The sequence below is a fragment of the Triticum urartu genome, chromosome 2A (assembly GCF_056163025.1).
Source record: "Triticum urartu cultivar PI428250 chromosome 2A, HENAU_Tu73, whole genome shotgun sequence".
In the NCBI taxonomy this organism is placed as follows: domain Eukaryota; kingdom Viridiplantae; phylum Streptophyta; class Magnoliopsida; order Poales; family Poaceae; genus Triticum; species Triticum urartu.
The window spans coordinates 666,328,451-666,399,695 of record NC_141874.1 but is presented as its reverse complement, the minus strand read 5'-3'; the positions used below and the strand labels follow the sequence as shown (position 1 = coordinate 666,399,695).

The following is a 71,245-nucleotide window of genomic DNA, read 5'->3' as shown; positions in this document are numbered from 1 at the left end:
TTTTTGATGTGGAGTGCTACTTGGCATAATTTCAATGCAAATCTTCTTAATTGTGATATGAATATTCAGATTCAAAAGATTCAAGACAAAAGTTTATATTGACATAAAAATAATAATACTTCAAGCATACTAACAAAGCAATTATGTCTTCTCAAAATAACATGGCCAAAGAAAGTTATCCCTACAAAATCATATAGTCTGGCTATGCTCTATCTTCACCACACAAAGTATTTAAATCATGCACAACCCCGATGACAAGCCAAGCAATTGTTTCATACTCTAACTTTTTCAAAACTTTTTCAATCTTCACGCAATACATGAGCGTGAGCCATGGATATAGCACTATAGGTGGCACAGAATGGTGGTTGTGGAGAAGACAAAAAGGAGAAGATAGTCTCACATCAACTAGGCGTATCAACGGGCTATGGAGATGCCCATCAATAGATATCAATGTGAGTGAGTAGGGATTGCCATGCAACAGATGCACTAGAGCTATAAGTATATGAAAGCTCATCAAAAGAAACTAAGTGGGTGTTCATACAACTTGCTTGCTCACGAAGACCTAGGGCATTTTGAGGAAGCCCATCATTGGAATATACAAGACAAGTTCTATACTGTAAAATTCCCACTAGTATATGAAAGTGATAACATGAGAGACTCTCTACTATGAAGATCATGGTGCTACTTTGAAGCACAAGTGTGGTAAAAGGATAGTAACATTGTCCCTTCTCTCTTTTTCTCTCATTTTTTATTTGGGCCTTTTCTCTTTTTTATGGCCTCTTTTCTTTCTCTTTTTTTTGGGCTTCTTTGGCCTCTTTTATTTATTTTTCGTCCGGAGTCTCATCCCGACTTGTGGTGGAATCATAGTCTCCATCATCCTTTCCTCACTGGGACAATGCTCTAATAATGATGATCATCACACTTTTATTTTTCTTACAACTCAACAATTACAACTCGATACTTAGAATAAAATATGACTATATATGAATGCCTCCGGCGGTGTACCTGGATATGCAATATGACAATGATGGAGTGTGTCATAATAAACGGAATGGTGGAAAGTTGCATGGCAATATATATCGGAATGGCTATGGAAATGCCATAATAGGTAGGTATGGTGGCTGTTTTGAGGAAGGTATATGGTAGGTGTATGCTACCAGCGAAAAGTGCGCGGTATTAGAGAGGCTAGCAAAGGTGGAAGGATGAGAGTGCGTATAATCCATGGACTCAACATTAGTCATAAAGAACTCATATACTTATTGCAAAAATCTAGAAGTTATCAAAGCAAAGTATTACGCGCATGCTCCTAGGGGGATAGATTGGTAGGAAAAGACCATCGCTCGTCCCCGACCGCCACTCATAAGGAAGACAATCAATAAATAAATCATGCTCCGACTTCATCACATAACGGTTCACCATACGTGCATGCTACGGGAATCACAAACTCTAACACAAGTATTCTTTAAATTCACAACTACTCAACTAGCATGACTTTAATATTATCACCTCCATATCTCAAAACAATTATCATACTTCAATCTTTTCTTAGTATTCAACACACTCAAAAGAAAGTTTCACAAATCTTGAATACCAAGCATATTATTATTAAGCAAATTACCATGCTATTAAGAGATTCTCAAAATAATTTAAGTGAAGCATGAGAGATCAATAGTTTCTTTAAAACAAATCCACCACCGTGCTCTAAAAGATCTAAGTGAAGCACATAGAGCAAAATTATAACGCTCAAAAGATATAAGTGAAGCACATAGAGCAAAATTACATAGCTCAAAAGATATACGTGAAGCACATAGAGCAAAACTACATAGCTCAAAAGATATAAGTGAAGCACATAGAGCAAAACTACATAGCTCAAAAGATATAAGTGAAGCACATAGAGCAAAACTACTTAGCTCAAAAATATATAAGTGAGGCACATAGAGCAAAACTACTTAGCTCAAAAAGATATAAGTGAAGCACATAGAGCAAAACTACTTAGCTCAAAAAGATATAAGTGAAGCACATAGAGTATTCTATCAAATTTTAATTCATGTATGGCTCTCTTAAAAGGTGTGTACAGCAAGGATGATTGTGGCACACTACAACACAAGGACAAAAATAATACAAGACGCTCCAAGCAAAACACATATCATGTTGGTGAATAAAAATATAGGTCCAAGTAAATTACCGATGGAAGTGGACGAAAGAGGGGATGCCTTCCGGGGCATCCCCAAGCTTTGACTTTTTGGTGTCCTTGTATTATCTTGGGGGTGCCATGGGCATCCCCTGTTGGAAATATGCCCTAGAGGCAATAATAAATTGGTTATTATTATATTTCCTTGTTCATGATAATCGTTTATTATCCATGCTAGAATTGTATTGATAGGAAACTCGGATACATGTGTGGATACATAGACAACACCATGTCCCTAGTAAGCCTCTAGTTGACTAGCTCGTTGATCAATAGATGGTTACGGTTTCCTGACCATGGACATTGGATGTCATTGATAACGGGACCACATCATTAGGAGAATGATGTGATGGACAAGACCCAATCCTAAGCCTAGCACAAAGATCGTGTAGTTCGTATGCTAAAGCTTTTCTAATTAATGTCAAGTATAATTTCCTTAGACCATGAGATTGTGAAACTCCCGGATACCGTAGGAGTGCTTTGGGTGTGCCAAACGTCACAACGTAACTGGGTGGCTATAAAGGTGCACTACAGGTATCTCCGAAAGTGTCTGTTGGGTTGGCACGAATCGAGACTGGGATTTGTCACTCCGTGTAAACGAAGAGGTATCTCTGGGCCCACTCAGTAGGACATCATCATAATGTGCACAATGTGATCAAGGAGTTGATCACGGGATGGTGTGTTACGGAACGAGTAAAGAGACTTGCCGGTAACGAGATTGAACAAGGTATCGGGATACCGACGATCGAATCTCGGGCAAGTATCGTACCGATAGACAAAGGGAATTGTATACGGGATTGATTTAGTCCTTGACATCGTGGTTCATCCGATGAGATCATCGTGGAACATGTGGGAACCAACATGGGTATCCAGATCCCGCTGTTGGTTATTGACCGGAGAACGTCTCGGTCATGTCTGCATGGTTCCCGAACCCGTAGGGTCTACACACTTAAGGTTCGATGAAGCTAGGGTTATAAAGGAAGTTTTTATGTGGTTACCGAATGTTGTTCGGAGTCCCGGATGAGATCCCGGACGTCACGAGGAGTTCCGGAATGGTCCGAAGGTAAAGATTTATATATGGGAAGTCCTGTTTTGGTCGCCGAAAAAGTTTCGGGGTTTATCGGTAACGTACCGGGACCACCGGGAGGGTCCCGGGGGTCCACCAAGTGGGGCCACCAGCCCTGGAGGTTTGCATGGGCCAAGAGTGGTGAGGGACCAGCCCCTGAGTGGGCTGGTGCGCCTCCCACAAGGCCCAAGGCGCAGCAAAGGAGGAGAAGGGGGAACCCTAGGCTCAGATGGGCCTAAGGCCCACCCTAGGGGGCGCCCCCCTCTCCCCTTGGCCGCCCCCCCAATCCCATCTAGGGCTGCCGCCCCTCTAGGGGTGGGAACCCTAGAGGGGGCGCACCCTCCTCCCCTCCTCCTATATATAGTGAGGCCTAGGGGCTGCCCAACACACGATCTGATCTTTCCCTGTTGGTGTAGCCCTACCTCTCTTTCTCCTCGTCTCTCGCGGTGCTTGGTGAAGCCCTGCAGGATAGCCACGCTCCTCCACCACCACCACGCCGTTGTGCTGCTGCTGGATGGAGTCTTCCTCAACCTCTCCCTCTCTCCTTGCTGGATCAAGGCATGGGAGACGTCACTGGGCTGTACGTGTGTTGAATGCGGAGGTGCCGTCCGTTCGGCACTAGGATCTCCGGTGATTTGGATCACGACGAGTACGACTCCTTCAACCCCGTTCTCTTGAACACTTTCGCATAGCGATCTACAAGGGTATGTAGATGCACTCTCCTTCCCCTCGTTGCTGGTTTCTCCATAGATAGATCTTGGTGACACGTAGGAAAATTTTGAATTTCTGCTACATTCCCCAACAGTGGCATCATGAGCTAGGTCTATTGCGTAGATTCTATGCACGAGTAGAACACAAAGTAGTTGTGGGCATTGATTTTGTTCAATATGCTTACCGTTACTAGTCCAATCTTGATTCGGCGGCATTGTGGGATGAAGCGGCCCGGACCAACCTTACACGTACGCTTACGTGAGACCAGTTCCACCGACTGACATGCACTAGTTGCATAAGGTGGTTGGCGGGTGTCTGTCTCTCCCACTTTAGTCGGATCGGATTCGATGAAAAGGGTCCTTGTGAAGGGTAAATAGCAATTGGCATATCACGTTGTGGTTTTGCGTAGGTAAGAAACGTTCTTGCTAGAAACCCATAGCAGCCACGTAAAACATGCAAACAACAATTAGAGGACGTCTAACTTGTTTTTGCAGCATATGCTATGTGATGTGATATGGCCAAAAGGATGTGATGAATGATATATGTGATGTATGAGATTGATCATGTTCTTGTAATAGGAATCACGACTTGCATGTCGATGAGTATGACAACCGGAAGGAGCCATAGGAGTTGTCTTTATTTCTTGTATGACCTGCGTGTCATTGAACAACGCCATGTAATTACTTTACTTTATTGCTAACCGGTAGCCATAGTAGTAGAAGTAATAAGTTGGTGAGACAACTTCATGGAGACACGATGATGGAGATCATGATGATGGAGATCATGGTGTCATGCCGGTGACGATGATGATCATGGAGCCCCGAAGATGGAGATCAAAAGGAGCAATATGATATTGGCCATATCATGTCACTATTTGATTGCATGTGATGTTTATCATGTTTATACATCTTATTTGCTTAGAACGACGGTAGTAAATAAGATGATCCCTCATTAAAATTTCAAGAAAGTGTTCCCCCTAACTGTGCACCGTTGCGACAGTTCGTTGTTTCGAAGCACCACGTGATGATCGGGTGTTAGATTCTTACGTTCACATACAACGGGTGTAAGCCAGATTTACACACGCAAAACACTTAGGTTGACTTGACGAGCCTAGCATGTACAGACATGGCCTCGGAACACAGAAGACCGAAAGGTCGAGCATGAGTCGTATGGTAGATACGATCAACATGAAGATGTTCACCGATGTTGACTAGTCCGTCTCACGTGATGATCGGACACGGCCTAGTTGACTTGGATCATGTAATCACTTAGATGACTAGAGGGATGTCTATCTGAGTGGGAGTTCATAAGATGAACTTAATTATCCTGAACATAGTCAAAAGGTCTTCGCAAATTATGTCGTAGCTCGCGCTTCAGTTCTACTGTTTAGTTATGTTCCTAGAGAAAATTTAGTTGAAAGTTGATAGTAGCAATTATGCGGACTAGGTCCGTATACTGAGGATTGTCCTCATTGCTTCATAGAAGGCTTATGTCCTTAATGCACTGCTCAATGTGCTGAACCTCGAACATTGTCTGTGGATGTTGCGAGCATCTGACATACACGTTTTGATAACTACATGATAGTTCAGTTAAACGGTTTAGAGTTGAGGCACCGAAGACGTTTTAAAACGTCGCGAAACATATGAGATGTTTCGAGGGCTGAAATTGGGATTTCAGGCTCGTGCCCATGTCAAGAGGTATAAGACCTCCGACGATTTTCTTAGCCTGCAAACTAAGGGAGAAAAGCTCAATTGTTGAGCTTGTGCTCAGATTGTCTGAGTGCAACAATCATTTGAATCAAGTGGGAGTTGATCTTCCAGATGAGATAGTGATGTTTCTCCAAAGTCATTACCACCAAGCTGCTAGAGCTTCGTGATGAACTATAATATATCAGGGACATATATGATGATCCTTGAGTTATTCGTGATGTTTGACACCGCGAAAGTAGAAATCAAAAGGGAGCATCAAACGTTGATGGTTAGTAAAACCACTAGTTTCAAGAAGGGCAAGGGCAAGAAAGGGATACTTCATGGAACAACAATTTAGCTGCTGCTCTGATGAAGAAACCCAAAGTTGAACCCAAACCCGAGACTAAGTGCTTCTGTAATAAGGGGAACAGCCAGTGGAGCAGAATTACCCTAGATACTTGGTAGATAAGAAGGCTGGCAAGGTCGATAGAAGTATATTGGATATACATTGTGTTGATGTGTACTTTACTAGTACTCCTAGTAGCACCAAGGTATTAGATACTGGTTCGGCTGCTAAGTGTTAGTAACTCGAAATAAAAGCTACGGAATAAACGGAGACTAGCTAAAGGTGAGCTGACGATATGTGTTGGAAGTGTTTCCAATGTTGATATGATCAAGCATCGCACGCTCCCTCTACCATCGAGATTGGTGTTAAACCTAAATAATTGTTATTTGGTGTTTGCGTTGAGCATAGACATGATTGGATTATGACTATCGCAATACGGTTATTCATTTAAAGAGAATAATAGTTACTCTGTTTATTTGAATAATACCTTCAATGGTCTTGCACCTAAAATGAATGGTTTATTGAATCTCGATCGTAGTGATACACATGTTCATGTCAAAAGATATAAGATAGCACCACCTACTTGTGGCACTGCCACGTAAGTCATATCGGTATAAAACACATGAAGAAGCTCCATGTTGATGGATCTTTGGGCTCACTCGTTTTGAAAAGTTTGAGACATGCAAACCATGTCTATTGGTGTATATGCATGAAGAAACTCCATGCAAATGGACCGTTTGGACTCACTTGATTTTGAATCACTTGAGACATGCAAATCATACCACATGGGCAAGATGACTAAAAGCCTCGTTTTCAGTAAAATGGAACTAGAAAGCAACTTGTTGGAAGTAATACATTTTGATGTGTGCAGTCCAACGAGTGCTGAGGCGTGTAGTGGATATCGTTATGTTCTTACTTCACAGATGATTTGAGTAGATGTTGAGTATATTTACTTGATGAATCACGAGTCTGAATTATTGAAAGGTTCAAGTAATTTCAGGGTGAAGTTGAAAGATCGTCGTGACAAGAGGATAAAAAGATCTATGATATGATCATAGAGATGAATATCTGAATTACGAGTTTGGCACAGAATTAAGACATTGTGGAAATTGTTTCACAACTAATATAGCCTGGAACACCATAGTGTGATGGTGTGTCCGAACATCATAACTGCACCCTATTGGATATGATGCATACCATGATGTCTCTTATCGAATTACCACGATAGTTTATGGGTTAGGCATTAGAGACAACCACATTCACTTTAAATAGGGCACCACGTAATTCCGATGAGATGACACCGTATGAACTATGGTTTAGAGAAACCTAAGTTGCCATTTCTTAAAAGTTTGGGGCTGCGACGCTTATGTGAAAAAGTTTCAGGCTGATAAGCTCGAACCCAAAGCGGATAAATGCATCTTCATAGGACACCCAAAACAGTTGGGTATACCTCCTGTCTCAGATCCGAAAGCAATAAGGAATTGTTTCTGAAATCGGGTCCTTTCTCGAGGAAAAGTTTCTCTCGAAAGAATTGAGTGGGAGGATGGTGGAGACTTGATGAGGTTATTGAACCGTCACTTCAACTAGTGTATAGCAGGGCACAAAGAGTTGTTCCTGTGGCACCTACACCAATTGAAGTGGAAGCTTATGATATTGATCATGAGACTTCGGATCAAGTCACTCCCAAACCTCATAGGATGACAAGGATGCGTACTACTTCAGAGTGGTACGTAATCCTGTCTTGAAAGTCATGTTGCTAGACAACAATGAACCTACGAGCTATGGAGAAGCGATGGTGGGCCCGGATTCCGATAAATGGCTCGAGGCCATAAAATCCGAGAGAGGATCCATGTATGAAAACAAAGTGTAGACTTTGGCGGAACGGCTCGATGGTCGTAAGGCTGTTGAGTACAGATGGATTTTAAAAGGAAGACGGACAATGATGGTAAATGTCACCATTAAGAAAGCTCGACTTGTCGTTAAGAAGTTTCCCAACAAGTTCAAGGAGTTGACTACGGTGAGACTTTCTCACTCGTAGCGATGCTAAGAGTCTGTTGGAATTATATTAGCGATTACTGCATTATTTATGAAATCTTGCAGATAGGATGTCAAAACATTGTTTCCTCGACGATTTTCTTGAGGAAAGGTTGTATGTGATACAACCGAAAGGTTTTGTCAATCCTGAAAGATGCTAATAAGTATGCAAAGCCCCAGCAATCCTTCTGAGGACTGGAGTAAGCATCTCGGAGTTGGAATGTATGCTTTGTTGAGATGATCAAAGATTTTGGGTGTATACAAAGTTTATGAGAAACTTGTATTTCCAAAGAAGTGAGTGGGAGCACTATAGAATTTCTGATGAATATATGTTGTTGACATATCGTAGATCAGAAATGACGTAGAATTTCTAGAAAGCATATAGGGTTATTTGGAAAGTGTTTTTCAATGGAAAGCCTGGATTAAGCTACTTGAACATTGAGCATCAAGATCTATAAGGACATATCAAAATGCTTAATGGTACTTTCAAATGAGCACATACCTTGACATGATCTTGAAGGTGTTCAAGATGGATCAGTCAAAGAAGGAGTTCTTGCCTAAGTTGTAAGGTATGAAGTTAAGACTTAAAGCTCGACCATGGAAGAATAGAGAGAAAGGACGAAGGTCGTCCCCTATGCTTAAGACATAGGCTCTACAGTATGCTATGCTGTGTACCGCACCTGAAATGTGCCTTGCCATGAGTCAGTCAAGGGGTACAAGAGTGATCCAAGAATGGATCACAGGACAGCGGTCAAAGTTATCCTTAGTAACTAGTGGACTAAGGAATTTTCTCGATTATGGAGGTGGTAAAAGAGTTCGTCGTAAAGGGTTACGCCGATGCAAACTTTGACACTAATCCAGATTATTCTGAGTAGTAAACTGGATTCGTATAGTAGAACAGTTATTTGGAATAGCTCCAAATAGAACGTGGTAGCTGCATCTAGGAGATGACATAGAGATTTGTAAAGCACACACGGATCTGAAAGGTTCAGACCCGTTGACTATAACCTCTCTCACAAGCATAACATGATCAAACCCAGAACTCTTTGGGTGTTAGTCACATGGGGATGTGACCTTGAGTGTTAATCACATATCCATGTGAACTGGATTATTGACTCTAGTGCAAGTGGGAGACTGTTGGAAATATGCCCTAGAGGCAATAATAAATTGGTTATTATTATATTTCCTTGTTCATGATAATCGTTTATTATCCATGCTAGAATTGTATTGATAGGAAACTTAGATACATGTGTGGATACATAGACAACACCATGTCCCTAGTAAGCCTCTAGTTGACTAGCTCGTTGATCAATAGATGGTTACGGTTTCCTGACCATGGACATTGGATGTCATTGATAACGGGACCACATCATTAGGAGAATGATGTGATGGACAAGACCCAATCCTAAGCCTAGCACAAAGATCGTGTAGTTCCTATGCTAAAGCTTTTCTAATGTCAAGTATCATTTCCTTAGACCATGAGATTGTGAAACTCCCGGATACCGTAGGAGTGCTTTGGGTGTGCCAAACGTCACAACGTAACTGGGTGGCTATAAAGGTGCACTACGGGTATCTCCGAAAGTGTCTGTTGGGTTGGCACGAATCGAGACTGGGATTTGTCACTCCGTGTAAACGGAGAGGTATCTCTGGGCCCACTCGGTAGGACATCATCATAATGTGCACAATGTGATCAAGGAGTTGATCACGGGATGATGTGTTACGGAACGAGTAAAGAGACTTCCCGGTAACGAGATTGAACAAGGTATCGGGATACCGACGATCGAATCTCGGGCAAGTATCGTACCGATAGACAAAGGGAATTGTATACGGGATTGATTTAGTCCTTGACATCATGGTTCATCCGATGAGATCATCGTGGAACATGTGGGAACCAACATGGGTATCCAGATCCCGCTATTGGTTATTGACCGGAGAACGTCTCGGTCATGTCTGCATGGTTCCCGACCCGTAGGGTCTACACACTTAAGGTTCGATGAAGCTAGGGTTATAAAGGAAGTTTGTATGTGGTTACCGAATGTTGTTTGGAGTCCCAGATGAGATCCCGAACATCACGAGGAGTTCCGGAATGGTCCGGAGGTAAAGATTTATATATGGGAAGTCCTGTTTTGGTCGCCGGAAAAGTTTCGGGGTTTATCGGTAACGTACCGGGACCACCGGGAGGGTCCCGGGGGTCCACCAAGTGGGGCCACCAGCCCCGGAGGTTTGCATGGGCCAAGAGTGGTGAGGGACCAGCCCCTGAGTGGGCTGGTGCGCCTCCCACAAGGCCCAAGGCGCAGCAAAGGAGGAGAAGGGGGAACCCTAGGCTCAGATGGGCCTAAGGCCCACCCAAGGGGGCGCCCCCCTCTCCCCTTGGCCGCCCCCCCCCCCAATCCCATCTAGGGCTGCCGCCCCTCTAGGGGTGGGAACCCTAGAGGGGGCGCACCCTCCTCCCCTCCTCCTATATATAGTGAGGCCTAGGGGCTGCCCAACACACGATCTGATCTTTCCCTGTTGGTGCAGCCCTACCTCTCTTTCTCCTCGTCTCTCGGGGTGCTTGGCGAAGCCCTGCAGGATAGCCACGCTCCTCCACCACCACCACGCCGTTGTGCTGCTGCTGGATGGAGTCTTCCTCAACCTCCCTCTCTCCTTGCTGGATCAAGGCATGGGAGACGTCACCGGGCTGTACGTGTGTTGAACGCGGAGGTGCCGTCCGTTCGGCACTAGGATCTCCGGTGATTTGGATCACGACGAGTACGACTCCTTCAACCCCGTTCTCTTGAACGCTTCCGCATAGCGATCTACAAGGGTATGTAGATGCACTCTCCTTCCCCTCGTTGCTGGTTTCTCCATAGATAGATCTTGGTGACACGTAGGAAAATTTTGAATTTCTGCTACGTTCCCCAACATCCCCAATCTCGGGGTCTTGCCACTCCTTGTTCCATAATCCATCACAAGAATTCACCCAAAACTTGAAAACTTCACAACACAAAACTTAAAGTAGAAAACTCGTGAGCTCCGTTAGCGAAAGAAAACAAAAGACCACTTCAAGGTACTGTAATGAACTCATTATTTATTTATATTGGTGTTAAACCTACTGTATTCCAACTTCTCTATGGATTATAAACTATTTTACTAACCATAGATTCATCAAAATAAGCAAACAACACACGAAGAACAGAATCTGTCAAAAACAGAACAGTCTGTAGTAATCTGTAGCTAGCACAAGATATGGAACCCCAAAAATTCTAAAATAAATTGCTGGACGTGAGGAATTTATCTATTAATCATATGAAAAAAGAATTAACTAAACATCACTCTTCAAATAAAAATTACAGCAGTTCTCGTGAGCGCTAAAGTTTCTGTTTTTTACAGCTAGTTCAACAAGACTTTCCCCAAGTCTTCCCAACGGTTCTACTTGGCACAAACACTAATTAAACACAAAAGACACAACCAAAACAGAGGCTAAATAATTTATTTATTACAAAACAGGGGCAAAAAGCAAGGAACAAAAATAAAATTGGGTTGCCTCCCAGCAAGCGCTATCGTTTAACGCCCCTAGCTAGGCATAAAAGCGAGGATAGATCTAGGTATTGCCATCTTTGGTTTTAGAGAAAAAGAGAGCAAACTTGTTATCTATGGAATTAATCTTTCTATTTTGATAGAGTACATGTCCATTAATGGTAGAAGAAAGATTAAGAATGTTGTGGAAATTGGCATCTAGGCTAGCTTTTATCTCTTTAATAGATTCGTTTTGGTAAGAAAGCAAGAGAGATGTGATTTTAGTTTTCTCATTAATGGGATGCCCAAATATAGTTTTCATCCTCTCATAGGTATCTATGGGGTCCCCTTCAAGAAAACCCCCTCGAAAATAGAATCTAAAACTTGTTTGAACGAAGCGGGTAGCCCAACATAAAAGCTTTTTAAGTAAACCTCAATTTGATATTGGGGTACATAGCTAGCCCGGATCCTTAACAGCCTATCCCAAGCATCTTTCAAAGATTCATCAAGTAAATAACGAAAAATTCCAGAATCATCTTCATCAAAATTACTAAGGTTCTCATTGATAACTCCAGCAAGTTGTTCTATAGCATTTCGATTTATGAGTTTAGATAAGATAGCAGGATTGTCTGAAGCACTAGAACTTGGGAGAGAACCCCCAACTCTTTTCGGTTCTGACATGGCGAGGGAAAAGAGGCAAACAGAAAAAGAGAGGGAGGATAGAGAGAGAGAGGGCGAATAAAATGGCAAGGGTGAAGTGGGGGAGAGGAAAACGAGAGGCAAATGGCAAATAATGTAATGCGAGAGATAGGGATTGTGATGGGTACTTGGTATGTTGACTTTTTGCGTAGATTCCCCGGCAACGGCGCCAAAAATCCTTCTTGCTACCTCTTGAGCTTGCATTGGATTTCCCCGAAGAGGAAGGGATGATGCAGCAGAGTAGTGTAAGTATTTCCCTCAGTTTTTGAGAACCAAGGTATCAATCCAGTAGGAGGCCACGCTCAAGTCCCTCGTACCTACACAAAATGGTAGCTACTCGCAACCAACGCGACTAGGGGTTGTCAATCCCTTCACGGTCACTTACGAGAGTGAGATCTGATAGATATAATATTTTCGGTATAGAGATGCAAAGTGAAAAGTAAAAGGCAAAGTAAAAAAGCAAAACAAGATTAAAGTGATGCAGATTGATATGATGAGAATAGACCCGGGGGCCATAGGTTTCACTAGTGGCTTCTCTCAAGAGCATAAGTATTCTACGGTGGGTGAACAAATTACTGTTGAGCAATTGACATAATTGAGCATAGTTATGAGAATATCTAGGCATGATCATGTATATAGGCATCACGTCTGTGACAAGTAGACCGAAACGATTCTGCATCTACTACTATTACTCCACTCATCGACTGCTATCCAGCATGCATCTAGAGTATTAAGTTAAAAACAGAGTAACGCCTTAAGCAAGATGACATGATGTAGAGAGATAAATTCATGCAATATGAAATAAACCCCATCTTGTCATCCTCGATGGCAATGATGCAATACGTGCCTTGCTGCCCCTTCTGTCACTGGGAAAGGACACCGCAAGATCGAACCCAAAGCTAAGCACTTCTCCCATGGCAAGAACTACCAATCTAGTTGGCCAAACCAAACGGATAATTCTAAGAGACTTGCAAAGATAACCAATCATACATAAAAGAATTCAGAGAAGATTCAAATATTATTCATAGATAGACTTGATCATAAACCCACAATTCATCGGTCTCAACAAACACACCGCAAAAAGAAGATTACATCGAATAGATCTCCACAAGAGAGGGGGAGAACTTTGTATTGAGATCCAAAAAGAGAGAAGAAGCCATCTAGCTACTAACTATGGACCCGAAGGTCTGAGGTAAACTACTCACACTTCATCGGAGAGGCTATGATGATGTAGAAGCCCTCCGTGATGACGGCCCTCTCCGGCGGAGCTCCGGAACAGGCCCCAAGATGGGATCTCATGGATACAGAAAGTTGCGGCGGTGGAATTAGGTTTTTGGCTCCTCCGCTAATCGTTTGGGGGTACGTCGGTATAGATAGGAGGAAGGAGTACGTCGGTGGAGCACCAAGGGGCCCACGAGGCAGGGGGCGCGCCCCCCACCCTCGTGACCGCCTCTTTGACTCCTTGGAGTAGGGTCGAAGTCTCTTGGATCATGTTTGGTGAGAAAATCACGTTCCCGAAGGTTTTATTCCGTTTGGACTCCGTTTGATATTCCGTTTCTTCGAAACACTGAAATAGGCAAAAAAAACAGCAATTCTGGGCTGGGCCTCCGGTTAATGGGTTAGTCCCAAAAATAATATAAAAGTGGAAAATAAAGCCCAATATATTCCAAACCAGTAGATAATATAGCATGGAGCAATCAAAAATTATAGATACGTTGGAGACGTATCAGTATATTACACAACCTTCTTCTTGTAGACGTTGTTGGGCCTACAAGTGTAGAGGTTTGTAGGACAGTAGTAAATTTCCCTCAAGTGGATGACCTAAGGTTTATATCAATCCGTAGGAGGCGTAGGATGAAGATGGTCTCTCTCAAGCAACCCTGCAACCAAAGAACAAAGAGTCTCTTGTGTCCCCAACACATCCAATACAATGGTAAATTGTATAGATGCACTAGTTTGGCGAAGAGATGGTGAAACAAGTGGTATATGGATGGTAGACAATGGTATTTGTAATCTGAAAATATAAAAACAGCAAGGTAACTAATGATAAAAGTGAGCGTAAACGGTATTGCAATGCTAGGAAACAAGGCCTGGGGTTCATACTTTCGCTAGTGTAAGTTCCCTCAACAATGATAACATAATTGGATCACATAACTATCCCTCAACATGCAACAAAGAGTCACTCCAAAGTCATAATAGCGGAGAACAAACGAAGAGATTATGGTAGGGTATGAAACCACCTCAAAGTTATTCTTTCCAATCAATCCGTTGGGCTATTCCTATAGGTGTCACAAACAGCCCTAGAGTTCGTACTAGAATAACACCTTAAGACACAAATCAACCAAAACCCTAATGTCACCTAGATATTCCAATGTCACCTCAAGTATCCGTGGGTATGATTATACGATATGCATCACACAATCTCACATTCATCTATTCAACCAACACATAGAACCTCAAAGAGTGCCCCAAAGTTCCTACCGGAGAATCACGACGAAAACGTGTGCCAACCCCTATGCATAGGTTCATGGGCGGAACCCGCAAGTTGATCACCAAAACATACATCAAGTGAATCACGTGGTATCCCATTGTCACCACAGATACGCACGGCAAGACATACATCAAGTGTTCTCAAATCTTTAAAGACTCAGTCCGATAAGATAACTTCAAAGGGAAAACTCAATTCATTACAAGAGAGTAGAGGGGGGAAGAAACATCATAGGATCCAACTATAATAGCAAAGCTCGCGATACATCAAGATCGTATCACCTCAAGAACACGAGAGAGAGAGAGAGATCAAACACATAGCTACTGGTACATACCCTCAGCCCCGAGGGAGAACTACTCCCTCCTCGTAATGGAGAGCACCGGGATGATGAAGATGGCCACCGGGGAAGGATTGCCCCCTCCGGTAGGGTGCCGGAACGGGTCTAGATTGGTTTTCGGTGGCTACGGAGGCTTCTGGCGGCGGAACTCCCGATCTATTGTCTCTTCTGGAAGTTTTAGGGTACGTGAGTATATATGGGTGCAGGAAGTACGTCGGTGGAGCTTCGGGGGCCCCACGAGGCAAGGGGCGCGCCCCCCACCCTCGTGAGCACCTCCCTTGGCTCCTGACGTGGGGTCCAAGCCCATCCGGTAGCTTTCCTTCCAAAAATAACTTCTCCAGTTGATTTCATTCCGTTACGACTCCGTTTGATATTCCTTTTCTTCGAAACACTGAAATAGGCAAAAAAACATCAATTTTGGACTGGGCCTCCGGTTAATAGGTTAGTCCAAAAAATAATATAAAAGTGGATAATAAAGCCCAATATTGCCCAAAACAGTAGATAACATAGCATGGAGCAAACAAAAATTATAGATACGTTGGGGACGTATCAGGGTCCCTCGTGTCAACGGTCAAACAAAATGTGTTGGTTTAAGCTGCCTCGTCAGCATGGACGTGTGGGCCAACCCTGTCATAAATGGGTTTAAACTAACCTAATCGGTACCCCCTCTGTCCCATAATATAAGATGTTTTTGCAAGCTAAACTAGCTTGCAAAAACGTCTTACATTGTGGGACGGAGGGAGTACTAGGTAGTAGTTTCTGGCATGGATTAAGAAATTTTGGGTATGTTTTGGCTATTTTTGTACAATAGATTCTTCCTAGGGCTAGTTGAAAGTGGTATTTTTGTTAAATACTCTACATATTGTAAGTAGGAGTGAAAGTTAAGCTTTGGAACCCAATAAGCAAGGCTAGTTACATAGTGCATATGTGTACATGATTGAAAGTAAATATCAACCATGAGTGACTAATATCTTGATGAAAACTCGAAACTATGGAATACTAGGAAAAAAATTGCATGGTTGGAAATACTAGCAATGTTCATGTGCATTGCAACGAATCATAATTAGAATAATACTTATTCACAAACTTGATACAAAACACTCTAATTTTGATATACATATATCACTAGAGATATATTATGTTTCAATTAGAATATATTCCTTGGGCTGTTTTGGTGAGGTTAGGGAGGGATGTGGTTGGTTTTAAGATACTAATTATGGGTTTTTTCTGCAAATTGGTAGACAAGTGGGATGTTGGTGAGAAAAGGCAACAACTTACCTCACGGTCGTTAGATGTAGATCTAATGGTCACAAACGACGAATGGCACAGACCATCATCACCAACTTAGTCTTCTATAGGAGTACTAGCAAGATTCGTGCATTGCACGGAACATCAAGATGCATTTTTTTATAAAACACTTGTTGTGATTGACCCATGCGGGAGTAATCCCATGTAAACAAACTAATGATATCTCGAGAAATAGGAGATAAGGTGAAGAGGAGTTGGGCGTGGTGGTGATTGGTGGTCGGACTAAGCGGAGGCATGGGGATTGATGACACCGGCAGCGGCCACTAGGCCAGTTTGTTCCAGAGGCTTCCTTTCTTAATTGCTCCACCATGAGGTTGTTGGAGATAAGGATGAACGAGGGAAGGCCTTGTCTGCAAATGTGGAGAGGGGTGCGGGTATCTATTAGTTTAATTTCCATTCGTCAGATATAGATCGGACGGTCTATATTGCAAGATGGCACGCGTACCATCATCACCAACTCGGTTTTTATAAGAGAAGAAATATAAGTATGGAGATACAAACGTATTATGATACTTGTTTCCGTAAACTAGCATCTACATTCTATTCAACGCCTCAGCATGTGAGGCCTTAGCACAATGACTTCTTGACTGTGTAAAACAAAGGTTTTCCCGTCGCCGATAAGGAGAGGGTGACGGCGATGCGCTTTTTGGCTTGCTCTAGTCCTAGTAGTCATACTAGGTGGTCTAAGCACGTGTAGATTTATTCTTTTTCATGTCTCGTGTTTGCTGTACTGCCACGACTGTTGATGAATAGACGGTAAGTTATTCATGGGGAAACCCTTGTTGAGCGTGTTTGCGGGAGAGAGAGAGAGACAATGTGCGTGTGTGATATGTCTAGAGACTGAGGCAATGATAACAGATTCTTTGTGTCTATGTGTGTGGAGGATAGAGAGAGACATGTACATGGGGCTTTGCGTTGTGTAACATGGAGAAACATATACATAATTAGAGAGTGAGTGTGTGAGATACACATGCGAACATGGGGAGAGATGAGGATCCAGATTGATGGGTGTTTGTGCATGTCTGTGTGTGTTTGTGCGCGCGTTTGTGTGTGAGAGGGAGTGTGTGTATGTGGAGTAGAGAGACCACTAATGATGTAAACCTAGTATAAGGGAGAGGGGGAATGGTGTGACATGTGTAGTAGCGGGATAGCATGGGTGTGGGCGGGGGAGCAGACTATTTGGAAGAGACATCGAGTGTGTGTGGGAGAGGGGTGTGAGAGTGAGAGAGAGAGAGAGAGCTAGCGAAGGAGAGAGAGAGAGAGGAAGAGAGGGGGCGTTTGTGTCCATAAATGGCGTATAGATTGGGAGACAATTTTGATGTTGTTTGAAATTGGCCTATGTACGGAGACACAAGGGAAGCGAGTCATCGTGTGTGTGATAGGGACTTCATGAGAGATCTAGAATAGATGGTGTACAGAACAATGTGCGAGATCGAGAACGATGATACATTAGGGAGCAATGGAAAGAGTCACGACATATATGTATACAGGGAGGAGCTAGGGCAGGTCCGCATGTGGGAGAGATAGAAATAGGAGAGTGGTGCACAAGGAGACAAAGTGTGCTTGTTTGCAGTGGGGGTGGTGTGTGAGGTGAGTGTGCGAGAACCACATAACTAGGGAGATAGACGTTTGGGGGCGACGTTTTGTGTGTATGGGAAAGATACACTCTACATAGTGTGTGTGCTTGGGAAAGAGAGATGTCGAGAGACCTAGCTAGAGAGTGGGGGAAGAGATGTGTGCATGCCCAAGAGACAAAGTGATAGAGACCTATATTGGGGTCCGGACTTTAGAAGAGAGAGGGGTGTTAATGTGCTCGTGTGTTGGTGTTTGGGGGAGAGAACGACTTCTCTGTGTGGGGGGGGCGACGAGGCTTTAGATAAAGAGTGAGGTGTCTATATTTGAGGGACTTTAGCGTACCTGAGATATACATGGTCAATAGTGTGTGCACTCATGGTTGATCAATTTGTTTCACAGTTTGGACTATGAGATAACGATACTTTTGAACATGCATGATATACCTTGATGTACCAGAATTACAAACCTAAGATTAGAATTTTGGAATTCGACTCCATCATTAGCTTTTGTAATTCATTTCAACGGAGGTACATTTTTTAAGCCGGGATTTTGTGATTTCAAATTCATATATCAAACCTAGATATATACACATACGGGCATGTTCAAACCTTATAATCATCCACTTTATTCATACACATACACATTTTTGCTTTTGTCATCATATTTAGGATAAACACATTTGGAATTTCATTTGAATTGGGCCGTATGATGGTATTTGCCTGTAGTAGCTCAATGATCCATATTTGAATTGACTGGACAATCTAATTTTTGAGTTGGAGACATTGATTTTCAAAACTTGCACTTTTTTGCATGCAAAACAAACAAATTCTCGGCCATGATATCATAGTCGGTCGTACAAGAGCAGAATATAATTTCAGGTGCCAAAAGCTTTCAAACTTCTCGCTCACATCGAAATATCTTGCGCCCGAATGTTTAGCCCTGCTATATTCTTGTTTTACCCCTACCACATGAATGGAAAAGGGTTGCTTTGGTAACTCCATTGTTTTCCCCTCTTTGCCCCCAACATTCTTCCCAGAGCCCCTCCCCTTCCCCTCCCCGACCCCCCCCCCCAACCACGGCAAGCCGCCGAATCTAGTCCTCCGCCGCAGCGGTGGACCTCACACCCTGATGGATCTACCTTCCGCACCTTGGAACCCCCAATTGCCAACTCACCACTTCACCGGAGCCGCTTCAGCGACTGGCTTGTCCACCGCTCCAGATCTCCTTGACCGCCATCATGGTCCACTACACCAGATCTGCTTAACTGGCGCCCTCGTCCACCACAGTGTAGGTGTAACGCCCCGTATGTAACTTGCCATATTTGTATTCCAACTCTTGCCATTTTCGGCTCTAAGTTATGATATTCTCTCGTGGTTGGGTTTTGTCTTCGTTTTGCATTTTGTCCATGTCATGCATCTCATATCATGTCATCATGTGCATCGCATTGGCATACGTGTTCGTCTCATGCATCCGAGCTTTTTCCCCGTTGTCCGTTTTGCGATCCAGCACTCCTATGTCCTCCGGCGCCCCCTTTTGCCTCTTTCTGTGTGCGGGTGTTAAACATTCTCGGAGTAGACCGAGATTTGCCAAGCGGCCTTGGTACACTACCGGTAGACCGCCTATCAAGTTTCGTGCCATTTGGAGTCCGTTTGATACTCCAACGGTTAACCGAGGAACCGTAAAGGCCTCGTGTGTGTTGCAGCCCAACACCCCTCCAAAGTGGCCCAAAACCCATCCAAACCCCCTCCATCCTCTCGGCAGTTCGATCACGATCGCGTGGCCGAAAACTGCACCTCATTTGGACTCTCCTAGCTCCCTCTATCTATAAATAGGTGCACTCCTCCGAATTTTCGGGTCCAAACCCTAGCCTCTTCTTCCCCGCGCCGCTGGACACGTCCGGATCGGACCGGACGCGTCCGCCCCGCCGCCTCAGCCACTCCCGTGCCGCCACGTAATTGTCGCCGACCCGCGCGCCGCAGAGGCCCACCGGGGCCAGCCGCCGCCCGCCTCCACCGCGTCCTCGCCCCGCCGCCCGGTCGCCCGCGCGCACTGGCCGCCGCCACTCCACGCTGGCGAGCTCGCCGCCCGGCTGCCCCGGAAACCTCCGCCGCCCCGCTCAGCCGAGCCATCACCGAAGCGCACCCGCCGCCTCCGCCGGTCCCGGTCGCCGCCCGCGCCGTCCAAGGTCGCCGCGCCGCTGCATCGTCGCCTCCCCACTCCGGCTTCAACTCCGGCGAGCTCCTGCGACGCCGGCTACCGCGTCCCTCAACTCCTGCAAGAGCTCCGGCTGCCTCGGCTTCTGCGCGCTCAGATCCAGATCCAGAAAACCTAGGGTTGACCTCGTATTTTTCCTAAGTGTGCAACATTTTCATGCACTATTCATCATGTCATAACTCCGCATTCATAGCTCTGTTTTGGGCGTGCCATATATCAAAATGTTCGTTAGGATGTCCTCTTCATTTTGTTCCATTGCACCATGCTTGTTTGAGTCCATCTTGATGCCCAAATGTCTGTTGCAAGAGTGCTATAAAATGTTAGTTCATGATTCTTATCAGTTTATGAGCATTTGTCATTTTTGCCATGATTATTGTGTGCCTCCTATGGACTTGAGCCCTATATGTGTTCTGGGCTATGCCATGCCATTTTTACAGGGGTGTATGCCATGTATTTTTTTATCAATGTGGTGACTAGAACAAGCATGCAAAGTAGCTCTCGTGATGTTGCTGATTTCAGGGACTTAGAATTTCACTAAGTCATTTCTCTGATGTTATTTTTATGCCATGTATTCATGTTGATACAGAGTGATCCATGCCTCTTTTGAGTATGTTCAGTAAGGATGATTTGGGCATATGGTTATGCTCTATCCATCCATGCCCTTGTTTTCATTTATGGAGTGCCCTAGCATGACTCAATCTTGCTCTACTTTTGCTATAAAATGTTCCTGGCAGATTGTTTACGTGTTAATCAATTTTGCCAAGGTTGTTGTAGTTGATTCATGCATGCTATGAGATTGTTCTTGCCATATTTAGCTTCTTGATCATGTCTTCTTGCTGGGTGTATGCTTAGTTTGTCATGCAATGCCTTGTGTTGAGTGCATCGAGCTCGCAAACATGCCTACGTAACTCTGTTTTTGCCATGTCCAATTTTCTGCCAAGTCTGAATCTGTTAACGAAACTTGCTATGTTTACATGGGTGTCATCTTATCTTATGATCATTTTTGGCTTATGGTCAGTAAGGGACTTTTGTTATATGCTTTGAGTAGATTCATGCCATGCCTTTGTTTGCTATGATCTGATCCTGTAGCATGTTGTTATCATGCTCTAAATATTGCTTTCTGATGTTAATTCCTGACATGTTAGTATTTTCACTAAGTCTGTGAAGCTGATATCTTTTGCACTTTTGCGATGCTTGTTTGAACCTGCTATTGTGTGATTTAGCCGTAGCTCAGTGTTCATCTTTTGTCAAGCATCTTGAGTAGACCACTGCCATGTGCTTTGTTGCTATGTTAGAGTGCAGTAGCTTAGTTTCTTGTTGCATTTTAGATGGCATCGTGCTGTTAATCGCAAGATAGTGCCATTATTGTTTTGCTTGCCATTTGCAAACCGTGCATCCGATTCCGGTGATCTTTATATCGATTTTGACCGAAATCAACTCATCTTTCCAGCGGCACACTTGGTTTTCCAAGTTGAGGCCTGGTTCAATCTTTTCCTTCCGGAGCACGTATATGCATTGCATATTACATCCCGCATATCATGCCATGTTTTGCATCATGTTGCTTGCGCATTGCACCGTGGTTGATTGTGGTTTCTTTTGCTTGTGTTATTGCCTTGGGTAGAGCTGGGAGACGAGTTCATGATCGAGGAACCCATTGAGTACGCTTACGAGGATCAAGCTTACGTCAACTCGGAGAACTTTGCAGGCAAGATGACCATACCCTCGAAATCACTTCTATCTTTGCTTGCTAGTTGCTCGCTCTATTGCTATGCCTATGCCGTGATACCTACCACTTGCTATATCATGCCTCCCATATTGCCATGTCAAGCCTCTAACCCACCTTGTCCTAGCAAACCGTTGTTTGGCTATGTTACCGCTTTGCTCAGCCCCTCTTATAGCGTTGTTAGTTGCAGGTGAAGATTGGAGTTTGTTCCTTGTTGGAACATGTTTATTGTTGGGATATCATTTTTATATCTTGTTTACTTTAATGCACCTATATACTTGGTAAAGGGTGAAAGGCTCGGCCTTATGCCTGGTGTTTTGTTCCACTCTTGCCGCCCTAGTTTCCGTCATACCGGCGTTATGTTCCTTGATTTTGCGTTCCTTACACGGTTGGGTTATAATGGGAACCCCTTGAAAGTTCGCCTTAAATAAAACTCCTCCAGCAAGGCCCAACCTTGGTTTTACCATTTGCCACCTAAGCCTTTTTCCCTTGGGTTCCGTGGACTCAAGGGTCATCTTTATTTTAAACCCCCGGGCCAGTGCTCCTCTAAGTGTTGGTCCAAACTAGAGCCCCTTGGAGCGCCACCTCGGGGAAACTCGAGGGTTGGTTTTTGTTGTACGGATTGCTTATCCGGTGTGCCCAGAGAACGAGATATGTGCAGCTCCTATCGGGATTTGTCGGCACATTCGGGTGGCTTTGCTGGTCTTGTTTTACCATTGTTGAGATGTCTTGTAACCGGGATTCCGAGTCTGATCGGGCCGTCCTGGGAGAAGGAATATCCTTCGTTGACCATGAGAGCTTGTGATGGGCTAAGTTGGGACACCCCTGCATGGTTTTGAACTTTCGAAAGCCGTGCCCGCGGTTATGGGAAGATGGGAATTTGTTAATATCCAGTTGTAGAAAACTTGACACTTAACTTAATTAAAATGAATCAACCGCGTGTGTAGCCGTGATGGTATCTTTTCGGTGAAGTCCAGGAAGAGAACACGGTTTCGTGTTATGCTTGAATGTAAGTAGTTCAGGATCACTTATTGATCATGATAGCTTATCGACTGTGCCTTGCTTCTCTTCTCGCTCTCATTTGCGTAAGTTAGCCACCATATATGCTAGTGCTTGCTGCAGCTCCACCTCACTACTTTTGCCTACCCTTAAGCTTAAATAGTCTTGATCGCGAGGGTGTGAGATTGCTGAGTCCCCGTGACTCACAGATTACTTCCAAAACCAGATGCAGGTGCCGATGATGGCATTACAGGGGATGCGACTGAACTCAAGTGGGAGTTTGATGAGGATTCAGGAAGTTACTATGTTTCCTTTCCAGACGATCGGTAGTGGAGCCCAGTTGGGGTGATCGGGGATCTTATGCATTTGGGGTTGTCTTTATTTTGGTTCTGTAGTCGGACCTTGATTGTATTATGGATGATGTAATGCTATATTTATGTATTGTGTGAAGTGGCGATTGTAAGCCAGCTCTTTATCTCTATCTTATTCAGTACATGGGATGTGTAAAGAGTACCCCTCTTGCGACATGCCTACTATGTGGTTATGCCTCTAAGTCGTGCTCCGACACGTGGGAAATATAGCCGCATCATGGGTGTTACAGTAGGCCCTTCACTGACTCCCTCGTTCGTCCCTTCGCTGGCCCTTCATACAAGCCCTCATCCATCGCAACAGATCTGCCTCACCGAAAGCACTGTACAACACGCCCGATGAAGCCTTCGTCCACTGCACCGGACCCGCTCGACGGACACCATATTCAACTCCACCGGCCCTGCTTTACCGACGCCGCAGCCTCATCAGGTTATTTCGATTTGTACTCCTTCGGTTTTTCTCTTTATCGTGCAACTTTTCACTTACCACAGATGAGCTTTCTTGTATGTCGACGGGCGCCGCAACCGTAGCACCGGAGCCGCTTCAGCGATGGCGACAGCCGACCCAAACTCAACCGCAACACGAGCACCATTGATGATCCTTAGCTATCAAGTATGCCAACAATACCCATACGCCGCCGAGGATCAGGTACTATTATCCAACGGCCGGCGCCTACATTCACTTTCTTAGCATAAGCACCGCACCTTTGAATTTCTTCAGGGCATCATTCAGTTTTTCATGATACGCGTTATTCTGCTTGCACCTGTAGGGCCATACTTCTGGCAGTGAACATGTTACATATGCTAAATTACATACCAGTGCACATATAGTTAATATGCTTTAGTTTTGTCCTAAGTATTACTGTGCTTCCTAGATATCGCTGCCTACTATTTTACTTCTTGCATGCCATATTTATGATAATGGTGTTGTTCTGATGCCACCTGTTGGTTCCATCAGATTGCTTCATGTTCTCTAAGCTTAATTACACATCAGCAAACTAGCATGTGGTTCCGCTGGTTTTTGTTCATTTTACCCTACATTTTCTGATGCTAGCTATTACATCACTGCTCCGAGCCTCTGTTCATTACTTTTTTGTGTGTTCTTGATCTTCCCAAGTTGCATGACTAATTTGATGATTCTATTAATTATGGAGCTGCCAACTCCATCAAGCAAAATATTTGTTCTTTTGGGGCTGGCACCTCAAACAAGCATAAAAATATAGGGAAGCAGATATATTGTCGTGTATGCACACACCCTTCTTTCATTAGTTTAGATGAACCATTGATGATCAATTCAAACCAGTGCATGTGATTAAAATTAATTTTACCTAAATAGAGGGTGCAGAATAAACTACAACAAGTAGATTTGCAACCACGGGATGCTGACGATATCTTCAAAGAACATTGCAACAGCAGCGAGGCTTCACAGCAACATATGGTAAGCCAGTGTGTTTTAGTACATGTGAAATGTAATGCGTGTGGGCTGCTTTCTTGGCTTGTGCTCTCAACCTGTAATCCTACAGAATAACAAATAGTTCAGTTGTCTGCTTTGCTATATTGCTTGATTCGAATGCTTGTTTGTTACTTGTTACGCTATACCTGAGTTGGCCAATATGTCAGCAGTGTCTGTTGTACTATCGTAAAGAAATGCTTGCCTAGTTCATTTGAGTCCTTAACTTTTCCTTTGAACTTCATCACAAGACTATCTTCGTAGTTTATATGAGGCCACACTGTTAAGTGTTTTCTCAGATTATTTCAACTGCTTAGATGCCTTGGCAACTTCAATATAGCGGTGGTACACTCCCTTTCAACTAGGGATGTCAACTGGGTCCCGTTTAATCCCGATTAAAGTCCACTAGTGGTATGATAGTTCAAAAGAGTTTTTTGTTTTTTGAGGAAAATGAACCAGGGAGCTAGCAAAAACTAACTAGATGGGACTGGCGGATGTCATTTATTTGCCACTTACATCCCTAGTTTCATCTTACCATTTTAATTTCTTTTCGGCTGATGCTGCTTCAAACCATTTAAATATAGCTTGCCATGCTCGGCAATAATTCGTATGTCGTTTACCATGTAAGCTTACTGCCTGGATCATGCGATGACTATCTCTTACTTATGTCCAGCGAAAACCTTTCTGGATGCCGTTCACACTAGGACACAATGTACAACCCCAGAATCTATTTGTGGAAGCAGTGCGCCATCCATGTTACCAGATGGTAGCAGTTCAGAGGCAACACCGCCGGAGAGCAGTCTGAGCACATATATTATAGTTCTCGAGGCTCTACTAGAGGCAGAAAGAGATGGTGTGGCTGCCATGAATGATGTAATCTCGATCTTGAAGCTGGAAATTATGCAATTAGCTACAGGCATTATGCAAGCAACCCAAGAATTGGAGGAAGTAAGAATGTTGCATTTGAAGACGGAGGAGGTCCTGCTGCTTCTGCTATCTGAAGCACAGGGTAATCCCAGTTCTTCTTTAGATAGCAGTTGAAATTGTCATTAGATTATTGTAATGATCTGAATTTTTTAGGCGAGGTAATCCTCAGTAGTTGTATGATTGACATAAGGTGAACTATTTTTCATGTGAGCATATTGTATTGGATGAAATAACTGTTTGACTCAAAGTGTATCCAACCTACTAAATTCGAAGATCATGGCATTTCTAAATCATAATCATATATAAAGGTGGAATAAATCTTTGTTGTGGTTTTAAATAAATAAATAACAAAACGTAGAATTATCTGTGGATATTCATAATCGAATAAAAATTGGATTTGGATTTAGTTGCCAGGGCCCAGGGCAAACGTGAATGCTAATTCTCCCAAGTTTTGAACAAAGTGGCTAAACACCCACTATCATTTGTGGGCTGCCCGAAGCAAGTGTTTGCGAGATGGAAATTACTTTCTACCCCTGACACTTGACACCTTATCGACCGAATTTGCACTGTTGTCGATAGTGGTAGACTAGTAACTTTAATCAGACGTGACACGGGGGCCTCTGAGCCCATTCAGACACGGTGGGTGCCAAACGTGGGTGGCAAAACACATTTGATTCAAGCTTGTCTGAAAGACATGTGTCTCTCCCTCCATTTCCCCATTCATCCACGGTGGGCGGCAAAACAAACTCTCCTCGTCTGAAATCGATGTAGGCTAATATTTTAAATAGGGGCAGATGTGTAACTTCTCTCAGACGTGACACAACCGCCCTACCTGTCAGCCCCATTCATACACCGTGGGCGCCAACCGTGGGCGGCAAAACACCCTCTCCTCGCCCGAAATTGTTACCGGCAAATATTTGGGAGATGCGAGATTACCGTCCTATCCCCAACCGACGTGATGTCCGAAATTTTAAACGAGGGATAAGTTCGTAACTTTCCCACATTTCAGACAAGCACGTCCCAAAGTTTGAGATCCCCCCTCCCCCTCCATTTCCCCATTCATACACCGTCGGCGCCACGACAACCTCCCCACTGCGGCCAGCCTCCTCCGTCCGCCACCCCATCCTCCACCTTGCCGGAGCCGCTACCCCTACCCCGTCGTCCACTGCAAGAGATGGACGTCTCTCATCCACGGCGCCGGACCAGGATCCTTTCATCGCGTCGTCTCGCTTCATCGGCGCCATCGTCCACCTTGTCGTTGCCGCTCCTATGACCGCCTCGTCCATGGCAACAAGATTTATCCCCCGACCCGGCTATCTGCCATCTAAAGTCTTCTTCCCCACCGCCGACAGCCATCGCACCTGCAGCACCCTCAACGTATCAGCAGGGGCCTACACGGCGTCGCAAGAGAGGTGGTACTCTTCCATATGTGCTTAAGTTATTGATCTCACCCGGAAAATAGATCTTAAATTGTTTACTGTACTTTTCTTGTCTGTACCAAATCGTAGTGGCTAGTTGAATGCAAACATTGGTTGCGAAGTAGCTTTGTCCGGTTTGCACCTTCAGATCCGCCATGTCACGGTCACTATACTTGTAAAGCTTATGGTTTCCTCCCTTTATATTCACTACCATCATCGTAGGTGCTTCACTGCTTCATGTCGTGCTAGCACTGCTCCTCAAGACCTCAACCCATCAAGCGAAACAACATGCCACTCATAATTCCAAAGCTTATGTGTTGAAATACGAATATGATATGATGCTCATATTACTAAAACAGAGAACGTTTAATTGGTCACCTAATGTTCCTATATTCGTTTCGAAAAGTATGTGCGCCACCCACTGGTCCAGCTAGTTCCACTCTCCTGATTTTACTCTTGATGCTTAGGGTTTTCCCCTTTAATCTACTCTACTATGATGTGTGTAGGTGCTTTCTGTCATACTAACATTACTCCACCCTTCAAGCTAAACAACACAACACTCAAAATTCCAAAGCTTAGTTGTTCAAATATGATTGTGATATGATACTGATATTAGTTAACAGACACATTTAATTGGTTAGCTAAAGGTCCCACTTAAGTTTCCAAATGCATGTCGCGACATATAGAGAGACAGCAGAATTGCATTTCTTTGTCACTTGTTGACTGTACTTTCTTGTCCATACCAAATCTTAGTTGTTATTTCAAAGCAAACATCGGTTGCTAACTACCCTTTGCGCGGTTTGCAGCTTCAGATCTGCCATCCCACTGCCACGGTCAACACTATACTCATCATGCTTACGGTTTCCCCATTTTATGATGACCACGATCAGCTTGTTTTTATGTTTTCATGCATGTCAGGTATTCAACATTACCAAAATGAATATGAGAATGGGCGCACGAGAGGAATATTGCGAAACAATCCACTGGCTAACAAACTTGGCATGGTGGAGGATGGCCTATCTTATTCACCCATCAAGGTGCATGCTCTAACTTGCCAAGGTTGTATTGGTCGCACATATTTTGCATCTGACCTCTTGCATTACTTCTACTTTGTTACACCATCTTCTTAGTTTAAGCATCATATATGAGTATATGCCATACCTATCCATTTTCTGTACCTATTCCATGTGTCGTCATACTATGTTTTTCCAGTCAAATGTTGTTCTTTCGTAATAGATGTCCAAAAGGAAGAGGGTAAGTGCAGATCCTCAAGGAGTACAAACTAGGTATTTGGAAAAGGTAGTGATACCTGTTAAATCAGATAGATCAGCAGCCACAGAAAACACAGGCCCAACTGTACCAGACTTTACCCCTACTCTAGTGGCCAAACCCCTATTAGAACTGCTGAGAGCCCAGCGTCAGGTATTGTCTATGATATCAATTCAAAATTTGAACTCCTAAATTTCTGTATGTGCCTTACCTTCTCTCTTGTATGAAAACTAATTTCAGATGAATCTCCTTGCTCAAAGGATCATAGGATCTCACGACAATACTGGGCTCTGCATTGCTCTTGTCAGTACCTCTTGCCCTTTGTCAGCATACTTACACTCATTGTTGTTTGATTATGTAGCATCACTGTAAATGTTCGCTTCTTTATCCTCCCTTTGCTTGAAATTATAAGATCTATATTTACTCTTAGATAAATGTAGAATTAACACAATGGTTATGAAGTTTTGGATTGCTCATGTAAGTACCTGTTGTCATGTACTCCCTCTGTATCGAATTAATTGTTGATTAATTTGATGTATTTAGAACTTAATAGTGCTAGATACATCCATTTGAGCGACAAGTAATAACGGACGGTGGTGGTATTACTGTACATGCATCGCGAGATAGTTGATTGTCTAGCATTACTATGCATCTTATCTGCTCTGCCCTCCACTTTCTCAAAATTATCATATCTACATTTACTCTTACCAAAATGTTGAATAAAGCCAATGCCACTGCACACGTTGATGTCTGCATTCCTCTTGTCAGTACATTTTGCCTTGTAATGCTGTACTTAATTAATTGCTATTTGATTATGTATCATCAGTCTGCACCTGAGCTTCATTATCCTCTATTTCTTCCAATATTATTTGATCTATATATAATCTTTGCAAAATGTAGAATAATGGCAACGCTTATAAAGAATTTTCTTTGGGAAATTTATTGAATTATCCTTCCATCAACATGGAGAAGGGCTTTGTCCAGCCTGTGTTAACATGTAATGTAAGTTCATCCTTATCAAGCCTTCAAACTTTGTTCTAGTATAGATTTGGATAGGCATCATTTCCTCCACTGCTGTTTACATCTGATTGGATGTTTGCAACAAGTACCAGTTTTAAATTGTAGTTGTAAAAACATGTTCCTTATGCAGAACAGATCCATTTATTTGCTTATATAATTGTGAAACCTATTACTTGTCTCCTTGTTTCTCTTTCAGAGTCGTATCTCTTATGCCAGGCAGAACTTTAGGAAAGATAGTGAGCTAAACCATCTTGAGGATAGCGAGATGACCCCAAGGTCATGTCTTGATGAAAATAGTGAGTTGAAGCTACTCACCAGCAGGTGTGAGACAACCTCTGTGCAGTTGCTGCCTCAATCAGTTCGACTTCTTCAGTCTCAACTTAAAGCGGAAAGGCTTGCTTCAGCTCAACTCCGACTTGAAGTCAAAGATGTAATGAAGATGTCAGGGGACTGCCTTGCGCACTATGGTGCCATACAGCTAGGGATGAAGCATCTATCGTTGACACAACTGAGGTCTCATCAGCTTGTTCGGCTGCTTGCGGGGCCCGACCTTGCCAGGTCTATTGCCTTCTGAAGTGCTCTCAGTTTTGCATATTCTTTTGTCGGCGCGTTTATATGCACTGGTGGCGACCTTTGATGCCCAGTGTATGTAATCCGTGGTCATGTTGTGCTTTATTATCACCGGTAGCGAACTTTGATTCCCAGTGGATGTAATATGTCGTAATTTCTTTATTGTATAGTCTAGGTTTATTCTTTGGTCGGTATGCTGTAATTTAGGTCATAAGGTTCAGTGGATCTCAGTGTTGTCGGTCTTCAGGCTGGCCCGTTACTCATATGGGCCAAAACGTGGGCCTATAATCATCTTGGGCCATTAGCAGGTCTAAACCTATATTTACTGTAGTGACACTGGGCCTCCTATGGGCCGTAGAAACAATGGGCCTTCTACGGTCCATAGAAACAATGGGCCTTCTACGGGTCGTAGAAACAATGGGCCTTCTACGGGCCGTATCATCAATGGGACTTATATGGGCCGTATGATCAATTGGCCAAACATGGGCCAAAAACAGACCGCATTATGGCCGTAAACGGGCTAGAGTTGGAGTCGTCCGTTCATGGGCCGACCATAACGGGTCGTCGTTAATAGGCCGTATTTGATGACGCTATGAAAACGGCCCAACATATTAATGGGACACAAATGGGACGACTGTAACCACGAGCTGAATTTGGTCCACAAGTAGAAAATGGCAGTAACCGGGCGTAAGTAACCGAATGCTGGAAATGAGCCCAAGAATAAATGGGCCCTGAGAAGGCCGAAAGATAACATGGGTATAAAGTGATACACTGTTCATTACGGGCCAGTTTCACCACAGGCCGCTAATGGGCCAAGAGTTACAAAGGGCCTCATATGGGCTGAAAGACGTCATGGGCCATACATGGGCCGAAACTTAAAATGGGCTGGAATCATATTGGACGGCTCAGATGACGCTACTAGGCCTAATTCGGATAGGTCGTAACGGACCCTACGTTAGCGGGCTATAAATGGGCTATATGCGAACAAGCCGTTAACAGGCTTTCCTTGGGCCAGCCTGCCACCTTTTGACCAAGTCAAACGGGCTGGACTTTTCACAGTGGGCCTCTGTTGGGCCGTGCCACGTGTCGACGTATCATAGGCGCCTTGGGTCCGATGAGTGGATGACATCTGTCCCAACGGTGAGCCAACACGTGTTTCCTCCAGCCAATGATGATTTTACACATGGAAAATCCCCATTGGTCGGGGCTATTAGCGGGTTATCGGATCCAAAACCGGACCCGATAGCTTAACGGCGTTTCGTTACGGTGGATGCCACATGTCGGTCACCCTTGACGAAAGCACTTCTGTGATGCGCGATTTATCGTCATGGAAGTGGACACTTCCGTGATGATAATTTTGGTAATGTCATGGAACACTTCTACGACAGCACAGGTATGACTATCTTGATTCTGTCATAAAATCGTCATGGATGTACATGCATGACAAAAAACGCGACCTACTGTGACAAACACGTATCATCACGGAAGTGTATTTTTTTGTAGTGATGCATATCAAATATACCTTTCACTTTGCCATCCTTCTTATCCGCCAAATACTTGGGGCAGTTCCGCTTCCAGTGACCAGTCCCTTTGCAGTAGAAGCACTCAGTTTCAGGCTTAGGTCCAGACTTGGGCTTCTTCACTTGAGCAGCAACTGGCTTGCCATTCTTCTTGAAGTTCCCCTTCTTCCCTTTGCCCTTTTTCTTGAAACTAGTGGTCTTGTTAACCATCAACACTTGATGCTCCTTCTTGGTTTCTACCTCCGCGGCCTTTAGCATTGCGAAGAGCTCGGGGATTGTCATATCCATCCTTGCATATTATAGTTCATCACAAAGCTTTTGTAGCTTGGTGGCAGTGATTGAAGAACTTTGTCAATGACACTATCATCAGGAAGATTAACTCCCAGTTGAGTCAAGTGGTTGTGGTACCCAGACATTCTGAGCATATGTTCATTGACAGAACTATTCTCCTCCATCTTGGAGCTGTAGAACTTATTGGAGACTTCATATCTCTCAATACGGGCATTTACTTGAAATATTAACTTCAACTCTTGGGATATCTCATATGCTCCATGACGTTCAAAATGTCGTTGAAGTCCCGATTCTAAGCCGTAAAGCATGGCACACTGAACTATCGAGTAGTCATTGGCTTTGCTCTGCCAGACGTTCTTAACGTCATCAGTAGCACCTGCAGCAGGCCTAGCACCCAGCGGTGCTTCCAGGACGTAATTCTTCTGTGCAGCAATGAGGATAATCCTCAAGTTACGAACCCAGTCCGTGTAGTTGCTACCATCATCTTTGAACTTAGCTTTCTCTAGGAACGCATTAAAATTCAAAGGAACAATAGCATGGGCCATTTATCTACAATAACATAGACATGAAAATACTATTAGGTACTAAGTTCATGATAAATTAAAATTCAATTAATCATATTACATAAGAACTCCCACTTAGATAGACATCCCTCTAGTCATCTAAGTGATCACGTGATCCATATCAACTAAACCATGTCGATCATCACGTGAGATGGAGTAGTTTTCAATGGTGAACATCACTATGTTGATCATATCTACTATATGATTCACGCTCGACCTTTCGGTCTCACTGATCTGAGGCCATATCTGCATATGCTAGGCTCGTCAAGTTTAACCTGAGTATTCTGCTTGTGCAAAACTGGCTTGTAGAGCTTATCACACCCGATCATCACGTGGTGTCTTGACACGATGAACTGTAGCAACGGTGCATACTCAGGGAGAACACTTATACCTTGAAATTTAGTGAGAGATCATCTTATAATGCTACCACCGTACTAAGCAAAATAAGATGCATAAAGGATAAACATCACATGTAATCAATATAAGTGATATGATATGGCCATCATCATCTTGTGCCTTTGATCTCCATCTTCAAATCACCGTCATGATCACCATCGTCACCGGCTTGACACCTTGATTTCCATAGTAGCATCGTTGTCGTCTCGCCAACTATTGTTTCCACGACTATCGCTACCGCTTAGTGATAAAGTAAAGCAATTACATGGCGATTGCATTTTATACAATAAAGCGACAACCATATGGCTCCTGCCAGTTGCCGATAACTTTGTTACAAAACATGATCATCTCACACAACAATTTATATAATCACGTCTTGACCATATCACATCACAACATGCCCTGCAAAAACAAGTTAGACATCCTCTACTTTGTTGTTGCAAGTTTTACGTGGCTGCTATGGGCTTAGTAAGAACCATTCTTACCTACGCATCAAAAATCACAACGATTTTTTGTCAAGTGTGTTGTTTTAACCTTCAACAAGGACCGGGCGTAGTCACACTCGATTCAACTAAAGTTGGAGAAACAGACACCCACTAGCCACCTGTGTGCGAAGCACGTCGGTAGGACCTGTCTCATGAACGTGGTCATGTAATGTCTGTCTGGGCCGCTTCATCCAACAATACCGCTGAATCAAAGTATGACATGCTGGTAAGCAGTATGACTATTATCGCCCACAACTCTGGTGTGTTCTACTCGTGCATATAACATCTACGCATAGACCTGGATCGGATGCCACGGTTGGGGAACGCAGTACTTCAAAAAAATTCCTACGATCACGCAAGATATATCTAGGAGATGCATAGCAACGAGAGGGGAGAGTGTGTATACGTACCCTCATAGATCGAAAGCGTAAGCGTTAAGTAACACAGTTGATGTAGTCGAACGTCTTCGCGATCCAACCGATCAAGTACCGAATGCACGGCACCTCCGCGATTTGCACATGTTCATCTCGGTGACGTCCCTCGTACTCTTGATCCAGCTGAGGCCGAGGGTGATTTCCGTCAGCAGGACTGCGTGTTGATGGTGATGATGAAGTTACCGACGCAGAGTTTCGCCTAAGCACTACGACAATATGACTGAGGTGGAAAACTATGGAGGGGGCACCGCACACGGCTAAAGATCAACTTGTGTGTCTATGGGTTGCCCCCTCCCCCGTATATAAAGGAGAGAGGAGGGGAGGGCCGGCCGGCCCCTAGGGCGCGCCCCAAGAGGGGAATCCCTACTCCTAGTAGGAGTAGGTTTCCCTCTTTCCTAGTCCAACTAGGAGAAGAAGGAAGGAGAGGGAGACGGAGAGGGAAAGAGGGGCCGCGCCCCCTCCCCTTGTCCTATTCGGACTCCCCTTGGGGGGCGCCACCTCCTCGCTGCGTCCCTCTCTCTCCCCTAAGGCCCACTAAGGCCCATAACTTCCCGGGGGGTTCCGGTAACCCTCCGGCACTCCGGTTTTATCCGAAACTATCCAGAACACTTACGGTGTCCGAATAACATGGTCCAATATATCAATATTTATGTCTCAACCATTTCGAGACTCCTCGTCATGTCCGTGATCACATCCGGGACTCCGAACAACCTTTGGTACATCAAATCACATAACTCACAATACATATCGTCATCGAACATTAAGCATGCGGACCCTACGGGTTCGAGAACTATGTAGACATGACCGAGACACATCTCCGGTCAATAACCAATAGCGGAACATGGATGCTCATATTGGTTCCTACATATTCTATGAAGATCTCTATCGGTCAAACCGCATAACAACATACGTTGTTCCCTTTGTCATAGGTATGCTACTTTCCCGAGATTCGATCGTCGGTATCATCATACCTAGTTCAATCTCGTCACCGGCAAGTCTCTTTACTCGTTTTGTAATGCATCATCCCATGACTAACTCATTGGTCACATTGCTTGCAAGGCTCATAGTGATGTGCATTACTGAGAGGGCCCAGAGGTACATCTCCGATACACCGAGTGACAAATCCTAATCTCGATCTATGTCAACTCAACAAACACCATCGGAGACACCTGTAGAGCATATTTATAACCACCCAGTTACATTGTGACGTTTGATAGCACACAAAGTGTTCCTCGGTATTCGGGAGTTGCATAATCTCATAGTCATAGGAACATGTATAAGTCATGAAGAAAGCAATAGCAATAAACTAAACGATCATAGTGCTAAGCTAATGGATGGGTCTTGTCCATCACATCATTCTCTAATGATTTGATCCCGTTCATTAAATGACAGCACATGTCCATGGCTAGGAAACTTAACCATCTTTGATTAACGAGCTAGTCAAGTAGAGGAATACTAGGGACACTTTGTTTGTCTATATATTCACACATGTACTAAGTTTCCGGTTAATACAATTTTAGCATGAATAATAAACATTTATCATGATATAAGGAAATATAAATAACAACTTTATTATTCCCTCTAGGGCATATTTGCTCAGTCGTACCCTGTTCTTCAATATGCAGAAGGCACTCTCATCGTCCTCTAGCCAAACGCCGATCAATTGCGGTCTCTAAAAGACCTATTTTTACAATTCTCTAGAGCAACAGGTCTACCCATAAATTTACAAAAGAGCACTTTCGCACAACTTTATTATTTCCTCTAAGGCATATTTGCTTCAGTCGTACCCTGTTCTTCAATATGCAGAAGGCACTCTCATTGTCCTCTAGCCAAACCCCGATCAATTGCGGTCTCTAAAAGACCTACTTTTACAATTCTCTAGAGCAACGGGTCTACCCATAAATTTACAAAAGAGCACTTTCGCACCTATACACGTGGACGACGACCTATCCAAAAACATTGTTGATATCCTTCGTTGTCCTGTTGCTACCTTCCCACAATCTTACCTTACCCGGGGCTTCCTCTCTCTACAAAAAACTGAACCTCTCAAACTTGTTTTTTCATCATTGACAAGGTTGACCACAGGCTTGCTAACTAGAGAGGTCTAATGCTTTCTCTTGTTGGCAGGGCAATCTTGGTTAGAGTGGTGCTTCGGGCACCACCAATTTACATGATGAGTGCTCTTCTATAGCCCACGGGGACGCTGCAAGAGATAGACAAATGTGTTGGGGAACGTAGCAGAATTTTAAAATTTTCTACGCATCACCAAGATCAATCTATGGAGTCATCTAGCAACGAGGGAGAGAGGAGTGCATCTACATACCCTTGTAGATCACGAGCGGAAGCGTTCAAGAGAACGGGGTTGATGGAGTCGTACTCGTCGTGATCCAAATCACCGAAGATCCTAGCGCCGAACGGATGGCACCTCCGCGTTCAACACACGTACGGAGCGAGGACGTCTCCCGCGCCTTGATCCAGCAAGGAGGAGGGAGAGGTTGAGGAAGAGGGCTCCAACAGCAGCACGACGGCGTGGTGGTGGTGAAGCTGCACTACTCCGGCAGGGCTTCGCCAAGCTCTTACGGAGGATGAGAGGTGTTGGGGAGGGGAGGGGCTGCGCCTTGGATGTTGTATGCAGCCCTCCCCTTACCCCTCTATTTATAGGGGAAGGAGGAAGGGGGCCGGCCCCCTCTAGATGAGATCTAGAGGGGGGGCGGCGGCCAAGGGGAGGGGGCTTGCCCCCCAAGCAAGGGGGGCGCCCCCTTTAGGGTTTCCCCCCAACCCTAGGCGCATGGGCCCAAGGGGGTGGGATGCGGCCAGCCCATGTAGGGATGGTTCCCTTTCCTCTACAGCCCATTAGGCCCTCCGAGAGATGTGGCCCCTCCCGGTGGACCCCCGGAACCCCTCTGGTGGCCCCGGTACAATACCGATATGCCCCCGAACCTTTCCGGTGACCGTATGTCAACTTCCTACATATAAATCTTCACCTCCGGACCATTCCGGAACTCCTCGTGACGTCCGGGATCTCATCCGGGACTCCGAACAACATTCGGTAATCACATACAAGTCTTCCTAACAACCCTAGCGTCACCGAACCTTAAGTGTGTAGACCCTACGGGTTCGGGAGACATGCAGACATGACCGAGACGACTCTCCGGTCAATAACCAATAGCTGGATCTAGATACCCATGTTGGCTCCCACATGCTCCACGATGATCTCATCGGATGAACCACGATGTCAAGGATTCAATCAATCCATATACAATTCCCTTTGTCAATCGGTACGTTACTTGCCCGAGACTCGATCGTCGGTATCCCAATACCTTGTTCAGTCTCGTTACCGGCAAGTCACTTTACTCGTACCGTAATGCATGATCCCGTGATCAACCACTTGATCACATTGAGCTCATTATGATGATGCATTACCGAGTGGGCCCAGAGATACCTCTCCGTCATACGGAGTGACAAATCCCAGTCTCGATTCGTGCCAACCCAACAGACACTTTCAGAGATACCTGTAATGTACCTTTATAGTCACCCAGTTACGTTGTGACGTTTGGCACACCCAAGGCACTCCTACGGTATCCGGGAGTTGCACAATCTCATGGTCTAAGGAAATGATACTTGACATTCAGAAAAGCTACAGCAAACGAACTACACGATCTTTGAGCTAAGCTTAGGATTGGGTCTTGTCCATCACATCATTCTCCTAATGATGTGATCCCGTTATCAATGACATCTAATGTCCATAGTCAGGAAACCATGACTATCCTTTGATCAACGAGCTAGTCAACTAGAGGCTCACTAGGGACATGTTGTGGTCTATGTATTCACACACGTATTACGATTTCCGGATAACACAATTATAGCATGAACAATAGACAATTATCAATTATCATGAACAATGAAATATAATAATAACCATTTTATTATTGCCTCTAGGGCATATTTCCAACAAAACGTTGTAGAGAATTTTTGGGATGGGCAGTAAAAATTTACCCGCGGACGGTGTATAGTGGTTTGGGATTTGGTGTGCGCACCTTTCTCTCATGGGGGTCTATGCTTCTCCTCTCTCAAACACATGAACTTATGCTTACTGCTAAGGCATCTTTCCAAGACTCGCGAGAATGACACTAACTCAAACACATCCTACATTGTCTCTAAATATGGCTGATCCACCGCTCGTGACCTTGGGGCTCCAGACAATTCCCGCACTCTTATCTAGCTTGACGTAATTAAGGGGCTGGACTTATTCCGTTCCATCACTACGATTAAGCTTGGGAATGGTATCACCACCTCCTTCCGGTATGACCTATGGCTTTCGAACTCTATCACTACCTTGGTGCAACAATTTCCAACTCTTCTTTCTCACTCCGACATGCAACATGCTTTAGTTCCCTGGGTGCATGCTAACCCCAACCTCAACCTTAACCTTACCAATAGACTCTCTCACGTCATTGGATGTGAACTAATTGCTATGCACATTACTATGGTCTCGGTTAACTTGAACTTGCGGGTTGCTGATAAAAGAGTTACTATGCAGGGGGCAAATCTCTAAGCACCAAGCTAGCATACAGAGCCGTCTAGAGTTTGCAGCCGCCTGATCGAATAGTCATTGCTATCTGGAAAAACTACGTGCCAAACAAATGCAGAATTTTCATTTGGCTGGCACACAAGGACCGTCTGGACACCAATGAGAGGCACTTCCGTCGGACTATTGCTATTACATGCCTTCTTTGCAACCAACACGAGAACATCAATCATCTTCTATTCAATTGCCAACTACTAAAACCCTTTTGTGATGAGCTAGGCAGCTTACATGATGGCACCCCTCAAAATCTCCAACATTTGTGGCATGAGTCTATGTTTAAGAAAATTCGATCAATGGTGATCATTTGGAATATTTGGAAACGAAGAAATGAAAATTGTTTTAAAGGCATGCGAATTAATGGCCTACGAACATTGCTAGAGCCGCGCCTGATGATCTGCAATTGTGGGCCGACCGATGCAAAAATACTCAGAAGCAGATCCTGCTCCGTGACTAGGGTATAAATGTTATTCCACTTAGCCGCGAGATTGTAATGTAATGGCTAATTACCCCCCCCCCCCCCTTATGCAACTCTAATTCATCGCTGTATTGATCGGATTGAATGGGTAATAAAGTGGTTTAGGTCGGCATAAGCCCGCCGTTGGTGCATAAAAAACATTCATTGCCTTGGACTTCTTATAGGGAATTGAATAGGAGGTCGGAGCTCATGTTTGGTAACTCCCACGCATGGAGAAAAACACTCATTGTGTTGGACTTCTTAAAGGAAATTGAATGTGAGATTGGAACTCATGTCTAGAAACCTCCAATTCTTGGGGAAAAGGGGGTTCCTAAATTCCTAAATCATTTTATGGTATGTTCCTACTGTCCAAATGGCATCCATGGGAAATTCCTATGCAATCTCAGTTATATGCAATTATATTTGTTTTAACGTAGGTCTAAAGGGAACTCTAGTTATTCAAATCCAAGATATAACACTACAATAGTTTCATTAACTCTAATCATTCTAAGATACGACACCAAATTAGTTTCCCTAGCTCCAACCATTCTAAGATACAACACCAAATTAGTTTCCCTAGCTACAATCATTCTAAGATACAATCATACAACACCAAATTAGTTTCACTAGATTCATCATAGAATGTATATTTCATACTATGTATATTTGATGTTGTATATATTAGAATATGTTCTATATATTGGGTCAAACTTAAAGAAGTTTGACTGAGCGCAAGGCTATAACTTCAAGTAATCTAGAACAGAGAGAGTATTTTGTATTTATTTCATACATGATGTTGGAGCTATGTATGTCTAGTGTGCGCGTGCAATGTATAATGTTCAGTGCAGAACTATTTTTAGCCTAAAGTAATTTGTGTTTTCTTCCAATCGTTTCTAGTAGAAAATAATTTGTACTATTTTCTTTCAGCAGATTCCACTCAAACAATATACCTTTTGAGGACTAGATATAGAGCCATCTAGGAATCTTTGTGGGCAAACTTGGTTCACTTAAGTCCCGTCCCCCCCCCCCCCCCCCACCCACCCACCTACCCCGGTCTGTCCAGCCACCCACATACAAAAAAGAGTGCATAGAGCGCAGATACCTGAATACTTAAAAATTGTAGTTGACTCCAATCGACCGTTGGATTGTCAATCCTATGGATGCTTGTTTTCTTCAACCTTCAGCCAACCGCCACCCCGTCGATACCCAACCTTCATCACCGCTCATCCTATCGTCACCCCACCCATACTCTCCGGTGACGAAACCGCCCACCCCCAAACTATAACCACCCGCAACATGAAGCTCTGTCCTCGGTTCTGCTCCGTGGCCTCGGTCTCCGCATTTGAGGAACGTGAATCACAAACAATTTGCACGGTCTACAAATCGATGAAGACTCCATGAATTTGCAGTCGCCTAACTCTTAGCACAACTGGAAAAAGAACTATAGGTTGGGTGGTTGAAAGTTGAAAAGTCAAAAGTAGAGCCGAACAAAGCATCCACTAGATCGGAGTGATAAGATGTGCACGGGTGCTTTTGGACCGACCATGGCCCTCCCAGCTACGCACACCTGATGTGGACGTCGTTTAAGTCGATAGCAAAAGTTTATCCCAAATCAGCATCATCTGATTGCTACCGGTGCGGCGGATAGAATACACCTTTTTTTGTCCGTGATGAGGTAACTTCTATTGGCAGAAAAATAATAACTTGGATGAATAAAGGCATATCCACTTCCAGGTTGTCCGGCACCAGTAACTTCAAGGAGTTTCTATTTGGAGAATCAAGACATTTTTATCCGCCTTGTTCGCATTCCAGAGCTGTGCAAAGCAGAATGACAGATTATTCCAGAACTGTTTCTTGCTAAAAATGACTGATTATTCTAAGCTAGCTGTGCACCAGAGGCAAAAGAACTGCAGCTCTGCAGTGAATTTCAGATTCCATGGAACAAACCGGGGGTTTCTTTTCTTCTGCACACTTGATACAGTTGTACAGTTGTAGCATATATGTTTAGGCACACTTGATACAGTTGTACTACAAAGGCTTTCACACAGCGAACCTACTGGAAATGTTCGATGTCCTCCAGAAAAAGCGGAAACTATTCTGTTCGAATCTAATGAATGGCAGAGCTTCCAGAAAAACTAGCTGTAAGCGAACCCATTTACATCAGCAACAGTTCTTAGCATTCGCCCCAGATTGACGAGCTGAGGAATGACTCTTCAGCTTGATGAAATTCCAGATTTGTGTTGTATTGTGTATAAAATCCATGACATAGCTTGCTCGTTTGGCATCTCTCAAGTCCATGTTGTAAAGTGCTTTTCTTAGACATATCAATGATGAGGACAGCAGGGGGTAAGCGTTGCCTATAATAAAAAATTAAGACAATCAGTACTCAGTTTCCAGGTTCATATTTACATTAGAAGGGAGAAAAACTGTCTGTATCGCTGGTGACCCCAAAACATACATGTTGCAATGCATGTTCAATGATTTTGTGATAATGCCACATGCGCACAACCTTTAAATACTGGTTGGTTCAAGATAAGCCAATGAGCTCATGGATTGGCGACGTGAGCAATCCATATCTTGGAATCTACTCCCTCCGTTCCTAAATATAAGTCTTTTTAGACATTTCAAATGGACTACAACATACGGATGTATGTAGACATATTTTAGAGTGTAAATTCACTCATTTTGCTCCGTGTAGTCACTTGTTGGAATCTCTAAAAAGAGTTATATTTGGAAACGGAGGGAGTATTTGTCTTTTTAGAGATTTCAAATGGACTACCATATACGGATGTATATAGACATATTTTAGAGTGTAGATTCACTCATTTTGCTCCGTATGTAGTCACTTGTTGAAATCTCTAGAAAGACAAATATTTAGGAACGGAGGGAGTAATCAGCAGCTAGAACAACACATATTTCTTACCTTGTGCAGTTTGTAACATAGTAATTCTTTTAAATTTCTTACAAATTACAAATTTGCAATTCCAGGGTATCTATGACATATATATTTGTATGGTCTTTCTAATGTAATGAAAGGCCCCACCTATAGAAGCACAATATCTTTAAACAAAAAAAACTGTACCTCCTGAATATATCTGTCACGATTTGAATTTTTTTGCTATTTACAAAGTATACATATGTTAGAGTACGTAATGGGCCTAATGGCCTGGGCTGGCGGTATAGCCCGTTAGTCTTAGGGTTAATTAGAGATAAGGGTCGCTTTCTTAGGGGTCAAGTAAGCCTTGCTTGGGAGTCAAGTAAACCTCTCTATATAAAGAGAGGAGATGTATCAATCTAATCAAGCAAGAATTAAGAAGGAAATCCCTTCCATCTTGCCCGGCCGTGGGCAAAAGGCCCCCGGCAGGCCCTCTCGCGCCCTCCTTCTAGCAGCGCCATAACAATTTTGTATCAGCTAGCTTCGGTTCGATCATGTCTTCACCGCCGCCCAACCCGTCTCTTCCGCTGCCGGTCACGACCGTCGCCCCGCTCCTGCCCGCGCCGGGATCCTCCGTCGCGCCCGCCCCCGTCGTCCTCACCCCGGAGGTGTCCGGGGCGCTGCGGGACCTAACACAGGCGGTCCAGGAGATCCATCTGTTCTTGGCCGGGTCCTATGGGCCGCACCCGGCTGCGCCGCCCATCACCGCCACCGCGCCGCCGTGGCAGCCGCCGCACCAAGCGGCCCCCGCCGCGCTCGCCGGGCTGCTGCAGCAGCCGCTGCAGCTGCCATCCATCGCCCCGTCCTGGCTGCCGTGGCAGCCGCCGCACCAGGCGGCATCCGCCGCGCTCGTCAGGCTGCTGCAGCAGCCGCTGCAACTGCCATCCACCGCCACCACCGCCCCGTCCTGGCTGTCGTGGCAGCCGCCGCACCAGGTGGCCTCCGCCGCGCTCATCAGGCCGCTGCAGCAGCTGCCATCCACCGCCCCGCCCTGGCTGCAGTGGCAGCCACCGCTCCTGGTGACCTCCGCCGCGCCCGGCGCTCCGCGGCAGCTGCCACTGCAACTGCAGCAGCCATCACCGGTCAGCTCCGGCCCCGCATCGACCGCGCCGACGGGAGTCCCGATCCACCAGATCAAGTTCCCGCCGTTGCCATCACCGCTTCCCCAGGGCGTCCCCATCCAGCAGATCAAGCTTCCGCCGTCGCCGTCACCGCTTCCAGCTTGGATCACTACCCGCCACGTGTCGGCGACGGTGAGGCTGCAGGCTGCTGCACGCGGCCTCCTAGCGCGTCGGCGTGTGTGGGAGTTGCGTGGTCTGCAGCTGCCGCTCCTCCCAGTTGCGCTTCGCTGCGCAAAGGACCTCGATCTCGTCCGCTGCGTCGGGGATCTTGGGCATGCTGTTTTCCCCACGGACAACGCCCTCAAAGTCTGCGACATCGGCGGTTGGGGAGGCGCACCCCTCCTCGCCATTGTCCATCGACAACCCTCCACTCTTCTATGTGCGGTGCCGACCAACAGCCGTCCGGCGGGGAGAAGGCATGGTGTCACCGACAAGAGCGCACCGCGTAGCACCACTGCATTCCGCCGCCGGCCGCCGCGAGGGCGCCTCTGCTGGTCGCTCTTGCGACCACTTCCAGGTGGCCATACATATGCACTGTTTTTGTCCAGATGGTGTCCATGGGATCCAGGTGGCTGTACACGTGCACGTCCGACGTGCGGATGGTATCCACTTTTTGTTAAGAGGTCCAAAATAAATCATCCCAGTCCATTTCAGGTTGAGAGTAATAAAACAAGCCGAGATGTAAAAGGCTTGTTTTTAGGTGTTAGGTTGGTGTTGCCTCGAGTCATGGTTATAAGTTGGTTAGGCTGCAGCTTGAGGACAAGCTGCATGTCCAGGTGGGGTGTAGTGTTAGAGTACGTAATGGGCCTAATGGCCTGGGCTGGCGGTATAGCCAGTTAGTCTTAGGGTTAATTAGAGATAAGGGTCGCTTTCTTAGGGGTCAAGTAAGCCTTGCTTGGGAGTCAAGTAAACCTCTCTATATAAAGAGAGGAGATGTATCAATCTAATCAAGCAAGAATTAAGAAGGAAATCCCTTCCATCTTGCCCGGCCGTGGGCAAAAGGCCCCCGGCAGGCCCTCTCGCGCCCTCCTTCTAGCAGCGCCATAACAACATAAGCAATAGATGACACTAAAATACATGAAAGTTGAGAAAGTCGTGTGTAAGACGTGAGATGCCCACAACATGGTATGGTCGTTGACTCAAAAACAATTCTCAAAACTAGTGTGAAAGTGTGCTTCAAATCTGAAACTGCAACTGTTGGAGGTTATTACGTACAAACAGGTGGTAAGGCGGACTTGTATAATACAAACTTTAGATTCTGGTAGACTAGATCAATCACTCAAACTACTAAAAGTTACCCATATTCTTTAAAGACAAACTATACAGAATTATGACACATAAATATCCAACTTTTCTTACTTATAGAGCATGTATCTACCAGTGTACACTGACAAAACTTTATGGTTGGAGCATTAAAAATAATGTAACAAAGCAGTCTGTTAACTTGATAATCCAAACACATGGTGTGAACAGAACGCTGGAAAGCGAGGACTCAATAACTTACTTTGCAAGTTTGAAACACTCAGTTTATAAATGGTAACCCCGAGTGCACTTTCCGTGCATATTCTTCATATTGAGAGCCAAAAAATTGCCTCAAGAAAAATTCTTCATATCTGCTCTCGAGTGAAGGGGTCACAATAAAAACTGTAGAAGAAGCACACAAAATAATATACTTAACTCTTATATGAAATATTCACATTAATTGGGCACATTCTGACAATGGGGAGCCTAGGATATAGAGGTAGAAATATGGTTCTTTTAGAAGGATACGGTATCCGCTTTGCAAAGAAACGCCACAACACCAATGCAAATACAACTGTAGATACTGGATTGCACAGCATAACCTGCGTTCCAACTGCCCATAGAAGAAAGCCTGAATACCCAGGATGCCGCATAAATCTGTACAATTAAGAACATACTTTAGCAGCTATAACCAGTTAGTTTTCTGTTCCTATGATAATCATATCCTATGAACCAAAGGTCTTATGCAGAACTATCACCATGTTTTTTATGTTGCAACGAAAAAAATGCTTAAGTTGGAGCACATGCAGAGGAAGGCAACAACATTACTCAAGACTATAAATGTTGAATTGTGATGCAAGTACCTATAAATTCCATGAGTTACCAACTGATGCTGGTCTTCATACTGAATCCGTATAACATGTGTAAAGGCACGTCCAGCTGTTACAACAGCAATTTTACGAATAATTTCACCAACAAGCACCATCAGAAGGCCAATATTACTGACAAACAGATACCCTTTTATTTCTGGGAAGAAAAGACTTTCTGTCAGGTGTTCCACCATTGCAAAACTCATTGCCAAAACATACTGCTTGCTGATAAGAAGTGCTGCATCAGAAGCACCTTAATTAGCTCACAACATGGTCACGCAGTTACATAATGCAAATTACAATTAAATGGTAAAGAAAGAAGATAAATGAAATAAAGAAGCGGATGCCAATCTATGCATGGTAGTGTTCTTTCAGGGGCTCTTTGGATTTGAGCCAACAGCTGCCAGCAAAAAAGTTGGCGTTGACTGCATGTTGGGCATATGTTTGGATGAGCACCAATTATTTGGCTCGCCAACGCTGCATGGCCTTCCTCAGTTCACTTTCACGCCAAACCATGGGTGAGACGCCGGCGAGCAAATAGCTAGCCAATTTTTTGGCGTGCCCGTGATTTGGCTGGGCTAGTATGGGCAACATCCAAACAGCCCCTCATATTCTTTTTGACCATCTTATGTGTCAAGTTGATAACCTATGATTATGAATTTTCTGATTGTGCTAGTATCCAATCAAATAGAGATCTGAAGGACTGGAGTATCACCAAAGAACTAGCCATGGATAGGGGTGCATGGAAGCTTGCTATCACCAGAACCATGAGTTGGTTGCGAGATACTATGGGTTTCAGATCTAGCCTCCCCCGACTTGTTTGGGACTAAAGGCTTTCTTGTTGTTGTTGAACTAAAAGAGTTTAGAGCCAGAGTTAAGTGAACTAAAAAATGCAAGTTGAACAAATCAAGTTTGAATAACTATTTTTAATCATCCCCAATTTGTACTATATATGAAGATAAATACTTATGATGGCTTATGAAGCACTTAATTAGGAAATTAATTCATCAGGCATATTAAAACTTAATTGGTAAAATACTACTCTGTAGAGGCACTCAAATTGTACTTTCTGATTTTGGAGTTTGACCTCAACCTTCATGTCAGCCCATTGGTACTCATTCTTTCTGAGAAACGAGTGGTGCTCGGTTGGCTAGAGCACACGTCTGTAAGCTTACTCACCCGCGTTCAAGGCGCAGACTCTGCATGATGCCTTGTTTCTTCTAAAAGGCCGACATGGGAGCTAGTCTCCATGGGTCAAAGAAAAAAAGATGCTTGCTCTTTCTTATCCCCTAAATTTATCACAGTATAGTACTCGGTAGCTTCGTTCTGTTGAGTTCTTAAGCTAAACAGAAAAATTCTTACAATTGCATATAGATCGGACAGCGCAGGTATACCATGGTTGTTTTTCAGTTAAATGCTAGGTAAGAAGAAATTGCCGAGACCATGACACCGATAATTATGCAAATAGGGGAACTGCCAAAGCATGCATTCTGCCAATTCCTCTCAAGTCATCTCAACTATCTAAACAAAATCAAACCACACCAGCAGCAATCCAATTGGATCAGACGAAACGACACATATTGACATCCTCATGGCCCCACATATGTGCTTCACATAACCACATGTTAACCAGGGCGCTGTAATCTAAGCATATAGGAGTACTATACAAGAATCATGTGCATCGGTAGCACCTTCTCTACTCTCTACCAGTAGTAGCATCTAGACAATCTCACGAGCACCGTCTCAGGACGGCAAAGATGGGGGCCGAAGAGGCGATTCACTCACAGGTGGCGGTGACGTTGCTGTGGCCGTGGAAGGCGGCGGCGAGGACGTACTCGGAGCCGTGGAAGAAGGCCAAGGCGGCCGCGAACTGCCACGCCTGCGTCCGCGCCGCCATGGGCACAGCGGGGATCTGGGGACCGGAGCTTGCGCTGGGGCTCAGGGCTTGGGCAGCGGGAAGAGATGCTTGGCGTTGGAGAGGTGCCGGGAGGGGGAGATGCCGCATGCGGAAGCTTTTACTGGGGACCTGGACGGGGACCGGAAAAGCTCGGGGCGGCCACGGCGTCGGCGAGGCGAAGCTGTCGGGCCGCCGGGATGGATAGAGAAAGGGGCGACTCCTATTCCCCGACCCACGCGGTGGAAAGCAAGGTAAACGCACGGGACTTTGGGCCGGCCCATGTAGGGGCGGGGCGCCCCTGCTTTTATATCCTTTCGTTTTTTTCTGCTTTTTTTTGCTTCATTAAAAATGTTCGGAATTTCAAACAAAAATCGAATCTCAAAATCTTCACGAATTTTAAAAATGTTCGTGATTTTGATGAATATGATCATGGATTTTAAAATGTTTGTAAATTCAAAAAATGTTCATGCTTTTGAAAATAATTCATGAATTCAAAAAATGTTTTCGAATTTGGAAAACATTCGTGAATTCAAAAAACGTTCATGGGTTCTGAGAAAATGTTCACAAATTTAAAAAAGTGTTCTCAAATTTTTAAAAATGTTTGCGAAATCAAAAATTGCTCATAATTTCAGAAACTATTCATGAATTTGTAAAAACAAATTGAATTCAACAAAATGTTCACGACTTCAAAAAATGACCGCGGATCTGTAAAAACTGTTCACAAAATGTAACGAATTTGTAAAAAAAATTACGTATTTTTTCTTTCAGCTCGGGTTTTTTCTTCTAATTTTTACAGTTGTGTTTCTCGCGGAAGCAAAATTGTACCTCTGTGGAGGAAAAACAAACACGTTTTCCCTTTTCGAGTTGTGCTTCTCGCAAAAGAAGCATGCGCCTCCATGAAAAAATTGTGCCTCTCGCAACAGAAAGAAAAAACATGTTTTATCTCTCTTTTGATAGGCAAATCTGTGCCTCTCGCGGTTCCCTTTCCGAGTGTGCCTCTCGTGGAAGTGAACCTGTGCCCTCACGAGAAGCAAATTTGTACCTCTCGTGTAAGAGAAAAAAATATGTTTTCACGCAAAAAAAAGGATGTTCAAAACCTAGGGAAAAACTAGGCAAAAATCAAGAAGTCATAAAAACAAAAAAAATAAAAAACCCGAAAACGCGTATAGAAAAATAAAAAATCCAGAAAAATGCCCAGTAGGCGACATGTGGCGGCGGCGCTCTCCCTATGCGATGCCCAATCCTATTTGCCACCAGCGGTCGACAAATAGATTTTTTAGGTGAGGTCGACAAATAGTTATCGCTTTGCTGAAGCAAGCTTTCAGTTGGGCCGGCCCAAGTATGGATTTGTGTGATGTTTTCTTCGATGTTTCTTGCGTTTTTCGTTTTTCTTATGTGGTTTTTGCTTCCGTTTTCTTCACTGTTTTGTTTGGTTTTCAGTGGTTTCATTCCCTTTATTTGATTTTTGTGTTTTGGCTCCTTTTTTATTTTTTTCATTTTGGTTCCTTTTTCCGGTTTCTTCACTGTTTTTGTTTTGTTTTCAGTGGTTTCTTTGTATGGCGCTGAGTGTTGATCGACTAAAAGGCGACATGTTCAGCGGTTAGGTGTCGCGGAGATGTGCATGTTAAGATGGATGTGTGGCCACACAAGAAAGGGCATATAGTTCGGAATAGCGATATACGAGATAGAGTTGGGGTAACACCGACTGAAGAGAAGCTTGGCCAACATCGTCTCATATGGTTTGGGCATATTCAGCGCAGACCTCCAGAAGCTCTAATGCATAGCAGACGGCTAAAGCGTGCATATGATGTCAAAAAGGCTAGGGTAACCCGTACTTGACATGGGAGGAGCACGTAAAAGAGAGATCTGAAGGACTGGAGTATCACGAGAGGACTAGCCATGTACAGGGGTACGCTTCTAATATCGAGGCACATAGCCTCGCTAAGCATACTTTAGGACTTTTTTTCAGACGCCATTTATGGCTCCTCGATACTCCGGACCTAAGTTGTATCTCAATGTATTTGGACTATGGTTAATAAATAAAGTGTGTTTAGACTAAAAAAATATTGGTTACAATGCTTGATCGGCTCATGCCATCGCCAATTTTGAAGAAAAAATATCGCTTGCCTGACTACTATGTCAAAAACTAGGTGGTTTTCTTTTTTTAATTATTTCTTAAAAATGTTTGTGTATTTTTAAAAGGTGAGAATGTCAAAAAATGTTCATTTATTCAAAATTGATTGCGGGTTTGAAAATGTTGGCGAATTCGATAAATGTTCATGGATGTGAAAAAGAAACAGGATTAAAAAATCCATTGATTTGAAAAGGTGTTCACAAATTTGGAAAATATCCATTCATTCAAAATATGTTCACAGATTTGAAAAAAAATCATGAATTTGAAAAAAAATGTGAGTTTAAGAAAGTTCACGTATTTAATAAATATTCAAAAAATTGTGGAAGAGTTTGCATAAAAAATCACGTATTTAAAAAAATGTTCGGAGATCTGAAAAATGTTCAGATATTTGAAAATAAAATCACAGGTGGAAAATGTTCACGAAATTTTAATGAGGTAAACAATAAAAGGAAAATAGAGTAAAAAAATGAAAAAAGGAATGTAAACTGAAAAACCTGAACAAAGCCCAATCCAAAAGAAACCAGAAAACTCAACCCTAAAACTGAAAGGCCAAAACCATTGAGGGAAAAATAAAGAACATGAGTCGACCCCGTTAGAACTGACAAATGAATGGTTGTGTGAGCTCCATGTACCGAAGAGCCCAAAATCGGCGCTTTAAGCACTAAATAGGGCTTTTCTTCCCTCGGCCTTCAAAAAAAGCATATAGAGTCTTAGGATAGCATGGATTTGATATCACATAAATAGGTAAAATGTAATTCTTGAAAAAAAGAAAGACATAAGATTGAGGAGAACTATGAATTCTTATGTGATTTTAAAACAATGAAAACATTGTGAGATGTGCCTTTTGAGAGTGCGTAGGAAATAAACACAAGTAGTATTGGTAATCGAGGAGAGACTGTAGAGTGAGATAGAGTAAAAGTGCATTGGATTTCCCCGGGGAGAAACAAAATGAGGTTTAAGCTCATATTGAGATTCCTATGGAACGGAGGTCACATAAATAGATTTCACAATAATTTAGTAGTCCCAATCCGCTAACGGTCTATGAAAATCCTACAGTTCAAAGATCCCCATAATGTTCGCTTCATGGGACACCTACCAACCTGTATGTTCTTCATTAAAAAAGTTAGGTTGTGTTTTATAGAAAAACCTACACAACTGTGACATCACCAATAAACAATCCCCTTACCTAGGAGCAAGATACTTATGATAATAGGGAGGAAATGGCTCTTGCTCAAGAGTCTAACTCTAGGTCTAGCGTAATTTCTAGAATCAACATCATTTTCTCTATACGTTTTTAGTCGTATCTTCGTATAAAATCAATTTATGAGACTCATAATCATCTGTGTTACTCAATTGTTAGCCATAAACAGATTAGATAAGCGGATGATCATAACTACTTCTATATTTTTGGATGCCATGCTTCTCTTTCGACAATCTATTGACCATTTTTGAGGAGCAGTGAAATTGTAACATGGTTCTTATCATGGTCCAGCTTGACACATGAGAAGTTTGCCATGTTCCCAGGGCTATCATCATGGTCAAGACTCATAGGGAAATAAATAGCAGTAACAGCTCATCATGAAGTGTGTGAGCAAGTTTTTCCGCATCATATAGGTCTAGGAAGTCACAAGTCAGCAACAACAGGGTATTTCCTTAATATTCTACTCCCTCCGTTCCTAAATATAAGTCTTTGTAGAGATTCACTAGATGGACTACATACGGAACAAAATGAATGAATCTAAACTTAAAATGCATCTATATACATCCGTATATGATTCATAGTGAAATCTCTACAAAGACTTATATTTAAGAACGGAGAGAGTATAATCCAGTCAAATATTCTTTCGTATGACCGTTTCTCGAAGTGCCTCGAACATAAAAACATCAAAGAATATGATAAAAGAGCAATGGAGAGGAGGAAGGTGCATGAGACGCCCATAATTGGATGGCAGTGATGCGCGGTCAACCCACCACGTAACCTGTTTTAACCCATGCGTACAATGCATATCACCCAAACAAAAGTACAGAAGAATCTAGATAAGCAAGGAGACTCGATGCTTAGTGAAGAACAATCTCTTGGCGTGTGGGTGGAGTTATGCGTGCGCACTTGTACTTCCACGTAATTGGCATGGTTATTAGGTTGACCGATTCAACTTTGAACACAGTCGAGTGGACACACGGATACGGTGGCGGCGCCTCACCATCTCGTCTGCGCCCGCTTGTAATAAAAAAAAAGGGGGGAGGAAAAGGACAAACGGTGCATGTGCATGCCACCAGCCACCTGGACCGGGTTCACGGGACAATGCGCCATGTCACCTGGACAGCTTTATCGGCAGAATCCACGACGGGACAGGCAGCCGGCCTACCTCGCACGCCACTGACACGCGGGCTCCACGGGCACACCCACGCGCCCCCTACGTCGCGACGCGCGGGGCCAGCAGGCAGGCAACGCATCTACCCTTCATCGCGCAGACACGCCCACACCGAGGTCTCACGGCTAACAACGGCCAGCGCAGCGCAGCGCAGTCAGCCGGAATAAAATTAAAAAAAGCCCGAGAGGGGAGACGCCTAGGAGCAGGCGAGTAACAAAAAACGGGAAGGTTGGTTGGTGCTTATCCTCCCATTAACCAGTCGTCGATAATCAAACACCCAATCGCCATCGCCCGCCCACAGTATCCTCTCTCCACACGACGGGAAAACAAAACAAAACAGGGGGCAGAAGAAAAGAAAAGAAAAGAAAAGGCAAGGAAAATAGCCGAGGCGAGGCGGAGGAACACGAGCGGGGAGGGAAGGAAGAAATTTCGGAAGGGAATCCATCCGCCCCCCGTCGAGGAGCCAGCTCGCCTCCCAGGCCGCGTCACCCCCCTTCCATCCTCCCCCCCGAGAGGAATCCCTAGTTTCCGGGCCGCCGAATCGGGGATCCAAATCCGGAGCCAGTCCACCCTCTTCCTCCCTCCCTCCCACCCACTGCTCTCTCTCTCTCTCTTCATCCCGCGATTATTTCTGTTTCGTTTCATCCGCCGTTGTTGCAGTAATTAACAAACAAACGGGACAAAACCCTACCCGCCGGGCCCAATCCGATCCCAATTCCGCCGCCGGGGCACGGAATTGCCGCCCGTCGCGTCGCGTCGCGCCGGGGGATCGGGATGGCCGCCGCGGACGCAGCCTAGGATGGAGCTGGACTCCTCCGGCGGCTGCTCGGCTGCTCCCGCGGACGCTGTGATCGTCGCCGCTCGGGCCGGGCTCGGAGTCGGGGGCGCGTGGCGGTGGGCGTCGGCCGCGAGGGCGAGATCTCCCCGCGCGGCCTCGGAGTAGGCTAGCTGCCCCGCCCGCGCGCGCGTATGGAGGGGAGCGGCAGGCAGGGGAAGGACGCGGCGCCGGCGTGGGCGCCCAGCGAGGGCACGGTGTTCCGGCCCTTCGTCGCGGGCGCAGGGGCGGGGGCGGCTGAGCCGTCCCCGTCGGGGTCGGGCAGTGGCGTTGCCGCACGCATAAGCAAGCTTCATGGCGTCAAGAGGAAACCGGTACGCCTCATTCTCCTCCTATTTGCCATGTTCCTTACCACAGGCTGGCTCTTGGATGTTGCTGAATTCAGCTTACCATGTTGATGTAGCTTTTGACTGCTCATCGTAGCACTAGTCCATTACCACTGTTGCTTCCTTGCTCCTTGCTAGCATGTTTAGTCAAATGCTCTTAGTTTCGTCTCTATGAACTAACAGGTTTAGAGTGCTGGAGTTTCATATAAGATGGCGTTGTTGTTTGCCCGTCAAGTTTGTAGTGTCTTGTACTGTACTCATTAAGTGCAACTGAAGGGGGGATCACAAATGGGGAGAAAAATGTACGTACCAAACTATATTTAGCTAGTAAGAATGTTCCGAGGTACAGCACTCATTTGTAGCCACTTCAGCATCCACCCTAAGTCCTAATAGTGCTCACTGTTCAGCTAAGAAATGTTGTAGGTAAAGTTCTCCAAGTTTGATGTGCATTTGGATAAGACACAATCCATGCATTTGAATAAGACACCGTCCATGCACTTTTAAGCGACATTTATGGGCGAACATTCTCACTAGTTTGTTTGTATGCGCTATAAACGATTCGATATTACCATATCGAGACATCCAGATGCTGTCTCACTTGTTCGTTACAACTCTTGTTCCATATGCTTTTGTCCTTCAGCTGCCAGCTGACACTTCTTATCGTGTAGTGCGTTGCAAGGCTAACGGCGGACATCATTAACACTTTTGAAAGATGCCACCCTGAGTTTAAGTACTCAGAGACACTAAACCCAAAGCGCTTTCTCACCCATCCTTCGACCCCGGCCCACAATGATGGAGTTGATAATGCAAATTGGGACCTCATATTGTATGTCAACCTGGAGTTGGTCAACAAGACATCAAATCGGAGGTAAATTTTCCCCAGACTTGGTGTTTGATGTGCTCATTAGCTTTGTTTCATCTTCCTGTCCATCTTTTTAGTGCATCATGCACTGTTACTGTATAAATTAGTAGACTATTATAGGGGATGGTATTACTCTTCCAGAATCAGTTACTCCCTCCGATCCGAATTAATTGACCAAGCCTCTATACAGTGTCCATTTTACATTGTATAGAGGCTGCACCAATTAATTTGGATCAGAGGGAGTATGTGAAAAAGGCTTTATACATCCTGACCAGTGATCAATAAACAAGTATGTTCATCTTGAAATTCGCTAAGGCATGTTTGTTGAGAAGTAATTGAAGATTATACTTATACATATGCAGTTAAGTTAGATGAACTGGCGTCTCCAATTTTCATGTCATGTCCGGAAGTTCTGTTAATAAATCGGAATTGGCTGTCTCAGCATTTGCTGTTCTGAGAGTCTGGAAAGCTGCGGCTGAGCATGACTAGCATATCGTTGAACTGTACCTCTTTCTCATTTTGATACTCAGGTTCGTTGTCAAGGAAATGCTTGGCCAAGGCACGTTTGGCCAAGTTGTGAAATGCTGGGACACAGAAACCAACAAGTATGTTGCTGTGAAGGTTATAAAAAACCAGCCTGCGTTTTATCAGCAGGCCATAATGGAGGTTTCACTGTTGAGAACGGTATGATAGCCCATTAGGAACTTTTTTCATTAATATATGCGATGGCTCACCATTTTAGTTGTGGCTATGCTTGCAGCTAAATCAGAAATTTGATCCTGATGATAAGCACAACATTGTCCGAATGCTAGATTATCTCTCATTCCAAAATCACCTGTGTATTGCCTTTGAAATGCTTGGTCAAAATCTGTAAGTTTACTTCTGTCGAACCTTTTCGGTTGTAGGTTCATTCCTTTTTAGTTTTGTTCAGACTGCACTATGAACTTCGAGATTATAGGTATGAGCTTTTAAAAAGGAATCATTTAAGAGGATTGAAAGTGCAATTTGTACAGGCCTTCTCAAAACAGGTATGGTCTTAGTATGCATTTCCCATTAACTAGTAACCTAGTACCTGTTACTTGATCTTGTTTTACGTTTTCAGATATTGGATGCCATGATAGTGATGAGAGATGGTGGCATCATTCACTGCGATCTGAAACCAGAAAATATCCTCTTAGCTCCGACGTGAGTAGCCCCTATCAGTATTGAATTTTACACTATTATGTTTTGGATGGTATTTTCCCTGGCTAACTATTGCTTGAGGTTGTACAATGAATTTACAGTGCAAAAACAGCTGCAGCAGTGAAAGTTATTGATTTTGGATCAGCATGCCTGGAGGGTAAAACTGTGTACTCATACATCCAGGTTTCTTTAAACTTCTGTAACATCATAATTAAACCCTTTTTTTATTCAAGTAATGTTTGTTATTTGAAAGTAAGACTTCGACCCTTCCTTTTTGCTAGAGCCGCTATTACAGGTCTCCAGAAGTTCTCCTTGGCTATCCGTATCCTATATACAGGGCAAGTTGTTGCATATCATTCACCATAAGGATCTTGCTCAACATTTTCTGGAATGCTCTTTTATATTTATTATTATTATAAAGAGCAATGCTTTCTTCAATGAAGTTCTTTTTGCCTTTTCAAATTACGTGAGCCTTAACAGTTACAGATATACTACTGCGATTGATATGTGGTCATTCGGTTGCATAGTTGCCGAATTGTTTATAGGTCTACCCTTATTTCCTGGGGCATCAGAATATGATGTGCTTAAGCGTATGCTAAAGATTCTCGGGTAGGTCCTGTACCTATAATTTTCTCTCCTAGTTCTGTATCTACATACTATTAAGTACATGTCAGCATGCTAAAGCAGATGCCTCTGCTGAGTTTACTGTTGTTATAATCTTACCCTTTTAGTTCTTTTGGTCAGTTAAGAAATTTACACAGGCGAGCTTTACCATGTTATAATGCTTGTTTTTTTTGTTCCTTTGAATAAAACATTTATAGGGGGCAACCACCAGATGACTTGCTAAGGGAAGCTAAGAATACTACTAAATTTTTTAAACATGTTGGAAGTAGTTATCTGGGTATTGGGCCACATGATGGCCCTGGCACTGCATACAGAATGTTAAGTGAAGACGAGGTTGAGGGGGTAAGTTTCTTGTGGTTCGACAAAATAACATTGATTTCTGTCGTATTATAGACTATCTTAATGCTCTGCCTTGCTATCTATACCAGAGGGAGACCAAAAGGCCGAAATTAGGGAAATGGTACTTCCCACAGCAAAGGTTGGACCAACTAATATATACCTATCCTTGGGACAATACAAAATTGCCAGGTTTGTCTTTTTGTCGTCTCCTTAGTTCTGTGAATAGATTTTGGCTTCTTAGCTGTTGCCTAGAATAGGCTTCAGATCAGTACCATATGTACTCTCGTTGATATTTCCTCCTGCTCACAACGTGTCACTTTTGACATAGCTGCAGTCAAACTTTTGAGTTTGACTACTGTTATCTTTATAAATATCTTGATCGGATTTTGGAAATCACATGTGTAACTTATATTATCAAATGTGCTTTAGTAAATTGTAGTTTTGTCAGGCTTTTTGGATATTATAATAAAACATGGTAGTCAAAGTTGTGCCTTTTAGACTGCTAGTATCTGAAATGACATTTTTTGGGAACTAGAGGGAGCCCTTTCAATCTGCTCCCTGTCAGTATTGTTTTTTTAATTTGCCGTACATGCTGGTGTCCTCTTGAGTTGTAATTTCGTCTTTGAAAGCAATGCATTGTGCCCCTATAAAGGTTATCTTGTTATAGTTAGGCGTTGTGCTGCTTTCGATCAGTAACACGAATGATAAACTGGTTGCAACTTGACTCAGGGTTAGTGGTCATTAGTATGGACTATGGAGTATAGACATTGTAGGGATATTTGCTTCAATTTGGGCTTGGTATTAGAGTACAACTATCTTGAATCTGCAGAATAGAGCTCTTAGAGTACAGCTTGCAAGTTTGATATCATGTTCTCAGGTGTTGCATTTTGATTCAGAGACAGAAAAAGCAGATCGCGTGCTGTTAGTTGATTTCTTGAGGGGACTTCTTGAATTTGATCCAAATAAGCGATGGTCGCCATTTCAGGTATTCCCATGCTAGTTGTGCAATTGTATTGCCTTGGCCTTTATGTAAAGGTTGAGACTTCAATATTTTCAATCTCATTAGAGTCTATTATGTCAGGTTAAGTTGATGAATCGTCATTTCTTTCTATAACAGTATATATATATTTTTACTAGATTTTACTCATGAAAACACAATTTATTCTTACGTACAAGTTGGTAATTTCACATAATTCAGATCCATGTGCAAGGACATGATTTGTACAATCCTATTTCAGGCGTCAGGCCATCCATTCATTACAGGCGAACCTTTTACTGGTCCATACGAGCCTGTCTCTGAGACTCCAAGAATTGTGAGTACGGTTTTACTTCTAGTGTCTTAACTTCGTATTTATCAAAGAAGGAAATTGAAATTAAGCTAGATGACGTGCTTCTGCTTTGGGGTTTGAAATTATCTATCTTTGGAGGAATGACAAGTATATTTGCATAAAAATAAGATTAGGTTGTGAATTTTTGTTGGCATATTGCCTCGTTGAGGATAATGATCAATGGTCTGCGGATAGTTAACTTAATTCTGTCTCTTTCATACAGACATACACCAATCGACAAACCTATCAATATGTAAAATGCTCCCTGTGTACACTAGTGTTGTTCTACAGGTTGCATCGTTGATCTTAGTAGATATAAGATAGCTTTCTACCTTAATTAAAAGACAGTTTAGTTTTAGCTTGTAAACACATTCATTCAATCTTTCTTTCTTTCTCAAACCTATCCTGTTTTTGATTTGTGTTGTAGCCTGTTGCTCATGCTGCAGCAGTTGATCACAATCCAGGAGGAGGTCACTGGTTAGTTGCAGGTCTTTCCCCTCAGGTGATAACTACTCTCTTATGTTGCTCCTGAGTTAAATTTGCAGAATTATAATCCTATGGTATCTTTCTTGTCCATTAAAACTGAAATGTCCCGTGTTCTAATTTTTTTTAGGTTGGAAGTGTGAACAGATGTCTACCTCCTAATAACCCCTATCCTCCAAAAATGCCTTTTTCTTATGGGAGTAGTTATGGAAGTCTTGGTAGCCATGGTAGCTATGCTGGCAATGCTGGTCTCGCTAGCAGCTATGGAAGCTATGGTGATGTTAATAATGGCAACATGTATTACTCACCAGTAGGTCCTTCTGGATTTTCACATGTTAGCTCTAGTCCAGATATTAGGCTGAGACCTCGTCTCTCTTACGATAGAGGCATTCGATTGAGCCCTGGAAGTATGGGGCCTATGTCTCTTGGTGCCAGTCCATCACAATTTACCCCACCAAACTACCAGATGCATACCCCGGCTAATTCTACTGGGAAGCATGGCTCTGGTTCTCCTGCGAGTGGAGGCATTCATGGCTCCCCATTGGGAAAAGCTGGACCAGTAGGCCAATACAGCAAGAGGAAGAACATGCCGATGCCACCACATGAATATGCATCTCAGCATGGACAAGGACGGCATGGAGATGGTGTCAGTTTTAGTCATTCGGATGCCTATATTCGCGGACATGCTGGCTACTCTCAGCATTCATTACCTAGTTCTGGTCATTCTAGTTGGAGACCACAAATAGCTTCCAGGAGTGGTTTTTCCGTGGAGGCTTCTTCTAGTCATGGGCCTTCCCAAGCATATAATTCACATAATGCTCCACCTTTGCCCTCATTTGACGTATTACCGGATACATCAGCTCCATCAACACTTGATCCTTCTGATTGGGATCCTAATTATAGGTAAGGAATTGTGTGCTCAAATTGCTTCCTGTAAAGTTAGTCTGAATACAAATGGTTACACTGTTCTATTTTGCAGTGATGAGTCACTATTGCAAGAAGACAATTCATTGTCAGCTGATTTAAGCAGCAGCCTTCATATTAGAGATGCAACTGGTCAGCCAGGCGGATCTGCCAGATCAACCCGTGCCCAAAGCCACAACTTTGCAAGCTCTAACCCTTTACCGACAAGCCAAAGGTATTGTGTTCTAAATTTTTTAAATGAGTTTTTGTCAAAAGAAGAACCCACCTGACAGAATATCTTGAGATGTCCCTTTTTTTGCTTCACAAGATCGGTCTTTTCAGTTCAAGAATCAAGACACAACAATCCATGTTATATGATCTGCTCCTTTCCAAGTTATGCCAACTAATTACTTTTGTTGCGCTTCGTAGCTACGGAGCGGGTCAGCAACTTCACTCAGGCTCCCATGGGAGGGGCACCCGTCCTACTGTTCCAATCAATTACGGTGGTTTCAACCCTCCGAACTATCCTCAGCAAAGTCTCCGAGGTCGCCATCAATTTCTTCAACCGAGATACAACCAGCCAACTAACAGTCATATGCGGCCACCGATGGGGAGTCACCAAAGCGGGCAGCCTGCATGGCCTCCCTATGGCATGGGTGAGGGAGTGCCCTGGGGTAATTTCCAAACCCTTTTAGCGGATTCGAGAAGCACCTTTTCTTTTGGTATTCTTAAGTAAGTTGTCCTAATTTGCGCAGGAGGATCAGGCGTGCATCCGTTTACGACGGGCGGGCTACCCTCGTCCCTTCCCAGAAAAGATTATGGGAGCATATTTTAGTGTGGACTCGGAGGAATGCCATTCATTGCCGGGATAAATTATTTGTACTGGCGAAACCGGAGATGCGATGGTTCTGGCTATTGGTTTTCTTTTTCTTTCCTGCAATGTTGCTGCATTTGCGTTGCTCCATTGGGTCCCTGATTGTCAAGACAGTCTCGAACTCTATGATATATAATAGAATCGATCGTTACAGCATTATCTGGTTGTGTTCACTTGGTGAAGCTTTTCGAGCCTTTGGAATCCGGACTCAGCGCTGTCTTAGAGTTACAACTATCCCAGATTCTACATTGTTTTTTAACTGTTCATTGCTCTCACTGTTGCAATGCCATTGCCTTGGTGCTCGCATACGCTTGGGGTCCGGAAACCTTGGGAGTTTTTCCTTGATACCTGCAGAAACTGAAAGGTTTCCAGTGATATTCATGGGCTCCAATCCAAATAGAGCCGAAATTCCCCTTCTGAGGCATTTTGTCGAAGTTCCGTGGTTGTGTTTGGAATGTGGGAACTATCCCTGTTCTCTAGCCATTTCTCGTGCTACTTTTGCGAACTTATGAGGTTCTGTATGAAATTCCCGTTTATGTAACACCCTGAGCAAAAACGGCCGAAACTGGGCCGTCGCGCGGGGAAAAGGAAAGCCGCGACACGACTGCCCGCCGCGCCGCCACTGCCGCTCGCGTGCTCGTTCCCCTCTCCCTCTACTCGATCTCCGGCTGCCGCGACGCGATACCGCAGATGGTCAAGTCTGGGTACACGCGCCCGCCGCCCACGGCCGAGGACGCCGCCGCGCTCCCTGCTCCCAGCGCCGTCCTGTACGTGGCCAACTGCGGGCCGGCGGTGGGGCTGACCCACGACGACGTCGCCGCGGCCTTCGGCGCCTTCGGGGAGGTCGAGGCGGTCAGCGCCGCCGACGACAGCGGCGCGCGCGTCATCGTCCGGTTCCGCGAGCCCGCCGCCGCGGGGGCCGCGATGGCCGCGCTCCACGGGCGCCCCTGCGCCCGCCTCGCGGGCCGCGTGCTGCACATACGCTACTCGGTGCCCGCCCCGCCCAAGGCCCCCGTCGCCGTCTCCGCTCCCCCGGTGGCCCTCTCGTCGTCGGAGCTCGGCATCCCGGGCGTTCACTTGGTCCAGGAGTTCGTCACTGCCGCCGAGGAACAGGTCCGTGAACTGGAGTCTCAGCGTCCATTGGCGGCTTGCTTGCTGCTAATAAATTTGGGTTGAGCAGCGTCTGTAATTTTGCCCCTTCTGCAGGAGCTTCTTGCAGCCGTGGACAGTAGGCCGTGGAAAAGGTTGGCGAAAAGGCGAGTTCAGCATTACGGTTATGAATTTCTGTATGAAGTAAGTTCGATCTTGTAAGTATATGATCGTCCAGATTGTTCTTCCCTCTGTGACTACGCTTGCCTTTTTGCAATTAGTTAGTTCTATCTATCTATTGGTTACCTTGTTTTGTCTAATAAGTTTGTACTCTTTTATTTGGTACAATAAGTTCATGTACTGTCTAAGGATATAGTAATTCTTTCTTCAGTACAAAATGAAAAAGGTTCCCACTAAAAGAAATGTCAATTGCATTTTGCCTGCCATTGTTAACTCCGTAGCATCAGTGCTCGCCTGCCATTTTGGCAAATTCTTATCCTTAGCCTTGTGTACAAAATGGAAATTGGACAAAAGAATAGGGATTGTTTATGTAACAAGAACTACTTTCCATAGTTTCACCGTGAAATGATATGCAGTCAACTTAACTTCTTCTGTACAAAAGGATGGTTTATGTACCATGAACAATTTTCCATAGTTCCTATCTCCTTTGCCACTCCTTACCTTTAATCATCAAACCTTGATGTGAAGGCTGCTCAAAGTTACATTGTAACGAGGTTTTGTTGACTTTACAGACCAGGAATGTTGATTCGAAGCAGTTTTTGGGTGAATTGCCATCTTTTGTTTCAAAAATCCTTGAAAAAATTGTGACATTCCCTGGTGTGAAGAATTGTACTGGAAAACTGGTGGATCAATTGACGGTAAGTTTCCATGTTCCTACCACTGTTTTGGTTTCCACTGAACGTGGCAACTGTAGCTTAAATTTCCTGTTGTTGGTTTGGTCACGGTCTAATTACGGATTTCTTTTCTTACTTATCTATCACTAACAGTATTAGCGGTTGACAACTGATGATAGAATTAACCTGATTGTGCTTACAGGTAAATGAATATCCTTGTGGTGTAGGTTTGTCTCCACACATAGACACACACTCAGCATTCGAAGAAATGATTTTTAGTCTTTCTTTGGCTGGACCTTGCATTATGGAGTTCAGACAATACCCGAAAGGCAGTTGGCGTGCTCCAAGTGTGGTCAGTGGAACTGATGAAGGTAGCATCCAAGATCCACAATGCATACGGAAATCTGTATTTCTACCTCCTCGGTCAATGTTACTCATGTCTGGAGAAGGTCGATATGCTTGGCATCACTATATACCACACCATAAGGTATTTAAGTCAGTATTTTGTTCCTCCTTTAAGCATAACATTGAACATACAGTAATACGAATACACAAGTTAGCTAGTAATCTCTGTAAGTGCCAAATAGTTAACTTGTCGTACTCCAGCTCTAAACATACCATTTCTCATACAGTAATTCAACCGCCAAGGTACATAAATTAACGACTGAACTTCATTTTTATTCACAGGAATCATGTATATGTTGGATAAAAAATCAACCTTATAAATAAGTCTTTGCCAATTCTTCTCTTGTATTTAATACCAAATGATGCAACATTGTATAATGTTGTAATGTGATCCTTGTAGATTGATGACGTGGCTGGTCAAGTCATTAAAAGAAATTCGCGACGGGTTTCCTTCACTTTACGAAAGGTCTGCTGTCAATTTGCATCACTATATACCACACCATAAGGTATTTGATGTGGCTGGTTTACTCACCCCCTTTCTGAATTAAAATTTCAGGTGAGGATGGGTCTTTGTGAATGTGAATATGGGCAATTTTGTGATTCACAGAGCAAGTAAGATATCAACATAGGATTAAGGATAAAATCTTGAACATTACCTGCTACACCATTGGCGAATTCATCATCACCAATCACAGGCTGGTGATCTGGTGGGTGATGTTTCATAGGACAACCACTCCAACTAAGTAAAGTCAGCTGAAGCATACTTGAGCAAACCAATAGATAATGTCACCATTCCAGCAAGTTTTGTATCTTGTAGCGAACTAAGTTTGAGACTGAAATTCTCAAATGAGGCATGTAATTTGCCACCCGGAGGCCCGATTTATCCAATTGCGATATTTTTGTTGTATTTGTATAACTACAGTGATCACCTTTATTCTCATATTGTTAATTCTTGTCGTGGTTTCAACTAAAACCATGGCAAGAATTATGGAATAGAGGGAGTATGATTCTTTCACTGCTGGGTTCTTTTGCTCAATGTTTCATTTGAACTTTAGTGCTTTGGTGTATCCCTGGCGTTTCAGTTCTTTTGCTGGTTTTGTTGACGGATTCGAGCTACTGTTCTGCAGCTATATCATGGGGATGCTTCAGGCTGTACGTTTGAGGCTTGTAGTAATTTGCTACCTTGATCTGAGTGATTCCAAATATTTTAGTACAGAGTGCAGAGTGCAAGCTGGGTAATCATGTGATCTTAATTGAAGATATTACATTCATATCTAGAATGCTGAAGAAACATCATTAAATTGGCTGTATAAGTATAACCTTGTGATACTTTTCTTTAATTGACATTTTACATGAATGTTTACAGCGTCTCGGTAGCAACAAGTATGAACAAAAATTTGATGTACACTTCATTCACAGTGGCGTACTCACATGTCAGGTCTCAGAATTAATGCTGTCCACGCTGCAGCTGGTTCTTCACCCAGTGGTTCATGGTCTCGATCTCAACATCTTGTTTCATCTCTGATGGATGCCTATATTGATCTCAACTTGTTTCATTTCCGATGGAAGCATGCGATGTTGTCTCGGCACACTTGCTCCCCTTTTCACCATGGCGGCCTCGCCTGCAGGCTGGGGTTTCATGTTTCATCCAGTCAAAGACTCCAAAGGAGTTGTATTCTGGGAGAAGGCAAATCATGACAACTGCAGGCAGCAGGAGTTCGATCCGTGACAGTATGAGCTAATCGACACCTGCTAATCTCCAGGTATCAACAAATCTGCAATCTATCCGTGCCATAAGTACTTAAACTGTTAAATGATTGCGTCTGTACTGCAAGCATCCCCATCCAGCATCGAGAACACATGCTCATTTTCGGGGAAATTTTGCTTTTGGTTCCTCTCCACAGATCTGTCCTGCAATGCTGCAGTCTGGACTTTGATCCAACTAGAACCCACCTCTTTCCTCACCCCCCTCAATCTCATCTCCTTTCTCAGACTATCAGCGCTACTCCAGTTACCTTCAGCAGCAAATAGCTGCGACAGCAAAACATTGTAGCCTGCATGACCATACTGCTTCTCAATGTTGAGCACCTTCTCAGTCGCCCATGCTGCCAACTCCATCTTGCCTTGCGCTTTGCAGGATGCCAGAAGCGATCCCCAGATGGCGATGAAGTTCCCATCCTCAGCCAGGCTTTCTACAAAGTCGTATGCTTCATCCACCCTCCCGGCTTTAGCCAACAAGTCCACGATACAGCAGTGGTGCTGAGGGGTAGCTAAAAGCCCAAATGTTTCCATTGACCTGTACAAAGAAAGACCTTCATCGACGAGTCCAGAGTAATTACATGCTGAAATGGTTGCCAGGAAGGTCACGGCGTCAGGCTTTAACCCCTTGTCTCGCATCAAGTAGAAGAGGGATAGTGCTCTCTCGCCGAAACCGTGCTGGCCAAGACCAGAGATCATTGTCGTGTAGGTGACAGTGCTCTTGTCAGTCATGCCACCAAAGACATTCTCTGCTGCAGAAATCTCCCCGCACTTGGAGTACATATCAACAAGAGCTGTGCCTACAAAGACATTGGTATCCAAGGAGTGGCGCAGAGCAAAACAATGTATCTGCTTCCCTGCACATACACCCCCTCCAACGGGGTCACAAGCAGGAAGCACTGAAGCAAGTGTCACTGAAGTAGGTTCCACACCTGCCTCGATCATCGCCCGGAATGCTAAGACTGCCTGTTCAGGCTGGCCACTCTGCGTGTACCCTGCTATCATGGCATTCCAAGTGACTTCATCTCTGTTATTCCCATAGCCATCAAACACTCTCTGAGCCATGTCTATGCGGCCAGACTTGGAGTACATGTCTATTAGATAGCTCTCCAAGCCCTCGCCCTCAATGCCATGTCTGATGAGATACCCATGCGACTGTTTACCAATCTGAAGGTCTCCTGTATTTGATGCTGCAGACAGCACTGCAGTCAATGTCACCGTATCAGGAATGAAACCTGATTTCTGCATCTGATAAACGAGCAACAGGCCCTCCAAGTCAAAATCATTTTGCACAAAAGCAGTGATCATGGTGTTCCAGGAAACAATGTCCTTCTCTGGCAACCGATCGAACAGTTCAAATGCAGTCTGAACATTGCCGCATCTCGAGTACATCACGACAAGCGCATTACCCAGTATCACAGGCAGTGTGCTGTGCATTCCTTTCATCAAGTAGCCATGCAGTTGCTGACCCAACCTGACATCTTGTGACTGCGACGCCGCTGTGACGGCTGACAAGAAAGTCACAACATCCGACGGAACCTCTTTAGACCCCAGTATCTGGATAAAGAGATCCATGGCTTCAGAAAACTGCCCATTCTGCACGTACCCAGTGATCATCGTGTTCCAAACCTCAATGTTCTTCTTGGCAGCACGGTCAAACACCATCCGAGCTGTCTGCACATCGCCAATCTCAGAGAACATGCCGATCGCCGAGCTGACAACAAAGAGATCATTGACATACTCCACCCCATGCTTTATCAGCAAACCATAGAGCAAGAATGGCCAGCTGGGATCGCCGCTCCCCGCCGCCGGGAAGACGTTCACGAAGCTGACCGGCGTGGGCCTAACGCCGTCCTCCAGCATGCGCACGAACATCTCCAGGGCTTCATCGGGACGCCCCGTCTTGACGTACCAGCCAAAGAGGGTGTTCCACGAAACGACGTTCTTCTTGGGCATTGCGTCGAACAGCCTGCGGACGACGTCGACGCCGCCGTGGCGGTACCTCGCGCAGGAGGCGTAGAGGTTGAGCAGCGAGTTGCGGAGGACGGCGGTGTCCGGGAGCGAGCGAGCGCGGCGGAGGAGGTGCGCGTGTACGGACCTCCCGAGGCGCAGGCGGCGGGAGCGGGCGCAGGCGGTGAGCGCGCACGAGTAGGTGTAGTGGTCGGAGCGGGGCGCGGGGCGCGCGGCGTGGTTGAGGAGCGCGTAGAGGCGGAGCGCGTGGTCCGGGAGCGCGGCGGCGACGTAGGCGATGAGGAGCACGTTGCAGAGCAGCGTCGGCGGCGGGCGCGGCAGCGCGTCCAGCAGCAGCCGCCGCGCCTGCTCGAGCCGCCCCTGCTTGCAGAGCTTCTTCACCTGCGCCACCGCCAGCTGCGTCCTGCCCTTGCCTCCGCCGGCGGCATTGGCGGCATTGGTGGGGGCGGGCGGCGACGAGACGGCGCACTGAGGAGGAGCCATGGGGTGGTGTCGCTCCTCCTAGCAGCTCTCGCTCATCTCCTCATCCCCTGTGACTGTGACTGTGAGCTGTGCCTCGTGCCGGGTCGAGCGGCGAGGAGGGCCAGCCACAGACGCATCGACGGCAGAAGCGTACTCGCAAAACCCGCTTTCTTTTTTTGACAGTCCATGCATGGTGCATCTGCTCCCTCCGTCACAAGATGTAAGGCGTTTTTTGACTTAAAAAAGATTTTACATTATGGGACTGAGGGAGTATATTCTTTTCTTCTTTAATTTCATTAGGGCATCTTCAATGTTGATCCGTAAATTTGCTATGGCATCCGTTCACGAACATGAGACCAGTACACGGACACGAGGGAGCTGGCCATCGGCCATCGAATGCTGCACGCAAACATTTCAAGCCGGATTCAACTAACTGGACGAAATTCATGCAAACACAGTGGGTTTCATCAATGTTTGGATAAAAAATAGCACAGATTATCCGTACATAGCATGCAAATAAGTCAAGTAAAACAATAGTTCAAATTCAACAAAATAGCCGAATGTTCAAAAGTTTTTCATGAACGATCATGTCGTCTCACACATACTGCCCCTGGAATTTCATCCAACAGTCTATGTGCGTAAATGACCATCCTTGTATCCTGTTGTACATAACGATAGCGTGTGCGGGCTACACAATATGTAGAACAACATTGAATGAATGAATGAACCTATCAACAAGTTGAGCAAGACGAAGCAAAACTTACGATCTCCTCGGCTGCCGCACACAATGGCCACCTTGCCTCCAACATATCAACTGTGTCATAGAACTTGGTGACTGTGGTCTGGATGGCGTACCATCGATACGATAACGACATCACATTGCGATCATGGATGATGTGCATATTGTACGGCGCAATGTGCTTCGCGCGTGAAACAAATCATGCACGCGCTGCCAGAAGAGCCCTTCTCTGCTCCTGCCTACGAAATCCGCGGATACGGCCAACCACACATCGCACAAAAACTCATCCGCCATGGTCGAGTATCCCTCCATCATTCGTACTCTAAAACAATGACTTGGAGTTCGAAAATAAGTTCAATGTCATTTGACCGAACACCTACCGTGTGTGGTGTCTGCCATGGATGACGGCGACAAGGGGGGCAGAGTGTACTTGCCCACGGACGGGTCCTGGGTGAAGGGTGTCGTCTTAAAAGGCGAGCGGGTGCTGGTTGCGGAGGTCCGCGATGCCTGTGTGCCGACCGAAGAGGTATAGCTGCGACATCAGAGGAGGGGCGTGCTGATGCAAAGCAGGGGCGGATTGGAAGAAAATGAGACCGAAGGGGGGATTTAGTGGGCCGGGGTTGTCGGAGTCCTACGTAGCTGTTGTTCGGACTCCCGCAAAGCCCTCCAACTCTGCTTTCATTTTGCGGGAGAAAGTGCGTTCGGGCCACTCAGCGAACCGACACCGGCCCGCTTTGGATGACACAATACGTCCAGACCATGCGGTCCAGACGTATGCGAACAGTTTAAGAATCAGTGTTGGGGATGCCCTTATAGGATGGGATTCATGGGAAGCCACGTTATCACATACAAAAAGTTTTGGACCCTTTTAGAACGTCCATTGGGAAGGGGTGACACTTTGAATGATTTCATTGGCAGCTTCAGTTGTGAGGGGATAACAACTTCTCCAGAACATCATGGCAGTTTTATCATAAAAATACATTTTTTGTTTAAAACAATCAGTTTGATCTTACGAAGCAACTAAAACTATCAGGAAAAAGCATTCATTTGCCATCCTCGTCCCAGCTAACATTCGTCAGATAACATTACCGAAAGTTCTATTCTTTTGACACTGATTTTTTTTTTGCTGAAGTAGTACTCCCTCTGTTTCAAAATAAATGTCTCAACTTTAGTCCAACTTATACTAAAGTTAGCATAAAATTAAGACACTTATTTTGGGATGGAGGGAGTATATTCTTGCTAGTATAAAGGATGTTGATTTTTTAGGTGGAATGCTCAGATTCTGTCGATTTCATGTTTGTGCTGCTTCGATTTCTTCTCTCCTCCCAAGGGAAAAGACAGCTAGGGTTCTAGTCTCCCGTCGATGTATCTCTGATCTGCCTCATTCCTTTGGCCTTAGGATCATGGGGGAGCGATGGATCTCGAGCCTTTTCGGTGGGAGGGCCCCCTTTTACGTGTTTTTCAGTTTTGGTACAGTTTGTGTCTTGTTCTAAAAAACGAGACGATGGTGGCTCATTGAAGATGGAATAAGGATCTCCTCGCCTAGGCCTCTTCCCCATGGTGCGTTTAGCATCGCCAGAGGGCGTGAGGAGGTGTGTCTCCGGCGGATCTCGCGGGATTTGATCGGTGGTTGACTTTGGTGGATCAGCTTGTCGGATTTCGGGTTCCGGCAGACCCTTGAGGTTCGAACACTGGGGTGCGCGCGGAGATTTCGCCTCCTACCTACCTGCACCCCTCCGCCTCACTGAGATCTAAGCTATGGAAAGAACAACACAAGAGACACAGGGTTTATACTGGTTCGGGCCACCGTTGTGGTGTAATACCCTACTCCAGTGTGTGGTGTGGTGGATTGCCTCTTGGGCTGATGATGATGAACAATACAAGGAAGAACAGCCTCGCGAGGGCCTGTTCTTGGCTGGGGCGATGAACTGCTGGGAGGAGTTCAGTCACCCTTCTCTCTCTCTCTCTCTCTCTCTCTCTCTCTCTTCTCGATTGTTTATCTCGATCTCCTTCCACCTCTCTCCTCTAACCTCTCACCTCCTCCAACCTTGTGGGTGGCTGGTCCTATTTATAGAGGCCCTGGTCCTCTTCCCAAATATCGAGCGGGAAGGGAGCCAACAATGGCGGGCTAATTTGAAGGGGGACAGCTAGTACCAGCTATCCTGACAAAAGTAGTCTTCGCCTGCACAAAGCTCTGGTGGTGACGCCGTCTTGGGCTCCACGATGACCTCCGTCTTGCAGTCCTCCTGGCCTTGGTCTCGTTGCACCGAAATGGCAACCTTTGCCTGATGCCTCGGTACTCCGCGACTGCGCTTGCCCCCTTTGCACCAAAGGGGAAAGGAGGACACTGCGCGGGCTGGCACCCGCTTGGCGCCCTTGGTCGTCATGGCTTGCATCACGGGCACCTCGTGAGGTACCCCGCTTTGATCTCTCCGCCTCCTCGCGAGCCAGCCTGATGAGGCCGTGCCTGAGGAAGCTCCGTGTCGTCCGCCCCGCGAGGCTTGGCCCCTCGCGAGGGTCTTGGGTCTGTGTTGGTGAAGATGGGCCATGCTGGGCCCCCCTTTGAGCCACGCCGCAGGCTGCAGGCAGGCAAGTCTGGGGACCCCCGTTCCCAGAACGCCGACAGTAGCCCCCGGGCCCAAGGCGCGCCCGGACTTGGCCGTGCAGGGAGGCGGAAGGGCAAGAGCGAAGCGCCGCGGGCCCTAACAGCCTGCGGCCTTGGGCGCCGCGTGGCGGTTGATTGGACATGGGCGCCTCCACTTCCCCATGGCGCCTCGGCAACTGCATGGATTGGACAAGTTTCTGCATGCAAAGTGGGTCATGATTACCTGCGATCGTGGAGGTCGGCGGTTGGCCTTCGCCGGCCATAAGTACGGAACGGCGCGCGCCCTTCCAGTCCATCCCTCCTTGCTTCTCCTTCTTCCCGGTCCTTGCTCCGTCTTGCTGCGATGGCTCCGATCCGCCGGTTCTCGACGGCAGAGAAGGGAAAGGCTCCCCGAGAGGAACCAGACCCACTTCCGCCGAAGAAACGGCTCGTCCTCCGTGGCCCGGACGAGGGGGCCCATCAGGTGGTGTCGAGGCCTTGGTGCGAGCGGGCACCGCCGGGGTTCCCGCTTCCCTTGTACGCCCACATCGAGGGCCCTGAAGGAGCTGATGCTGATCGCCACGGGTGGTGCCGCCGTCGGCGCCGACGGGTCACAAAGGTGTGGGTCGTCCCCCCTGGGGTCCACACCGAGGGCTCCTCCCGAGAGTTCGTGCTCCACGTCGCCATGCCTCCTCAGTCTTGGATTCGCCTTCCTCCCTTCTTCGCCTCCATCATCCCGCAGGGAGAACTCCTGGAGCTTTGGCTGCAGCATGCAGGCTGCAGCACCCTCGCGACCGAGGCAGAGGTCGCGGTCATTGCCCCGGGCGAGGTCTTCATGACTCGGGGCTGGAGCGAAATCGCTCAGGTTTGCAGGACAAGAGGCGCCTTCGCGATCCACTTGGAGTACGACGGTGCTTCGGTGATGTTCTTCAAGGTCTTCGATGCGAACGGGCGCCGGCTAGAGTGTTGCCCCGGGAGAGGTGGCCGGGACCCTACTGTGGCGAGGACTGGGCCCGCCGACCGCTCCCTTGGCGGCTCCTCAGGCGGTGGAGGCGTCGGAGGTTCCAGCGACTCCGACGAGCTCTTCGCGACTCCGGAGACGAGCGATGACAGCTACGAGCCCCCGAGCCGGCGCCGCTCCTGGAGCAGGGCGGGCTCGTCAGGCCGCCGCCGACTCTGATCTGGATGGGGTTGGCGCCGGTGCTTGACGGCCCACTGTTGATGATGGCGTCTTTTGCAGGGGCGCGCGTAGTTAGTGTCCCTTTAGGATCTGTTCCCTGCGAGGAATCAAAGACGCGTCCCGTGGGGGCTTGTAAGGTGCCTGTGATCCTGTTTTGTTAATATAACCCTTGTCGTAGAATTGTGCGAGTTGCTCATTCCGTCTTAGCTCAGTCCTCCCTTTCAAACCTCACGAGGGCTTGGTGCTCTGCGCCGATAGGTCCCAGTCCCAAGGCGGCTTCAGCCGTCGCTGGTATGCCAGGTCGCGATGCCGTGGTCAAGGCCAGGAGGTGAGCGACCCGGAGTCCGGTAAGAGCCCCTGAGTCGCGATGCTCAGGAGGTCCCCTTTGGCGCTCAAGCAGCCGTCGTTCGGTGAGAAAGGAGAGCGGCGTCGCTAACACGGGATTGCATTAGGTGCGGGGATGGTGCCACGGTAGGTGGCGCTTCCGGGTGGTGACTTATCTCGAGAATCAGGGGCCGCTCTCTGGTGTGTCGCTGGGTCCGTGCATCGGCAGGCGCGAGGTTGCTCGGCGAGGTCCTCGTGTGTCCCTCCCCTCTCGCCCTTGCTCCCCTTTCTGCTCTACGTCCTCGGGTCCCGACCCTCGAGCGAGTCTCAGCCGTCGCTGGTATGCCAGGTCGCGATGCCGTGGACAGGGCCAGAGGGTGAGGGCTGGAGAGCCAGTAGGAGCCCTGAGTCGCGATGCTCAGGTACCCCCCTTTAACGTGCAAGCGGTTCGCGCGGATGAGAGTGAAGGAGACACCGCAAGGGCCTCGCCTGACGCAGCTCCTTTAAGAGATCCTGTAGACCCATCAGAGAAAGAATGAGGGGTTTCCATGACAATTGACAGTCAGCCGTTGGTTGCTTCCGAGGGGTAATGAGGCACTGAAGGCTTGACGAGGTGGCGCCATGAGGGGCTGCCGCGGCCAGAGCTCAGCCATTCAGGTTTATCGGCGTTGCAGGGACGGACCCATGCGCAAGCGTCGTGCCGTTTGGGAGCAGTTCCGTCAGTTGAGCGGGCAACTAGGTCAAGCACATTAGCCGCGAAGGAGTGGATTCATTTAAATAGATGCTGGGAAGGCAGACATCACTGGGTCAGGCCCGAGCGACTTGGGGATCATGCAGCCCGAGGGGCGCCCCCAATAAGGTAAGCTAACAACATGAAATAAAAGGGATACACGCCGCAGGGGCGGACCCACGCGGCCTGGGAATAA

The 71,245-nt window shown here is 45.4% G+C and overlaps 4 protein-coding genes across 4 annotated transcripts; 2 read left to right on the top strand and 2 right to left on the bottom strand.

The window, feature by feature from the left end:
• Positions 1-40,564: 40,564 nt before the first annotated feature.
• Positions 40,565-46,881, bottom strand: LOC125539581 (putative protein-S-isoprenylcysteine O-methyltransferase). Its single transcript, XM_048703069.2, has 5 exons — positions 46,580-46,881; positions 44,789-45,032; positions 44,454-44,582; positions 44,188-44,296; positions 40,565-40,984 (listed from the first exon to the last, which is right to left on the bottom strand). Exons 1-4 carry the CDS (start codon positions 46,797-46,799, stop codon positions 44,206-44,208), a joined length of 684 nt encoding a protein of 227 aa, XP_048559026.1. The 5' UTR covers positions 46,800-46,881; the 3' UTR covers positions 40,565-40,984; positions 44,188-44,205.
• Positions 46,882-51,483: 4,602 nt separating this feature from the next.
• LOC125539578 (dual specificity protein kinase YAK1 homolog) lies at positions 51,484-59,112 on the top strand. The gene is made up of 18 exons (XM_048703065.2): positions 51,484-52,346; positions 53,027-53,226; positions 53,751-53,904; positions 53,981-54,090; positions 54,179-54,248; positions 54,323-54,405; positions 54,504-54,585; positions 54,684-54,724; positions 54,889-55,011; positions 55,224-55,368; positions 55,455-55,554; positions 56,262-56,350; positions 56,604-56,678; positions 57,121-57,195; positions 57,307-58,079; positions 58,156-58,314; positions 58,509-58,753; positions 58,835-59,112. The coding sequence occupies exons 1-18, from the start codon at positions 52,167-52,169 to the stop codon at positions 58,912-58,914; spliced, it is 2,784 nt and encodes a 927-aa protein (XP_048559022.1). The 5' UTR covers positions 51,484-52,166; the 3' UTR covers positions 58,915-59,112.
• A 143-nt stretch (positions 59,113-59,255) lies between these two features.
• TRM9 (RNA-binding (RRM/RBD/RNP motifs) family protein) lies at positions 59,256-62,316 on the top strand. Its single transcript, XM_048703068.2, has 6 exons — positions 59,256-60,066; positions 60,160-60,246; positions 60,795-60,920; positions 61,099-61,383; positions 61,702-61,767; positions 61,858-62,316. The coding sequence occupies exons 1-6, from the start codon at positions 59,644-59,646 to the stop codon at positions 61,915-61,917; spliced, it is 1,047 nt and encodes a 348-aa protein (XP_048559025.1). The 5' UTR covers positions 59,256-59,643; the 3' UTR covers positions 61,918-62,316.
• A 295-nt stretch (positions 62,317-62,611) lies between these two features.
• LOC125539579 (Tetratricopeptide repeat (TPR)-like superfamily protein) lies at positions 62,612-65,672 on the bottom strand. Its single transcript, XM_048703067.2, has one exon. The coding sequence runs from the start codon at positions 65,511-65,513 to the stop codon at positions 63,111-63,113; it is 2,403 nt and encodes an 800-aa protein (XP_048559024.1). The 5' UTR covers positions 65,514-65,672; the 3' UTR covers positions 62,612-63,110.
• Positions 65,673-71,245: the final 5,573 nt, after the last annotated feature.

What these genes read in the sequence shown, in the direction of transcription:
- LOC125539581 (XM_048703069.2), bottom strand. Translation starts at nt 46,799, where the DNA reads ATGCGGCATCTCCCCCTCCCGGCACCTCTCCAACGCCAAGCATCTCTT. An exon ending in GTAACTCATGGAATTTATAG is followed by an intron (nt 44,583 to 44,788) that starts GTACTTGCATCA and finishes TTAATTGTACAG; the next exon opens with ATTTATGCGGCATCCTGGGT. An exon ending in TTCTTTGCAAAGCGGATACC is followed by an intron (nt 44,297 to 44,453) that starts GTATCCTTCTAA and finishes ACTCGAGAGCAG; the next exon opens with ATATGAAGAATTTTTCTTGA.
- LOC125539578 (XM_048703065.2), top strand. Translation starts at nt 52,167, where the DNA reads ATGGAGGGGAGCGGCAGGCAGGGGAAGGACGCGGCGCCGGCGTGGGCG. An exon ending in ATGGCGTCAAGAGGAAACCG is followed by an intron (nt 52,347 to 53,026) that starts GTACGCCTCATT and finishes CTTATCGTGTAG; the next exon opens with TGCGTTGCAAGGCTAACGGC. An exon ending in CCTTTACCGACAAGCCAAAG is followed by an intron (nt 58,315 to 58,508) that starts GTATTGTGTTCT and finishes TGCGCTTCGTAG; the next exon opens with CTACGGAGCGGGTCAGCAAC.
- TRM9 (XM_048703068.2), top strand. Translation starts at nt 59,644, where the DNA reads ATGGTCAAGTCTGGGTACACGCGCCCGCCGCCCACGGCCGAGGACGCC. An exon ending in TCACTGCCGCCGAGGAACAG is followed by an intron (nt 60,067 to 60,159) that starts GTCCGTGAACTG and finishes CCCCTTCTGCAG; the next exon opens with GAGCTTCTTGCAGCCGTGGA. An exon ending in AACTGGTGGATCAATTGACG is followed by an intron (nt 60,921 to 61,098) that starts GTAAGTTTCCAT and finishes TTGTGCTTACAG; the next exon opens with GTAAATGAATATCCTTGTGG.
- LOC125539579 (XM_048703067.2), bottom strand. Translation starts at nt 65,513, where the DNA reads ATGGCTCCTCCTCAGTGCGCCGTCTCGTCGCCGCCCGCCCCCACCAAT.